Source organism: Arvicola amphibius, chromosome 2 (genome assembly GCF_903992535.2).
Source record: "Arvicola amphibius chromosome 2, mArvAmp1.2, whole genome shotgun sequence".
Taxonomy (NCBI): Eukaryota; Metazoa; Chordata; class Mammalia; order Rodentia; family Cricetidae; genus Arvicola; species Arvicola amphibius.
The window spans coordinates 15,825,696-15,897,784 of NC_052048.2; the positions used below are offsets into that span (position 1 = coordinate 15,825,696).

The window sequence follows — 72,089 nt, forward strand, 5'->3', positions numbered from 1 at the left end:
GGGGATCTGATGTTCTCTTCTGGCCCCCATGGGCACCGGACACAAACATTGTGCACAGCACAGATACACATGCAGGCAAGACACTCATACACACACGCGCAAAAATAACAAAATAAATATTATAAAAAATAATTATAACTGGGTGCTGTAGGAAGTCTTACAGCCTGTGGTTACCTGCCCACTGGGCGTGGCCTCTTATACTATATAAGCTGATGTAGAGAGTGCATCTGCTCTCTTTCTGGCTGCTGGATTTGGTTTCTGTTCTCTGTTCAGAGGATTCTGATTTGTGAGTCTACCCCTAAATAAATAACCATCTATTTCTCAAATCTGGACTAGTGTGGGATTTCTTTTAAGCATCCTTCTTCAACTGGGAGGTTCTTTTGTACAATCAGAGCTAATAGAGAAGAGGCCAGCCAGGGTGAAGATGTAAGGGACCAGCAATCACAGTGTACTGGAATGTTTAATCCTGGACATCTATGTCAAGGTGTCTGGTACCCCAAATATCTAAGGTATCGTCTATTCCTGTTTATGTGTGATCCTTATAGCTGGGATAGTGGTGTACACCTTTAATTCTGGCACTAGGGAGGCAGAGGCAGGTGTATCTCTGTGAGGTCGAGACCAGCCTGGTCTACACAGTGAATTCTAGGACAGCTAGAGCTACATAGTGAAACCCTGTCTCAAAAACAAAACAAAAACAAAAAACCCACCAAAATCAAAATAATAATAGAAAACCATGTGACCCTTGTAAATGTCCCATAGACCAGTTTTTCGTGTTCTAAGAACTTGGTGGTATGGCTAACATTCCTGTGGCATGCATGAACACACATTGTACATGTTACCTGTGGTGACAGTGAGACACATCCTTTCACCCCAAAGAGCTAATTCAACCATATCACACAGACCTAGTCATAGGCATGTCCAAATTATGCTCAGGCACTCTCCATATGGTCAGAGGCAGGTCAGATTTAATAGTTAGCTCTCCATACCCAAGACGAGCACACAGTTATAGCCAGCCCAGCTGATGCAGAACATCAACAGTTTGATTTGATCATTGTTTCGATATACTTCATTCTTTCCTGACAACTCATCAGGCACTATGTTGGATGCTGCAATCACAGACACAAGTAAGCTCCACAGACAAATGAGACTAAGTATCAGTGGGGAAGACTCAGATGCACCATATAAAACCCAGAACAACCCGGCCAGTGAGGCGGCTCAGCTGGCAAAGTCTCCTCCTATCAAGCTTGATGACCTGAGTTCAGTCCCTGGGATTCACATAGTAAAAGGACAGAAACAACTCCTCAGAGTTATCCCTGGACTTCTAATGGTTACAGTGGTTTGACTATAATTTAAAAAAAAAAAAAAAGAAGAAGTACAAAGAAATTACAGAAAATATCGAGTCTCTATTAAACACGGTTCTTGTAACATAAATGGTAGATTCTCTTTGGCATTCGGTTCTTCTGACAGATCTCCTCTACCCTCATACAGTTTATAGATTAGGATGAGGTTTGCATCAGCATACTGTTTAACCAAGCGAAAACACAAGGACGGAATTAAATCACAGCTCCTCCGCGCCTTGATCACTGGTATGTGGAATGGTCAAGATCATAACGACCAAGTTCAATGTAACCATTGTTCAACCCAGCGCACACCTGACAGGATTTTAATGCGATACAATGTTTTAGACTGAAGTTCTAAATCCCTTCATGACTCCTTTTCTTCATTTGTTTTCTTTTGTTTGAGACAGTGTCTCAATACCTAACACAGATTGGCCTGAGGGTCACTACAGATATCCAAAACTGGCCTCAAACTCCAGACCCTTCTGCTTTAGCCTTCCAACTGCTGGGTTTGCAGGTGTGCCTTAAATGATTATCAACAGAAGTAAACAAATGAAAAAAAAAAGTTTAAAAGAAAAGAAGTAAACACACGTTTAAAATAAGAAGAAAGGGAGGAGGCCTCCAGTAAAGAGAAAGGAAGATATAGAAAACAAGTCTTGACTCATCACGGGGCTGAAGGGATGGACAGTTCAGTGGCTTAGAGCACTTGCTGTTCTCCCATAGGACCTGGGTTTATTTCCTAGCACCCGCATGGTAGCTCACAACCGTCTGCAACTTCAATTCTAGAGAATCTCTACTGACCTCCAAGGGTACCAGGCACACATGCATGAATGCATGCAGGCCCAAGCATACATGCAGTGCAAGAAACTCATTCACCTAAAATAAAAAATAAATGTCTTAAAAATATATATGACTCATCAGTGTTTGGGTCCAGATTTATCATAGGTTCGTGTTTACCACAGATGGAGTCATAACTGCTTAAAATAAAATTTGAGCACTCCCATGTGCCTACTCTAATGTTCAGTCTGACGTCCTGACACTACTCATTCTGAGAGCTCTGTTGGGCTCCCTGATAGGGTGGGCAGATGTGAGTCAAATGCCACCAGCTCTTGGGGTGGGAGTTTATCTCAATGGTACAGCGTGTGCACAAAGTCCTCGGTTCAGCTGACGCAGTAACCCCCGTACTGGAGAACCTGGGGCAGGAGGATCACCACAAGTTCTAGGCCAGTCAGGCTACACAGTGTGTTCCAGGACACTCTGGGGTACAGAGTGCAATCCCAACAGAAAAAAAAAAAAAGACAAGACAGCATTGGGTTCCTCAGCACCAAAACAATAAAAAAAAACCTTGACTCATTTCACAGCACTGAGTTATGTGGTAAAGCTGCAAAGCGTAAATGAAGGTGTGAAACCACTTTCTCCTGTGTATGTCAGGGTGCAGACGGATCGAGAAAACAATATGCAGCCAGACATTGTAGCGCACCCGTGTGACTCCAGCTATGGCTCAGGCTGAGGAAGGATTCCAAGTTCAAGGCCTGCCTGGTCAACTTTGGGAGAGCTTGTCTTCAAAAACAGACAAAGCATGGGCATGATTCTCACTTAGGGAATCCTAGCACTAGGACGGCCAACGGGAAGATTGCTGAGCGTTTGGGACCAGCCTGGGCTCCCTAGTGATTCAAGTCTAGCCTGGAATGTATAGTAAGACTTTAAGACAAAATAAGGCCAGGGAGGTACTTGCCAAGCATATGCAAAGCACACACACACACACACACTTTTTTAAAGTAAACTTTTGGATCAGGTTTTAAATTGTGATGAAACTGCATTTGTTTGCTTTAGCGTGAAACCAGTACTAGAGATTGGGTCTAGGACTGTGCACATTCTAGGCAAATACTCTTTGGGCTACGTCCCTAGTCATGGTTTGGCTTTTGATTTTGACTCAGTGTTTCACAAAGTTGCACAGGCTGGGCCTGAACTCCTGTATCTCAGGCAAGCTCTGAACTGCAATCCTCCTGTCTCATGCGCCTGCCTCTTTGGGGCTGTAGGCCTATGACGCTGGGTCTGGGTGAAACTACACGGGTTTTGTTTTCTCGAGAAATAATATCGTTCTGTAGCCCAGGCTGGCTCAGACAGGCATACATCACTATACTTGGCCTAAAACTGCTGTCAGTTGCAACAAATGCCCTTAAGGGCATGTCTGTTCAAGGAAGCAGCACCTGTTCCAGGATTGAAGGCTCTAAGGTGGCACTGTCTAACAGAAACAGGAACACAAGCAATTTGGGTTTCCTAATAGACACAATTTTACAAAGTAAAAAAAAAAAAAGAAACAAATGAAATGTCATTTCAGCATGTAACGAATATAACACTTATATCAAGACTTTGCTATTGTTGAGACAATGTCTCAGGATGTAGCCCCGACTGGTCTCAAGTTTCCAGCCTTTCTTTGCTTCAGCCTCAGGGTCCCACAGCTGCAGATCACTTGTCACACCCAGCTGCTTGACATTTAAAAAAAGAAAAAGATTTATTTATTTTCACTTTCTGTGCATTGGTATTTTGTGAGGGTGTCAGATCCCCTGGAGGTAGAGTTACCGGCAGTTGTAAGCTGCCATGTGGGTGCTAGGAAGTGAACCCAGGTCCTCTGGAAGAACCCACCAGTGCTCTTAACCACTGAGCCATCTCTCCAGCCCCACTTCTTGCCTTTTATTTTTTCTTTATAAATTTCAAGAAAACATTGAAATTTAGTTTATTTTATGCTTACAGTCCATCTTAATTTCGATAACACAGTTCAGTGCTCCAAGCCAGAGTGCTGATCAATAACAGAGCATATTTTTCTATCAGAGTGGGCAGGAAGCCTTAAGAGGCTAGGAGAGTAAGCTTGACGCTGGTGGCACACACCTCCAGCATTCAGGAGGCAGAGGCAGGTGGATCTCTGTGAGTCAAGGCCAGCCTGATCAACAAGAGCTAGTTCCAGGACAGGCTCCAGAGCTACGGAGAAACCCTGTCTTGAAAAACCAACCAACCAACCAACCAACCAACCAACCAACCAACCAAACAAACAAATAAACAAACAAAAAAGAGGCTAGGCTAGTAAGTCCAAATACCAGTTGAGATTTTGAGATCTCATTGTGTGCTTTTCACTAGCACCCTATTTTTAACGTTCCTAGGTAAAGCTTAAACGAACTACTCCTAACTCTAAGCTTGCTATTTTTAAAGGCAGAAGTTATTTGTGACAAGATCTCACTTAGCCCAGCCTGGCCTTGAACTCCTGATCTTCCTGTCTCTGCCTCCAAACTGCTGGAACAATAAGTGTGCGCCACTATGGTCAGCTTTAAATATTACTTTAAAGTATGTTATTTTTCTTTGTACATATGTGTAGCTCAATATATGAGTCCAATAGATGATAGAGCTCTGAATAACACTATTAAGTCATATGGGAACGAAAGTGCCCTTCATGTAAGTTCATGTAAGTTCCAGATGATGGGGGACTTCAGCCAATCGCCTGCTGTATAAGGTGTGTCCTCCCCACCCCCGGCCCCAAATAGCCTATAAAACACCTATAATAGCCTATAAAATATGTGCATTTGTTTCCTCCTCTTTGGCTCCCTGCGCTCCTGGTGTTCACGGGATCTTAGGTTGTGTAAGTTTTCCCTTTTTTCCTCAATTATTAAAAACTAAATCTTTTGTATTGAGCTGGTCTGGTTATTTATCAATCGACCACGCCCCTACACGAAAGTGCCCTTACAGGAGTGAGTTCCAGAGGAACACTGGAAAACTACCGACGCTCCACATTCCTTATGCACTTAGAAAGATGAAGTAGCACAGGCTGGCTCCTGTCTCAGCCTCCTTAGTGCTAGGATTATAGGTATGTCACCATGCCCAGTGGCCTCTTTCCTTCTTTTTGGAGCACTTCCTATTGAGAACATGTTTAGGGGTGCAACAACTACCTTGGGATAATGACAAAAGATTCTTTAATGCAGTGCAGATAAAAGAAGGGCATTTTTCTTATCAGAGATGTAAATTTATGAACCCAACCGTGCAGACTCAGGACAAAGGGAGGCAAGGATAGAGTTCCCTATCAGAAGGAAGAGTACATCAGCAGGTCCTCAAAGGGCTTTGCCTACATAGTAACAACCCCAATTTCTGCCACTGCCAGTTCCCTCTCTTGCTGAAGGCTCTCTCCTCCCTCATATCTTCTCCTTCTCCTCCTCCTCCTCCTCCTCCTCCTCCTCCTCCTCCTCCTCCTCCTCCTCCTCCTCCTCTTCCTCCTCCTCTTCCTCCTCTTCCTTCTCCTTCTTCTCAGGGTCTTTCTGTGAAGTTCTAACTGTCCTGGAACTCGACATGTAGACCAGACTGGCCTCAGATTCACAGAGCTCTTCCTGCCTCTGCCTCTGGGGTGCTGAGATTAAAGGCATGTGGCACCACACCCAGCCCATATCATTTCTTCTTAAGGTATAACAAGAGTGTTGGATTTTCCTGCCCAACCCCCAGGACTTAACATGTAGACTTAAAGTGACAGCAAAGATTTAAAAAATATATTCCCCACCCCACCCCCACCAGAAAAGTCAAAACTATGTATTCACTCAGTATGTAGACACACATGCCAGCAGAGTTTCAGAACTTTACAGCGTCATGGTAATTCTAGCAAACATGCTGTACTGGCTGCTTTTGGGTGTTGACTTGACGCAAGCTAGTGTCAGTTAAGGAAATGCCCCCATGAGATCCAGCTGTAAGGCATTTTTTCAATGAGTGGTCAATGGCGGAGGGCTCAGCCTATGGTGGGAGGTGCCATCTCTGGGCTGGCAGTCCTAGGTTCTATAAGGAAGCAGGCTGAGCAAGCCAGGGGAAGTGAGTAAGTAAACAGCACCCCTCCATGGCCTCTGCATCAGCCCTTGCCTCCAGGTTCCAGCCCTGCTTGAGTTCCTGTTCTGACTTCCTCTAATGATTGAGTATGATCTGGAAGTGTAAGCCAAATAAACCATTTCCTTCTCAACTTGCTTTTTGGTCATGGTGTTTCTTTGAAGCAATAGAAACCCTAACTAAGAAACATACCCAGAAAGTGGGCTGAAGAAATGGCACTGTGAACTTTCTCTGTTACTGATCATGAAAACTTGAAGTACATTTTCTGAGTTAAAATGGGTGACCAGTACTCTGGTTCGCTTCCTTTTCTTTCTTTCTTTTGGTTTTTCGAGACAAGGTTTCTCTTGTAGACTAGGCTGGCCTTGAACTCACAGAGATCTGCTTGCCTCTGCCTCCAGAGTGCTGAGATTAAAGGCGTGCACCACCACCAGCTGACTTTTGCTTCCTTTTCTTTGGCTTTTCCTTTTCTCTTTCTTTTCTTCCTTCCTTCTTTCTTTCTTTCTTTCTTTCTTCCCTTTCTCTCTTTCTAGATTTATTTCTTATGTACACAGTGTTATGCCTTTGTGTATACCTACAGGCCAGAAGAGGGCACAAGATCTCATTACAGATGGTTGTGATCCACTATGTGGTTGCTGGGAATTGAAATCAGAACAATCAGTAAGTGCTCTTAACCACTGAGCCATCTCTCCAACCTATCTTTTTTTTTTTCAAGACAGTTTCTCTGTGTAGTCCTGGCTGTCCTGAAACTCGCTCTGTAAATTAGGCTGGCCTCAAACAGAGATACCCCTGCCTCTGCCTCCTGAGTGCTGGGATTAAAGGCCTGCGCCACCACTCACAAGAAAAACATTTTGTTTCACCTCTTACCAGTCCTACACTAAATTTTACCACACGTAGGTAAGTTAGAAACTCAAAGGACTCATTTCTTTTTAAATTCAAATATCTTACATTTAGTGTACAAATGTGCAGACACTACATGTAGAGGCTAGGACAGTCTTCAGGAGTAGGCTGTCTTCTATTGTGTTCATTCAGGGCACCAACTCAGGCCATCAGAGCTTGGTGAAAAATGCCTTTACTCAAAGAACCATCTTGCCGGTCCAGGACTTATATTTCTAGCCACCTTTTAGTTGTTTTTGTATTTCATGTTGTTGATGGCTTTTATTTTTCCCCCTGGACTGACAAACCTCTCCACTGATTAGACCAAATCAGACAGAATTAGAAGATGCCTAGGTTTAATGGATACCAGCACTCCCAGTGGCCCCCTGGGTCACCCCCTCAAAATGCCCCCCCCCCCGAAAAAAGATGAAGATGGGAAAAGGAGAACAAGAATGATCATGGAAAACCCTGGACCACGTGTTCATTCTCTGGGGGCCTGTGAGAGTGGTCTTGACCCTCCCTGGGGAGGGATCACCATTGGTGAGCTTTCTTGGAGGTGGAGTCTGGACTATGGCCACTCCCAGAGGAGGGGGCTTGGAACTTTCCACCAAACATTTACCATTGTTGGGTTTTTTTGTTTGTTTGTTTGAGATAATGTTTTGTTGTGCTCCTTAGGCTGGTTGAACATCTGAACCTCCTCCTCAGCCTCAGGTACTGGCATTGCAGATGTACTACCATGCCAGGCTTTATCTACTCCTTTCTTTAAAAAAGAAAAAGAAGGAAAGAAAGAGGTGGGAGGGGAGAGAAGGAAGAAAGAGAAAGAAATGATTTTTAGTTTATGTGTTTCCCTGCATGCATTTATATACATCACATGTAGTGCCCACAGAAGCCAGAAAAGGCATTGGATGCCCTGGAGCTGGAATTACAAGAGGTTGAGGGCTGCCATGTGGGCACTAGGGACCTGACTCGAGTCTTTTCAAGAGCAGCAAGTGCTCTTAACCACTGAGCCACCTCTCCCACCCTTAATGTATTAACTCTTCATCTAAGCGAGTTTCCATTAGAGATGTATCATCACGTTTAAAACAGTCTTTCAGGGTGGCTATGGCGGTGCACTTCTGTAGTTCCTGCACTCAGAACAATGAGGCAGGAAGGTTCCCAGTATGAAGCCATCCTGGATTACACAGCAAGACCCTCGTTCAACAAACATAAACAAAAACCCAAAAGACAAAACAAAACCAAACCAAAGATTACTATTACAATCTTTTCTTTTATGATAGCTGTCAGTTTTGACAAAGTAAGCCCTCTTTTTGAGTTAGTCTAATCATAAATGTGAACAAGGAATTTATACATCTTTTCTATATTTTTTTTCCTTTTTGGAGAAATGTCAGTTCAACTTAGGCTTGGAAAACTGCTTATTACCTTACCTCAAGTAAAGCTACTGTTTCTGTCCTGTATCTGTTATTTACTTAGTTAATATAGAAGGCTATAAGCCACCATGTGGTTGCTTGGAATTGAACTCAGGGACCTCTGGAAGAACAGGTAGTGCTCCTAACCTCTGAGCCAGCCCCTGCATCTGTTTTAAGACAGGGTCTTATGTGGCCCAAGCTGGCCTGGAACTCAAGGGGTGTAAGTGGGTATAACCTTGAACTCCTGATCCTGCTTCTACAGCTGGGAATGTGCCACCAGGCCCCATTTCATTCAGTTCTGGATGAATCCTGTGGTTTTTGTGCAAGGAGCCTACTAATTGAGCTACAAACCCACCTATATTACCCTCCCCTTTTTGCCATATACTACCATATCCAGATGGTACAAACTGTTTAAAATACTATTATTAATCTATCATATTGAACATAGAGAAAACCCGAAGGCTACCTTTGAGATGATGGCTTCTCCTGTGACTGAATTTGGGGAGCATGCAAAGCCTTGAAAACCTGGCCCTGTGTGTTCACATGTATACATTTTCCTTTTCTTACCCAAATCACACTTCAGTAGTAGGAAATGTTACAAATCTAAAGTCTTCAAACTCATCAGCCGAAAAATAACTAGGGTTTATTAAAATTGTCAAAAACATCAATTGATTTCAATGCTAGAAAAATATCCACGCGAAGCTGACTTATCACTTATATTTAATATATTTATGGCTTATTGGGCATCCTAGAACGTATCAACAGAATATTCTTTCACAGAACTTTAAAGATTTAGTCACTTTGCCTCTACTTGTAAATGGATAATCATACCTAAAATAATCTAAATCAAGTGTGCTTAACAGATTGTATTTTATAAGCATTGTCTGAATCCACTTGAAGCGAATTTTGAAAGGATATTCAAACTCAAAAACTAGGCTTCTGCTTTATCTGGCTACTGCTTCTAGTGTCAGCTCTTTCTAGTTTCAAAATTTGCATGGCTGCCTTTCTGAGTTTGCTTCAAGAATCAGTCTTAACCCATGCAGGAATTGCTCGAACTCGGCGGTCTCAGGTTCGGACTTAATTTGCATCTTTGCCACTGCAAAGTCCATCCTTTTAACGAGGTGTGAGCGCGGCCGGCCTTCGCGCTCCAGCGCCGCCGCTCACTTTAGTGATGGTGGAGTGCCCAGCATCTGGGTCCTTTGCGCTCGTGCCTCTGACACGACACCGACTTCTGGGCGTTGTTGTTTTCATTTCAGTTCTCCGAGCTTTCAAACGCACACAGAGCCTTCCTCCACCTCTGCTCCTCGCCCCCTCGGCCCGGGACAAGTAGGCGCGGTTTTCCCGTTCAGAGAGAGATCCACGTCATCCGCGCAGGCGCAGGCTCCAGCCGGCGGGAAGGGGCTTGCGCTAGGCCCGCGGTAAACAAGCACTGCGCCTGCGCCCTGGGCCAAGGGTTTTTGTCTTTTGTTTTGCATAGTAAAAAAAAAGAAAAAGAAAAAGGCGGGGGGTGGGGCGGAGGACGCCGAGGGAACCCGCGTCTCCTAAGACGACGAACTAGCTGGCTTTTCCTGCTTTAACTGTTTCTGCGCGACCATGGAAGCCAAAACCCGACACAACTGTCGGCCGTAGCCACCGCACTGAGGCCGAAAGGAAGAAAAGACATTTTTTTTTCCCCTAAGAGGTAGTGGGCGGTCCCCACAACGCCACATTAAAAACCTCCCTAGCTCCGGCCTTTCCCCAGACAACGCGAGATCCTGTGCCAGGACGTGACTTCACACACCCCGCCCCCCTCCCCGAGACTCCGTGCGCATGCGTGCGGCTTTTTGGCGCGCAAACGGGTTTCAAAACTTCCTGCTTGGTCACAGGTGGCCAAATCCGGACCCCTGTGGCGTGTCTGTCAGCGTTCAAGTCTACAGCATCCCGTTCCTAGGGATTTTCGTTCGAAATTCCACTCGACTGTAGCTCGCCCCCTCTTTCCTGTTCGTAGACGGGTCATGAATACTTGAGAGGTTTCAGCGAATCAAATAGCCAGAGCGGGAGTGGGCTAGCCCATCACGGTTTTACAATAAAATGTTAAGTTTTAGTTGTATAGAGTGATAGCTCTGCGAGCACCATAAATAGATAAGTCTGAGGGACGAAAGGTTTTTTTTTTTTCCTTGAAGACCTTGAGAGGCTGTGAATGTGGACCGAGGGAATACAGAGGGATGAAGATGGGAAATTTTAAAGATGGAAGAGGTAAACGAAGACAGGACCACATGCTTGAGAAAGGAGGCTAGAAGGAACCTCTAGAGGAAGCTTAGCCTATAGTGTCTGTGCATACATGCCGTTTGGTCTATGGCAGCTAATAGTGGCATGGGAGTGCATGACCGAGTGGGACAGAAACATTTCTAACAGGATCATGAGCAAGAGCTGTTGGCTCGGGGTCGAACAGAATCTGGAGCACGGCATGTTGGCAGTGTGGGGCGTCTCTGACCTGGCCTTTTTTCTCTCCCAGGGCACGTGGAACAGCTGCGCAAACTGGATTTTTGCCCTACAACGTCTCAAAGGTACCTCCCAAGGCCTGGTGTCCTTTCAGAGAATCCCCTGCCATCTCCCACCAGCCTCACCCTTCAGCCTGAATGAAATTTAGCTTACAAGTTATTCAGATACGACATTGGCTCATCCCCAAATTACATATTACTAGTCTATAGCCTCTCAGTTCTTTAGGTCTTGGAATCCACTTTAATACTGGGAGCGGTGCTATATAACACAGTCAGGATTCAGTCATTCCTTATTACCCCCCAGCGATTGCTTCCAGGTCTTTGCAGGGATCCCATGATGCTCAAGTCCCCTCTGTAATAAGGTGTGCTATTTGCATGGAAGCTGTGTTCACCTTCCTGGAAACAATCTGTAGGTTACTCGTGACATGTTTGTGTAGGGAGGAACGGCAAGAAAAGCATTCAGGACAGCTGCAAATTTTTCTTCTCAGGATGTTTTTGTTTGTTTGTTTTGTCTGCTTTTGTCTGACTCTGGGGATGTGAAACCCGCGGATGTGGGGGGTGGGGTGTCTGACTTTCTCCCTCTGTATGAAAGAGTTATCTCCCTGAATTCATCATGACTGGCCTCATTGGGCTCAAAATCTAGGCCCAGGCAGTCCTCTTGCCTCAGCTTCCCTAGTAACTGACACTGCAGGTGTGTGCTGGGTATGGTTCCGAATGTATTCTAATCCTTTGTGTGCTCTGTAGAGCAAACGTAGGAAGACTGATAGGGCCCCTCGTAAGGCCCAACAAAGGAGTAGCCAGCCGATAGTTGAGCAATATAGCTTCCTTCATTTGTAAGACAGCAGAAATGGAATGCTTTAGGATTAAAACTGGCAATGATGGAGAAAGATCTAGTTAGAGGAAAATGCTTGGAAACCAGATAAAAACTCATACACCTATAGGCTCAGCTACCCAAGGAGTCTGAGAGCGGAGGACTGCTCGAACCTAGTTGTGAAACAGCCTGGTAGGTGGATGCAGAGAGGAAGGGATGAGGAGGGAAGGGCCAGATATGGTAGACCCAGGAAGTTCTCCCAAGGGCACTGTATTATGGCAGACCATATTCTGTCCTGTAGGCTGCATGTGCTGAATTCCCAGGAAAATACAGGAGAAATTTATGGATACAATAGAAGAGGATTTCTGAGTTGGAGCCTAGATACTTGGTTAGTGAGTGGGATCATCCACCATTTTTTGTATTTTGTATAATATACAAACTGTTTAGAGGAACTAGGGAGATGGCTCAGTGGTTAAGAGCACTGACTGCTCTTCCAGAGGACCCGGGTTCAATTCCCAGCCCCCACATGGCAACTCACAATTGTCTGTAACTCCAATTCCAGGGGATCTGATACCTTTACACCAATGCACATAAAATAAAGTTTTGTTTTTTGGTTTTGTTTTGTAAGAATTGCAATAAAAAAGAATAAGATTAAGAATATCTTTTTCAAAAGAATTACTTTATTTCCTGTGTAAGTGTTTTGCCCACATTATATGTTTGTGCGCCATTGTGTTCCCTGTGCCCTCGGAAGAGCAGCAGTGCTCTTTACTGCTGAGACATTTCTCCATCTCTCCAGACTTTTCTTAAAGAATTAGTGTAATGACAAACGCGCTACTATTGGAAAGATTGTGATTTAACAGCATAGAAGTTAGCGTCTCGTATACAGAGTTTCTTTCCTGGACAACATTCATGCTTGCAACCTACCACTGAATTGTGGGTGCTGTGTGGAGCCTAAGTCTGTCTGTACTGGACAGCCTTGAGACAGGCTCTTTATCTTGCTTGCACATTAGAATTATCTGGGGAGCTTTGAAAGATTCTGATGCTTGGCTTTACCCTAAATCACGTAAATCAGAATGTCTGGGAGTGGTGCTCCCAGATAGCAGTATTTTTTCTTTTTCTTTTCTTTTTTTTTTTTTTTTAAAGATTTTTAGATTGATTTAGTGTGCGTGTGCATATGTGTGTATGCACATATGAGAGTATGTGCATGCCACAGCTCGTGTGCAGAGGCCACAGAACAACTTGTAGGAGTTGGCTCTTTCCCAGTATCATATCTGTAGTCACAGGTTTCCAACTCAGGTCATCAGGTTGGCCAGCAAACTTGTACCTGCTGAGCCATTGCAGCGGCTCAGCATCAGTGCCTTTAGTCTGTCTTTATGATTGTTGTGTAAGTGTTTGAATATGATGTATGTGGATACTCTTGCCACAGCGTTCCTCAGAGGACAACTCTATGGAGTCAGTTCTATTCTGTGGGTTCCGGAAATGGAATTCAGCAGGTTAGGTTTGCTGTATGGGGCAGCAAGTGCTTTTACCTGCTGAGCCACCTCCTTAGCCCATCAGTATTTTTTCTTTTTTTGAAAGATTCTTGTGCCAAGTGCTGGGATTAAAGGTGTGCGTGTGCACTACTCTTCTCAGGCTCCATTGGTATTTTTCTTGTATGCACTACCATACCCAGACTCCATTGTTATTTTTTCTTGTGTGCACTAACATACCCATGCTCCATTGTTATTTTTCTTGGGTGCACTACCATGCTCACGCTCCATTAATATTTTTCTTGTGTACACTACCATGCACAGACTCCACTGGTATTTTTCTTTTTTAAAAGCTCCGGTTTTCTGTTTGTTTGCTTGTTTTTAATTAAGGTTGAGAACCACTGCTTAAAGCGTTCCCTCTAGAAAATGAAAAAACTAAGATCCATGGCTTAAGACCTTCTGATCTGCATAGTTATACATTTGAAGATTTTCTGGAGGGATAAAGGCAAGCGCTTGGGTTGGGCACGGTGTGGTAGATTGTGGAGGGAAGGCACTGAAATAAGCATACTAACTGGGGAGCAGTTAGTGTTGTCATTACTATGGATGCCAGGAACATACTGAATTTGCTGTATGGAAGACTTTGAACCTCCGAAGCTGGCCCTTTGATGTAGCACAGGCAACACAAAAGATGTCTTGGTTTCCTTGCCACCTGGAGCTGTTGTGCTCCATTGATTGGGGGAGGCATGATTAAAGTGTGTTTGCGCCCGCCCGGGTGGTCTTCTCTTCTGAGAGGGCAGGTGGGAATGCTTCCTTAACAGGCATCAATAATAAAGCCTTTCCATAAGCCTATCAGAGGGATGAGGTGGATCTGACCACACCAAAGGTTTTGTTGTTACTGACAGATGAGAAAAGAGAGATTTAAGCCTATCTTTGTAGCCTTTCTCAGTGAAAACAAAATTACTTGGGGATGGGAAATGTCTGGGAGGGAGATTTCTCCTCTTTTTGGGCTCCTCTGAGTCATCTCCGCAGCCCTGGACATGATCATTGATTTGGCCCCGTGTTTTAAAGAATCAGGCATACACACTAGGAAAGATAATCCTTGTGCGACAGGCAGGCATATAGGAGAGGTTTGTGCCTGGCTCGGGTAGTTCTTTTTTAAACTTTAATTGATTTATTATTGATGAGTGTGATGTGCCTGTGGGCTTGTGCATGCCAAAGCATGGGTGTTGGGGGACGTGGGGACAGCTTTTCTCTCTCTCCTTTGTGTAGGTTCCAGAGCGCAAACCCAGGTTGTCAGCTCCTACGGCACTTTCCTCACGGAGCCGTCTCACCCCCGCCAGGTGCTTTTTATGAGTTTGAGTGAGCCAAAGACAAGTAATGCGTGAGGTTCATGACTAATTTTTCCATCTGCTAGAGATCACCAGTGCTTTTGCATAAGGGGCAAAATAAGAAAAAAGATAGGCCCAACTGGAAAAAAGCTGCACTTAGGAGGTTTGGGTTTATAGCCTAGGGGTAGAACACATGCTTAGTAGTCATTGAGCCCTTCCTTCGACCATCCTCTTAAAACCTGATGCCTGCTGCGCCTCTCGGTTAGCAAAAGACTGGTAGTTTTGTTTTCTTCCTTTTAGATGTAAAAAAAAAAATCTATTGGCCCTTGTTCAGAGTTTTCATGCTAAACCAATGTGAAGTTTTGGTCCTTCATATAAGGCTGTCCAGTCCATCTTTCTGCTTCTTTAGGGGATGTTAGAAATAGAATTCTAATGAGAGTAGCTTCCATAGGTGCAATAGACTTTTCTTTGTAATGAATTATTTTTTCTCTACAGAAAGTATCTGGGGACTGGTGCTATGAAGATTGAGGTTACGTTGTGACTGTCATTATTGGAGTTGCAGCTTCCTATACCAAATGAAGTGTCTGTCATCTGCAAGTGTGGCAGCTAATGACCAGATCTGAACAAAAGACTTGCTCAAGCCACAGCTGACCCAGCTGAGATTAGAGAACTTTAGTCTGATAATCTAAAAAGCCTAAAAAGCATAGATAGCCTCAGGGACTCTCAGCACTCTGGGGACTAGGGAAGGTTTCAGAGGAAAAGACAAAGGCAAGCTCTAGTGTGCCTCATTCTAGCAAGAACATTGGTAAATGGCTAAGCCCTGTTGGGGTTGGGAGGCCAAGAGTCCAGAGACCGCAGAGGCACAGTCATTAGACGTACAAAGTGGCTATAGAACAGATTCTGCAGGAGGGAGTAGTAGATTGGGATAGAAAGATAGGAGTTGGGTGAAGAGAAGCAGACCGAAGGTTACACAAACCTCAGAAGGGGTTAGGGTGATGTAGCTCAATTGGTAGAGTGTGTAACTAGCACGCGTGAAGCCATGAATTTAGTCCCCAAACTTAGTGATGCATGGTGGCTTTCCAGGATGCACAGTGAGTCCTCAAGGCTAGCCTGGGCTACATGAGACCCTGTCTCAAAAACTAAATCAAAACAGAAAGAATGTTTCAATTAGTAGTGTCTTTTAAGTAAAATGTCCATGAAAAGTAATGGGACTACCCAAGGTTTAATTAGGGATAAAAGGATCAACAGATACAAGATTTATTTGTTTGTTTGTTTGTTTGTTTATTTCGAGATACAGTTTCTCTGTTTCTCTGTAGTTTTGGAAGCTGTCCTGGAACTTACTCTCTAGACCTGGCTGGCCTCGAACTCACAGCGATTCGCTTGCCTCTGCCTCCCTAGTGCTGGGATTAAAGGCGTGCGCCACCACTGCCCAGTTTACTAGATGTTTTTTGTTTGTCTTTTTAGGTGTTGATACTGCAACATGGTTGCTCTTTTTCATTTTTTTAAATTTTATTTTGTTCTTTTATTTATTTTATTATGTATGCAGTGTTCTGCCCGTATGTATCCGTGCAGGCCAAAAGAAGGCACCAGATCTCATTACGGATGGTTGTGAGCCACCATGTGGTTGCTGGGAATTGAACTCAGGATCTCTGGAAGAACAGTCAGTGCTCTTAACCGCTGCGCCATCTCTCCAGCCCCTTACAAGATGTTTTTAAAGGAACAGTGGAAACTAAAAATTAATTTTCTTTAGGATAATACCCACATTCACGTTTGTTTAATATGCCAGAACATAAAACTAGTGAACACCTTGCTGGCTTTTAAATTTTTTTAATTCTGGGAGCGCTGGAGAGATGACTCAGCGGTTAAGAGCTCTGGAGGACCTGGGTTGGATTGCCAGCACCCACACTGTGGTTCACAACTGTCTGTAACTCAAGTTCCAGAGGATCTGACACCTTCTGGCCTCTTTGGGTACTAGGTGTGCATATGGTACACAGACACATGCAGGCATAATACTTATAAAATAAATTTTAAGAAAATTTAATCTCAAACATTGGGATTAAAGGTGTGCGCCAGTATTCCCAGGCCTCTAGTGGCTTAGTTTTGCATTCTGATCATCAGGCAAGCTTTATTTATTAAAATACAAATAAAATAGCACTACAAGAGGTGGTGTTTCTGACTCTTTCCTGCTCCTGGGACTCTTTTCCTTCTACTGGTTGCCTCATCCAGCCTCGGTATGAGGATTTGTGTCTAGTCTTATTGCATCTTGTTATGCCATTCAATTGATACTACTGAGAAGCCTGCTCTTTTCTGAAGGGAAACAGGAGCAGTGGATCTGGGGGAGAAGTGGGGATGGGGGAAATGGGAGGTGTAGAGGGAGGGGAAGCTGTGGTTGCTCAGGATGTATTGTATGAAAGAAGAATTTAAAAAACCCAAAACAATAGTTTGAGAAACTAGTCTGGTTTTGGAATGGACAAGACAGAAAGTGTCAAACCTAAACCATGGAGGCAAAAGACAGAGAACTTAAAACAGACAAATATTTTAATGAATTTCCCAGGGACAGTTGGATAGTGGTTTTCTTTCACTTAATGTTTGAAGCAATTGGGAAGATTCTTTTTATTTTAAAATTGATTGCACTTACTGTGTGTGTATCTTTGTGGGCACATACATACCAGGGTGCGTGTGTGGATGTAGTCATTTCTCTCCTACCACAGGGGTTGTGGGGCTTGAACTCAGGCAGTTGGGCTTGGTGGCAAGGACCTTTACAAACCATCCTGCTTCTGTCTGTTAAAAGGATTAGTTACTCAGTTGTTCAAGCCATTCACTTATTTTGTTTGGTTCTCAATAGGTTTATAAGTTCAAAGAATATAACCCTTGGTTGGAAGTTTGAGGTAACAGTAGGCAAGTATAGTGTTTTGTTTTGTTTTGTTTTTAATGATAAAGCCTTTGTATGTAGCCCAGGCTAACCCTGAACATAAGATCTTTCTGCTTCTCAAGTGCTGATAATAGACCCAGAACATCACTGATGGTGGGTTTTGTTCATTTGTTTTGAGACAGAATCTTGTTATGTTTCCCAGGCAGACCTTGAACTTGTCTCCCTGCTGACCACATGCTGGTATAGGTTGGTACTGCCACTCCCAGTTTGGTTGTTCTTGGTGCTCTTATAAGTACTGACCAGCCGGCCTGCTGACTGGCCAAACACATCTAGAGCCTAGCTCAGTGGCACATGACTGTAATTCCAGCAATTTAGAAGGCTGAGACAGGAGGATGATGAGTTTGAGGACGACCTAACCTAAGCAATATCTAGCTTATGAGGGAATTTCCTAGATGTGGCAAATGTAAAAATTAAGAGCTGATGTTCTAACTCTTATAGTTGAGTATAGGGGCATCTACCTGTAAACCCAGCACTGGGAGACGAGGGCAGAAAGACCATGAGTTGGAGGCTAGCCAGAACTATATAGCAAGAGTATTCTGAGTTTTACATAAAAAAAGAATTAGCATAGCATTTTCTAGAAGAAAAGTAGAAAATACAGGGCTGGGGAGATGACTTGGTCAGTAAAAGAGCTTGAGAACCCAGTGGCTCTCTAGCACCCACGTTAAAACACTGGAGTGGCTGACTGGCCAACCTAACCAAATCGGTGAGTTCCGGGTTTGATGAGAAACAGACCCTGTCTCAGAAAATAATGAGGAGAGATTAAGTGATTGAGAGATTCAATGTCAACTTCTGGTCTCACACAGATGTGTATGTGTGCACTTGTATACACACACACACACACACACACACAAAGAGATCTTTATCTTTAGCTGTGGCTATTGAGCCAGGAAGGAGCGCTCTCTCTCTCTCTCTCTCTCTCTCTCTCTCTCTCTCTCTCTCTATTTTGTTTTTTGAGATAGGGTTTCTCTGTGTAGCACTGACTGTCCTGGACTCACTCTGTAGACCGTACTGGCCTTGAACACTCTGCCCCTGAGTGCTAGGATGAAAGGTGTGCACCACTGCAGGTCTGTCTGTCTCTTTCTTTTAAAATTTGCATTTTCTACATCTTTCAAGTCAGCATTTCTTCTCCAAAACAATATTTGGAGTGCCTTTGTTTGTATTCTTAGTGAAAACTAATAAGTTATATGTCAACCAGTGAAATAAAAATATAGCTACACATTTACATTTATTACTTTTTAAAAAAGACTTTTAAATTTTATGTATACAACTGCTCAAATGTATGTGCACCCATGTCTGTGTCCAGTGCCTGTGGAGGCCAGGAGGGTGTCAGAGCCCTGGAACTGGAGTTACAGGCCACTTTGTAGGTGCTGGGACTGAGCTTGGTCTCCTGGTAAAGCAGCAAAGCCCATTCTCTCTCCAGACACTTATTCTCAGAGAGAGAGGAAGGGAGGGATGGCGGAGAGAGAGAAGAGAGAGGAAGGGCGGGAGGAGTGCTTGTGTGTAGGTGTGTAGGTCACTAGGACAAGTATCTGGCATTTGTTCTGCATGTTGACCCTGGGAATGGATTTGAGTTGTCAGGTCAGAAGGGCCTTTACACCCTGAACTGTCTTGCCAGCCAGGGAATAGCTACTTTAAATTCCCGATTTGGGATAATCCTAATGCCCTTCAATTTTTACCTGAATTGATGTTTAAAAATCAACTTAGCAGTCTCTGTCAAATTGTATTTTTTATTTTACCTGTAAAATGGCAAAGTATTTGCAAACTGGTTCTCACGGTCAACTTCAGATGTATTCATACATATCTCTGCAATAGGCTATTAGGAATTACATGAGTGGAAGTGGCTTCCAAAAGGCCACTTCTATGTAGTCTCAAAGAGAAATGCCTTTTTTGTGTGCTTCCCACCGTGCTGTGGAAGCAGTCCTCAGATACTCTAACACAGCTGACATCTTTAGTAGATTTTTAAGAAAGGAAGCAAGGGAGGAGGGGAGAGAACTTTTTACTGTCTTAGGGTTGGACCATGGGTCCCTTAGAATTCTGCAGTGTGAGTGCTTCAGCAGTCCAGTCAGGAAGAAATCCACAAGGTAGATTTGGTCTTCTGCAGATGCTAGCTGAAGCTCTTCAACAATTAGGTTCTTTTCCCCCTTTCTTTAGACTACAGGGGTCCCTGGCGGACCGGTTTGGAAAGCAATAGTCCCCCTCAGCAGTTACCTAGTACCATGGCAACCAGGACGTCAGCAAAGCTGGATAGACCCACACAGACTAGCTGCAGCCAGGCTCTCGTTCCTGCCTCTTCAGTTAGCTTCTGCCTGAGGCCCACTGACCGAGCCAAAAACATCTAGGCTTATATCACACCCCAGCATTCCTGTTTGTTGATGCAGATTTTCCCACAAGTAGAGATGAGGAAACACATGTATAGTCTACACTATATCTTGAAATCCCCCCCCCCCCGAACAAACAAAACAAAACCCCAAAGAAGAATGTATTTAAGAGGTAGAGGCGGGGGAATGATTGCAGGATGGGGGCTAGAGGGCAGATCTGGATTTAGTGAAATTAAATTATTGTTATCCTAAATAAGAGTAAGTTGACAAGTAAAGGAAGTTAGAGCCCCTAATTACATGGTGTGGGTTATTTATATTTAAATATATAAAAAAAAAGCTTCAGGGGAAAAGCCTTAAAAAATTTTTATTTACCTGAAATAGAGAAATGGCTTTAAGGAGGGGCTGAAGGGAAGGTAATGCTGTCCGTAGGTGCTGGAATACCTTACTCCATTGCGCCCAGCTGTGCTCTTAAGGGTGCCCCCAAGATAGAGTAGGCGCGCATAGTCACGTCCGGATGCTGGTAATATGAAAGGGAATGAGGGATCTGAGAAAAAGTATAATCTTTCTCTGGGAAGCAACTCGGAAAGCTCAGGATGAAATTACCCTGGTGAAAGAAAGGAAAGTGAGGAAGGCTGGAGGTCTGCTGGGCTGATCGTGCCCTTTTCATATGGAGATGTTTCTGATCGGAGCCAATCAGGTCAGAGATCTGCTGCCTGCTCCGGAAAAGGAAGTGGGGGAAGGGAGAGAGCCGATGGCCACATTTCCCCCCAAGCCACATGATCCATTCCCCCATGTGACACATTCCAGAGCCTTGGAAAGGAGAAGGAGGGCCCCGAGAGTGGGGCTGGGGGTGGGAAGATGGTTTTTTAACAGTCAACCCAGCACAGCGTTCATCTTGTCTCCTACCAGGAAGCAGGCTGTGAGCTGAGGGAAGGCAGAGGACATGAATGTGTTCCGAGGGTTTCCTGGTGGTTTATGGCATCTTCCAGAGTCCTGTCTGAGAGCTGCTCCTGACCAAGAAGCACCTCCAGAGACTGTCTCTGAAATCAAGTCCCCATGAAGGTATGTGCTGAGATCGCTTCTAATCACAGCTGGAATGTGGCTCGGAGGACACAATATCTTCTCTTCCTCTTATTATTTCCAGGCAATTTGGAGATTTATGGGCTTAAATACTTCATTAGGGGCATTAGATTTGTTAAAGGTTCAAAAAAGATGCTTAGGTAGTTCTGTAAAATAAATATTCCAGAGTAAGTACCTATTGAGGGGGGAAATTATTTATATAGTAATTGATAATAAAAACTATAAACTCATGATGAAAGGATTTCTCCCTGCTTATCCCGGAAGGGTCTTGGGAATCATCACTCAGAAGAGCTAGGTTTCATTGCCTTGTTAGAAAATCTGATTTCATCCCTGTGAGCTGCTCTTCTATGCCCAGGTTACTGGCGAGTAGCTTAGGGAAACCTGGGTGGATAAGTCCTGCTATTCTTTGTGCTGTTAGCTCATCATCCTGATGTCTCTGATAACCAGAGGCACCAGTGATTGTCCCCGAGCTCTGTTTAGGACCCCTAGACTGCCACAGAATTCCACATCTTACGGGAAGCTCTTACAGGAATCTGCCAGATTTAAAAGCTAGAATCTGCCATGCACTCATCTTGGTTTCTTCCAGTCTTTCACACCTAGCACAAGAGAAGAGCTAGCAAATATACATTTAATTTTATTTAACAGATACTTGAAAAAGTTCTTGTTCTGTGTGAGCCATGATTCCAAGCATAAGTAAATCATTAATCTTTGCAGAATACAATTAGAGATAAACCCAGGGACAGGAGGACTTATTCAGGAGCTATTCTGTGGTCACTTAGGTAGGCACATAATAGAACAAAAACTGAAATCTCAAGACTCTTCATCTTGAAGTCCTCTTTCCTTAACCACTGAGCTATGATGCTTGCCGTCTTGTGTTATCTCAAATGATGTCAACAGGCTATAAGAGCTACAAATTTTTTGTTCAGCTGACGCTACTAGAAGATTGAGTCAGCTTTGCTTGGCTAAAGCAGATCTCCAGTGAAATCTATATTTAATTTTGAATTATCCCGATAGTCATGTTCTGTACCCCAAATAACCCAGTAAGTAATTGCCCGTTCTCTCCATCTTGAGCTGCATAATATACCTAGTAGTAAAAACATGATGTTACTATGGTGATCACTGATGTATAAAGCCACCCCCCCCCCCCCCACACGCTCAATCTGGAAATTATGTTATGGTTTTGACTTTTAATCAACCTTAGAACATATTCTTCTATCCTCAAGAACTCCTAGTAACAAGCCATACAGTCTTCAGCATATTGCTTTCATCTGATCTAATAAAAAACAATGAATATATCCTGTAAGCCTAGCACCAACGAAAGGAAGAAGAGTGCCATAAATCTGAAGGCCTGCCTGGGCTACAGGGTCAGACTCTTCACAAAAAAGAAACCTTCAAAAAATTTATGCCATCATTAAACTATGAAGCCTTGACTGCGTTGTTTGTTGTTTTTAAAATAATATGCTTTTAAAACACGGAGATCTTCTTTTGCAAGTTATTTTAGTTTTTTAAGGGTAAAAAAAAAAATTGCTGGCTGGGTAGGTGGTGACTCGCTGTGGCCTTCACCTTGGGGGGCAGAGGAAGGAAGGTGGATCTCTGTTAGTTCGAGGCCAGCCTTGTCTTCAGAGTAAGTTATAAGTTTTAGGACTTTCCTGGTATGCGGGGAGATGGCTCAATGCATCTAAAATGTTTGGCAGGTGTGAAAGTCTGCGTTCAGATATTAGCACTGCAGCCTTGAAAAATAAAAGCGCCGGGCGGTGGTGGCGGCACGCTTTCTTTAATCCCAGCACTCGGAGGCAGAGGCAGGCGGATCTCTATGAGTTCGAGACCAGACCTGGTCTACAAGAGCTAGTTCAAGGACAGGCTCCTCCAAAGCCACAGAGAAACCCTGTCTCGAAACAACCAAAATCAAAAAAAAAAAAAATTGAGTATGGCTATGGGTCCCTGTAATCTTAGCCATGGACAGGCAGAAGTAGGAGGATCTCTGTGCCTAGTCAGCCTTGACCTCTGTCCTGATGGGTATGAACACACACACACGCACACACGGATTTTCTTACCGTGAGTGGTGGGACGATGCCTTTCATCACAGGTGAGGAGTTAAAGGATAACTAAGTAAAGAACCACCAAGAATTGAAGGTAGACTGAGCTTCAGAGTAAGCCTCTGTCTTATAAAAACAAACATAAAAGTGGGTTTTCCTTCTGCTCTCATTTCTCCATTCTGTGGAAAACTGAAAGAGGTGCTGGTTCTAAAACATAAAGTGGAAAGATAGCAGCAAGCTCAGATTTGCACACTTTTTTTTTTACTCAAACATTGTTATTTCTCCTCTAGTAGTTCATTGCAAAGCACTTCGAAGAGTAGTTGTTTTCTCAGTGACAGACATTCCTCTGTGACAGGTAACTTGAAAAGTGACCTAGTGAATGGTAAACTCTCGGTGCACATATGTGAACCTACAATGAGAAGACTCAAACCTCTCAGCAGCATTCTGCTGGAGAGCTAATTTTGGGGCCTATGTCTATTTTATTTATTTATTTAGTTCTGTTTTCGAGATAGGATTTCATGTTAGCCTAGATTGGCTTCAGACCTTGTCATGTAGATGGCATGAGCCTTGAGGTGATCCTCTTTGCCTTCCCCTTTCCCAATCCTGGGATTATAGGCATGTACCACCATGCACTGCCATGCCCAGCCATGCACCACTATGCCCAGCTCTCTGTTGTAGGAAGGCCGCTTGCTTGTTCCTGCCCTGCTCGCCCCAAAATAATCACACAGAACATATTATTTGCAATACTGTTTGGCCAATAGCTTAAGTGTATTTTTGGGCTAATTCATATCTTTTTTTTCCAAATATTATTTATTAATTATGTATAAAATTTTCTGTTTGTGTGATGCCTGCAGGCCAGAAGAGGGCACCAGACCCATTACAGATGGCTGTGAGCACACCATGTGGTTGCTGGAATTGAACTCAGGACTTTTGGAAGAGCAGGCAATGATCTTAAACCTCTGAGCCATCTCTCCATTCCCGCTAACTCATATCTTAAATTAACCCCAGCTGCATTAATCTGTGTATTACCTTGAGGCTGTGGCTTACCGGGTCAAGTTCCAGCGTCTGTCTCTGTCAGGGCTGTATGGCTTTTCTTGACTCCACTTCTTTCTCCCAGCATTTCAGTTTAGTTTTCCCTGCCTAGCTCTACTTTACCCTGCCAGGCCCAAGACAGATCCTTTATTAACTAATGGTATTCACAGCATACAGAGGGGAATCCCACATCAGCTCTGAGTCTATTTTGTGTGGGATAATGCTCTTGTACACTGTAAAGATTGTCACTCATATGGTTTAATAAAATGCTGACTGGCCAGTAGTCAGCAGAAAGTATAGGTGGGGCAACCATTACTAGGAGAATTCTGGGAAGAGGAAAGGCAAGAGATGCAGTCGTCATCCAGAAGCAGATGAGAATGCCTTATTGAGAAAAGGTTACCAAGCCACATAATCAAACATAAATGAGAATTATGGGTTATTTAGTTATAAGTAGCTAGTTAGTAATAAGCCCTGAGCTAGCTAGGCTGAACAGTTTATAATTAATTAAGCTTCTGTGTGTTATTTGGAACTTAATGCTGTAGAACCAGGGTCTCTGACAAAACTTCCATCTATACTATTTTTGTTTGCATATATTTATAGTAAGCAGCAAATACGCAGTAAGAAGTTGGGAGCGGTCAAACTGTACTTGGCATTTAAGTATGTTAGCTAGGCTCATTGTGAACCAGAGCCTCAGTAGTGTCCTTAATCCTTCCATAGGAGCTGGTGTGGCTTCAGCTTGTTAAGCACGACACTTGCGAATCCTGAAGTCCTGGGTTCGATTCTTGGGACCCATTTCCCGTAACCCACAGAGCGGCGTGGGCCATCTTGTCCCAAGTTGTTCGATTCTGTCACAGAGCGGACGTGTGCCATCTGTTGTCCTGAGTGTGCCTGCCTGCCATTCCAAACCCCTCTTGTGGCATGAGGAAAAAAAAGTAAAAATAAATAAATAAATAAGTAAAAATTCCTTCCCTGGGCATCAACTGGTCCTCCTCGTTCTTCACTGTCTTAAGATGAAATCTTCCTAGTGTATTGTGGGGAATTGGATGGGGACAGCCCCAGCAGTCTCACACTTTGCTCAGATGTTCTGTCTAACACCTGCATTAACCCCTTTCTCATATACTTCATTCTGACAACAAATCAGTAGGTACTGTAATCTATTGATGAGAACAATAAGTCCAAAGATAATTAACTTGTCAGAAGCTATATGGATTGTGAGCTTAAGACCAGACAGACTAACTCTGGAGCATTTTTTTTTCACACTTAGCAATTGGTGGCAGATAATTCTCTTGATGTTCATTGTAGAATGTTTAACAACGTCCCTTGATTCTACCTACCAGATACCAGTAACATACCCCTTTGAACCCAATGTCTCTAGATGCCATATGTCTTTCTGGGAGGAAAAGTTGTTTTCCACCTAAGAACTGCCAGACTGAAGCCCCCAGTGCTCAGCCCATCTTCTACAGTCTCTTCATATCCAAAATGTAGAGTGCTGGCAGGGTGGCTCAGCCAGTAAAAGTGCTTGTTGCCAGGCCTAACAACCAGAATCGGATCGCTGGGGCCCATACAGTGGAAGAAAGAAAACAGTCTCTTGTAAAAAACTGGACTTGGGTGCACACTTGTAATCTCAGGTTTTGGGAGGCAGAGGTAGAAGGATTAGGAATTTAAGGCCACATTTCAATTTGGGGCCAGCTAGGGCTCTGAACCCTTGTCTGAATAAATAAAATACAAGAACCTAAAAAATAATAAGATGGGGCTGGGGAAATGGCTCAGAACAGCCCTGGTAGCTGTTCTTCCAGAGGTCCTGAGTTCAATTCCCCAGCAACCACATGGTGACTCACAACCATCTGTAATGTGGTCTGGTGTCCTCTTTCTGTCATTCATTCATATATGCAGGCAGAACACTGTATACATGATAAATAAACTCTTTTCTTTTAAAAGTAGAAAAAGAATAGATAAAGAAGTTTAGGGTCTCAGTCAAGTAAAGCGCTTGCTTCTCAAGTAGGAAGACCTGAGCTAACTCCCTAGCATCTGTGTAAGAATGCTGGGCATCGTGGATGTAATCCCAGTGCTGGGGAGGCCAGAGACTGGAAGATCTTAGGCTTGCTGGCCAGCTATTTTAGCTTAACTAGTGAGCTTAGGACAATGAATGACACAAAGGGGGTGGCAGCATTCCTGAGAAAGACACCTGAGATTGCCTTGCCTCCACATGCCATGCAAACATGCACACCTACTGTGTCTACGTAAGAAGTAAGACAAAGCAAAAACACTGAAGCTTACAGCAGAAGAGAGAAAACAGGAAACACAAGGGGAAACAAGTTTTGGAGGAGCTTCTTTCTGGGTCTGTCAGGTGGCTGAAGCATGAGGCAGGGACAGTGTTTCCTGTGATATGTACTAGTGTGCCTGTGCTGGACAAGTGTCAGATGTCCTCCAGAGCTGTCTCCACAGTAGTAGTTTCCTTTGGTGCACTCCCAGGGCCTTTGTTGCCTATAGTTTAGCTTTACAGCCTTGTCTAGGCAGGTGCTCCCACCCTCCCCAAGACTCCAGTGTTTAGACCCTTCTAGCGGCTATATTGATGTAGCTAGCAGGTGTAGAGGAGGAAACCCCAGCACTGAGATCTGTCAAGCAGACCTATCTCCATACTCCAGACATACCAAATATTCATCACCCCCCTGGAGAGGTGTGGTTGTGGACATGATATAATCCACTGGAACTGCATAGTTCCCAGATTCCACAGCAGTGATCCTCATGGCAGATAGGTCAGTCCAGAAGTTAACCCACAAATTGACCTTGGACTCAGGGCTATCAAACCTGATTCAAAGTGATTCTCCATTGATGAGGTAGCACCTAACCACTCGGGGCATCTCCCCGCCCCCCTAGGCCCCACTGCGAAGCATATCCTCTGTGCCCCCCAGCTGTCTTGTTCTCCACATTTGCATCCCTTGGATGTCTTTCTGGGGACAGTAGCATGTTAATTCATGCTCCTTACATTGGCTGTCCATCCTCAGGTCCTTGGGGCAGCTCTGGTCTTTTGCTCAGTTTTTTTTTTTTTTCCTGTTTCTCTGAACTGTTTGGCTGTTCCTATCACACCCCCTTTGTGAACTCCCAATGTTTTTTCCTTTTTGGAATCAGTTCTTATCCCTGATTCTTTTGCACTGTCTTACAATGCAGCCTCTAATCCTCTACCTTCCCCAGAAGCCTTTTTAATTTGATGGACTCCCTTCCTTTCCCTTCTCTCCCCTCCCTTCTTCCTTCTTCTGTCTGTATGTGTACGTCTGTGTGTGTATGTACTTGTGCTTGCAGGTGCCCGTCATGGTGTCGGGTCACCTGTAACTAGAGTTCCAGGTAATTGTGAACTGCCAGACATGGGTACTGACAACAGAACTGGTCATCTGTAAGAGCAGCAGGTGTGCATCAAGCTCTCTTTAACTACCGACCGTCTCTCCAGCCCCCATCTATCTGTCTAATTTTGCCTTTGTTTTCTGTGTTGTCAGCATCCTATCTTCCTTGACTTACTTTTCATTGCTGTGAAAAAAAAAAAAAAAAAACTCTGATAAAAGGTAGTTTATAGGAAGAAAGGGTTAAATTCAGTTTACTGGTTACTGTCTGTCAGAGGGAAGTCAGGGTAGGAGCTCAAGCAGGAACTGAATGAGAAAGACTGCTTGTTGGATTACTTGCAGACCTATGCTTATCAGCTAGCTCCCACAGTGGCCTCCCCCCTCCAATTAATAATCAAGAAAATCCCCGCAGGCCAATCCCCTCAAGTGAAAGTCCCTTCTCAGGTGGCACTAGGCTGTGTCACCTTCACAGAGTCAACCAGGATGCCATCCAGGAAGTTCTTGTCATCCCAGAGTCCTTTCCTGTCTCCTTCTAGTAGTTTCAGCTTCAGGCCTGGCATCCACACCTTTCGTCCATTTCAGTTCTCTTTATACGTGGCAGGAAGTGGGAATTTAGTTTCATCCTTTTTCTTGCAGATATCCTGTTTTCCAGCACCATTTATTGACAAGACAATATGTGTTCTGAGCACCTTTATAAAAGTCACTTGGATTTAGTTGTATAGTTCACTTCTAGGAATATGTGTGTTTGATGTTTTATTTAAATTTTTTATCACATTTATTTTGGGGGTTGCTACGCATGTCATCGCAGGGATGTGGAAGCAAGTCAGAGGACAACTTATAGAAATCAGTTTTCTCCTTTTTACTCTGGATTCTAAGGAGGTAGCTCAGGTTATCAGGCTTGGCAGCAAATGCCTTTACCTGTGGGACCATCTAAGTGGGCTCCCGCCAACCCCGATGTGTGTCTGTCTGTGTCAGCGCCAGTACCATGCTGGCATGATTACTACAGCTTGACTTTGACTATTTGGAGCTTTTGTAATTTGATATAAATGATTTTTTTTTCTAATTCTATAACGAATTTTTGGTAGAGGCTGTGTTGGATCTATAGATAGATCACTTTGAGCATTATGAACTTCTAACAATTCTAATTCTTCTATCCCTGAACACAAAATTTTTCTTTTCCTTTTCCCCTTCCCCTTTCTTTTCTTCCATTCTCCCCTCCCTCCTTTTGTCCTTCCTAATCTCTTATTTCTTTTTTTTCAGTGTTTTACAGTTTCCCAGTGTATCTGTCTTTCACATCTGTTGATTACATTTACTTCTAGGTGTTTGCTTACACCCATTACAAATGAGATTGCTTTTGGTGTGTATCGTGTATCAAGTGATTTCACTTTTGTGTGTTTACTTCGTACCTGTTAACTCTGCTGAATTGCGTAACAGTTGTAAATTATCGCTTCAGTGCAACTTGAGGTTTTTCTTCATGTAAGAAGCATATTATCTCCAAAACTGACTCGTCTTGCTCTCTGCAATCTTGATGTCCTTGTTTCTTCTGCTTGTGACTTGAGTGTGACACTAAATAAAAGTGATGGGAATGGCAACCGTAGCTTGTTCTGTCTGAGAGAAAGGTTGTCAGCCTTTCCCTACGCATTGTGCTAGGCTTTTATTGTGTTGAGGTATTTTTCCTATTCCTAATTTGTTCAGAGTTTTTAAGTAATGAAGCAAGAATTGAATTTTGAGCCAGGCGTTGGTGGTACACACTTTAATTCCAGCACTCCTGAGGCCGCCTAGCTTGGTCTGTAATGGCTAGTTCCAGGGCAGCCAGGGGCTACACAGAGAAAACCCTGTCTAGAAAATACAAAGCAAAAAAAAAAAAAAAAAAAGTAAATTTTGAATTTGAATTTTTATTACTATTCTCTTTATTTTTGGAGACAGTGACTTATATTGTAGCCTAGGCTGGCCTTAGCTCAGGCTAGCCTGTAACTCACTGTAGTCTAGGCAGGCCTCTAACTCAGTATGTAGCTCAGGCTGGCCTGTAACTCACGGTAACCTAGGCTTGTTTATAACTCACTGTGTAGCGTAGGTGTGGCTGCAACTCCCTGTGTAGTTGCTGTTGCTCTCAGATCTGCATCCCTCCTGGTTCATTCCTCTAGTGCTAAGAATAGAGGCGCAGCACCTCAAATCCTAGCACTTGGGAGGTGGAAGCAAGAGGATTAGAAGTTCAAGGTCATTTGTGTCTGTGTAACCAAGTTTGAAGCCAGCCTAGGATGTATGAGATCCTGTCTAAAACAAACAAATAACAACAACAACAAAACAGAAAGAAAAGGAAAGAAATTTTAAAAATTCTTCCATGATCCAAGGAAGTTCAAGAATAGGTTACATCCACATACTTGTATAGTTTACATAGTTTGGTTATTGATTTCTAGTTTTATTATAGTATAGTTGGAAATATATTCACAATGATTTTCAGGTTTGTTGTTTTGTCACATGTTGAGACTGCTTTGTGGACTATGAATGTCTGTCCTGGAGTGTGTTCCATGTGCTGGTTGGAAGAAGGCACATGCAGTTGTTGAATGGGATGCTCCCTAGAAGTCTGTGAGGCCCACTGGGCTGTGATGCAGCAAACTCTGTTCTTCCCTTACTGATTCTACATCTGGAGGAGCTCTCCATTCCAGAAAATGGCTACTAAAGTCACCAGTAGTTACTATGTTGGACACATACACACTCTCAGTCCGTGTGTGTGGTGTGTGTGGTGTGTGGTGTGTATAGTAATGAATGACAATGTTTTATATATGTAAGTATATATATTTGTTATATAAAAATATATGTTGTTTTATATATAAAACAATTTTATTTACTCTTTTGGAGGAGGTGTGTATGTATTATGTATGTATGTATGTGTGAATACATGCATGCATGTGTGCCGCATTAATTAACTAATTTTTGAGACAGGGTCTCACTATACAACCTGCCTAGCTGGAACTCACTATGTAGACCAGGCTGGCCTCTGACTTAGAGATCCATCTGCCTCTGCTTCCCAAGTGCTGGGATTAAATGCCTGTACAACTATGTCCTTTTTAAATCTTTAACTTTAAAATTTTTTTTCATAAGGTTCTTAGGTTCAGTCCACAGTTCTATAAAAGGAAAAATAATCGATTGAGTCTCCATGTGAGAGTTCCCACAAGGATTACTCTTTTGTCAGTTCTGTGGCCCTCAATATGACCATGGGTGATCACAATTCCTATTTCCCTCCCCCACCCCAGACTCTTGAGTCTGCTAAGAAAGCACTGTGTAACTGCCGCATCAGCAGCCAAGTACTTTTTGTTGGTTGTTGTTCCCTAAAAGTATCTGATCAACAATGTTTATTATTTATGGGGGGGTGGGGTGTTCATTTGCATGGCCCATGTTGAAGGCCCAAGGACAACTTCTTAAGTTGGTTTCTCTCCTTCCCCTTTTACTTCGTGTTAGAGAATGGACTCAAGTATCCAGGCTTTCAAGGCAAACACCTTTTACCTGCTGAGCCATTTTGCTGCACCCCTTGTCCCCCAACTCTCAAATGTTCTTAATGCTTGTTGGTGCAGGGCTGTGGGCTAGACTTGGAAAGGTTAGCTTTCTAGCCCTGTCTTCATGCTTTGGCCGTGCTTTAGCTTGTCTTTGTCGTTTAAAACAAGCCTGAATATCTGTGGGTGCTCTGCTGTTTACACACTAGATGGCATCCTAAGTCCGGGTTTACTCAAGGTCTATGGTTCTGTGCGCAGCCACTGTTATGACCTAGAGGGCAGTCCAAGACCAGTCTCAAGTACACCAGTTGTTCTTCATGAGACACCTAACAAAGGGTAGTCCTTCTCTTGATGCTGGGGTCAGTCCCTGCCTGTGGTCCCACACTGGAGTTTGGCCGAGCTCTGGACTCCTGTAATCATTGATGCTGCAGCACTGCTTAGCCTGCAAGACCAGTGTGTTACAGGATAGGCCTGCGCTCCATTTCACTAAAACCTTGAATAGGTTCTAGAGATCAGGACACACACACACACACACACACACCACACACATATATATGTATGTATTGTAGTGTTCTTTAAAACGGAGTTACATTTAATAAACTTCTGTGTCTTTAAATTAAAAAATATTATTGTGTGTATGTACATGACATATGTGGGGGGGTATGCATGCCATAGTGTGTATGTGGAAGTCAGGAGAACTTTGGGGAGCTGTTTCTTACTCCATATGGGTTCTAGGATTCTAACTCCACTTCTAAGCCTCGCATGGCATGGCCAATGCCCCACTGAGAATCATGGCCCTTTTTATGTCTTTGAGACAAGAGTCTGAAAGCTGGCTGGCCCCTAAAACTTGCTATGTAGTCCAAGCTGGCCTTCAACTCTCAGGGGCCCCTCCTGTCTCCTCAGTGCTGGGATTACTGTCATGTCTCACCACGCCTGTGGAGACCATGACTTTAAAAATAATGATGCTGTCGTTTATGAGAGAGACGGAAGGATACAAGCTTACCTGGCCACTTAAAATCGGTGTTAAATATGCAGACTTCGTTATTTTAGAATGTATTGGTGGTTTCTTTGATTGTCACAGGTGATTTGGAGAAAAACCACAGCCTTGAGTATGTCAACCATAAGTCTTTAAAACCATATCACACATCATGTACTGTAATGCTCACATTAAGATTAGTCCCATGGCTTGACCTTCTTCAGGACAAATGGCTTTGTGAAGGGGTCTAGGGTACCTAGTTATCCTTTAGAACTTGTGTTACTTCTATTAGTTTCCCCTATTTCCTCCCTGCAGGTGTGTTGGTGGCTAACTCAAGGGATTCTATAAAGCCTTTATCTCAGTGTCTCTATCCCGACAGCAAGTATCTAGAAGCTCTGTAGGTTCAGGGGTATGCTGTGAATTCTGTTTTCCTGGAAGTGTCATGTTGTATGTAGTTCATTAACCAGCTCTGTAGAGAAAAAGGGAAAAATTATTATATTTGTCTATTTCTGTGGTATGAATATGTCTTAGTTTGGGTTTCTATTGCTGTGAAGAGATACCATGGTCACTCTTATAGAGGAAAAACATTTAATTGGGGTGGCTTACATTTTCAGAGGTCCAGTCCATTATCACCATGGTAGGGTGCATGGAGGCATGTAGGCAGACATCTTAATATGAAGGCAATAGGAAGTGGACTCTGACTAATTGGATGTGGCTCAAGCATATAACAAAACCTCAAAACCTGTGTCCACAGTGACATGCTTCTGCCCACAAAACCACACCTGCTCCAACAAGGCCACACCTCTTAAAAGTGCCACTTCCTTTGGAGGCATTATCTTTCCAAATCATAATGCAAAATGCATTTAGTCCAACTTCAAAAGTTCCCATAGTCTATCACAGCCACAACAGTGTTCAAAAGTTCAAAGTCTCTTTTGAAATTCATGCAATCTCTTAACTGTAATTCCTTATGAAATTAAAGTAGAAAAGTAAATCGCATACTTCTAACATTTAATAGCACAGGATATGTGTTACCATTACAAATGTAGGGAAACAGAACATAGTGAGGAAATACTGGACCAAAGCAAGACTGAAAAACCAGCTGGGCAAACTCGAAATTCTGCATTCCCATTTCTGATATACAAAGCACTCTTCAGATCTCTAACTTTTTTCAGTTTTGTTGACTGTAACACACTTCTTCTTGGGCTGGTTTCACTCCCCCAAGCAGCTCTTCTCATCAGGTATCCCATGGCTCTAATGTTTCAGGGTCTCCACGACAATCCAGGTTTTCAACTTCATGGCTTCACGCAATGGCCTCTCTAGGCCTGACACATGCCTGGCACTCAGTGACTTTATTACATAACTTGTTTCCTTCTGTCCTTAGCTCTAAATCCAGAACACAAGCCAAGTTTAGTTGCTTGCTGGTAGTGGAACATGGCCTTCTTTGTTCAATTACATCTTCATCAAACTTTCTGTTTTCATGGTTACTTTCGTTACCTAAGTTTGGGCTATCTGGAACTTGTTTATAAACCAGGATGGCCTCAAACTCAAGATCCGCCAGCTCCTGCCTTCCCAGTGCTGGAATAAAGGGGTGCACCACCACACCAGGTTCTAAGCTGTTCTTTAATTCCCTTTCACAAGTTGGAAACTTAACTGGGTGAGATTGTACCCTGAAGTCACCACTCCCCTTTATTCATTTCTTAATCTGTTTTTCTCCCTCTGAATACAGGACTTAGACCCATTCCACTTTTGGCACTTCCCTTTTCTCCTTAAATTTTACATTTTGTAATTTACTCTGCTCAGCTTGCTTCTTTTCATTATAAATCTTTCTTAGAGTTATCACTAATAACCACATCATAGTTTATACTAGGCTGTTTTGAGATTTCCTCTGCCAACGGAATTAATCCAAAACTCTTCACTTTAGACTCAGAATTTCCTTTTTTTTTTTTTTTTTTTTTTTTTTTTTTTTTTTTTTTTTTTTTTTTTTGGTTTTTCAAGACGGGGTTTCTCTGTGGCTTTGGAGCCTGTCCTGGAACTAGCTCTTGTAGACCAGGCTGGTCTCGAACTCACAGAGATCCGCCTGCCTCTGCCTCCCGAGTGCTGGATTAAAGGCGTGCGCCACACAACGCCCCGGCCAGACTCAGAATTTTCAGACAAGGGCAAAAAACCAATGACATTCTTCACCAAATATCATAAGACAAGTCTCTAGACCACATACTACTATTCTCCTTTGAAAGCTCTTGATCCCCATAGTTCAAATCATTCTCAGCACCCATTGTCTTCTATGCTCCTACTAGTGTGGCCCAATAAGCAGTGCCTAAAGCATTCCATTGCTTTCCTAACCCAAAATACCAAAGTCCAAATTCTCTAACAAAAGCATGGTTGGGTCTATCACAACAATACCCATTCCCTGGTACCCACTTCTGTTTTAGGTACGGTTTCTATTGCTGTGAAGAGACACCATGGCCACAGCAACTCTTTATAAGGAAAACTTTTAATTGAGGTTGGTAGTTTAGAGTTTCAGAGGTTTAGTCCCTTATCATCATGGTGGGACCGTGGTGGTGTGCTGGCAGACGTGGTGCTGAAGAAGGAGCTGCTACATGCTATATTGTGGGCAACAGGAAGGGGACTGTGTAGGACAGTAAGAGAAACTTGAGCAAAAGAAACACAGAGCCTATCCTACAGTGACACACTTCCTCCAACAAGGCCACACCTACTTCATAAGGTCACACTTCCTAGTAGTGCCACTCCCTTTGAAGTCCATTTTCTTTCAAACCACCACAGAGTATTTTTGTATATAGCTGGCTACTTACAATGTCACGTGATGTCCTGAGTCTGGAGTTGGGAAGCCAATGTGTATATTTACCTGAGAGTCCATTCTATTCCGCTTCCAGGCCACCATTGTTTAAGGCATTCTCTTTTTATGCTACAGCCTATACAAGCCACAGTAAAAGGGAAAAAAACTATCAGCATAGTATTTTCTTTAAAAAATACTTAAGTATTTTTATCTTGCATGTGCGGTTTTTGCTTGCTTGATCACGTATGTGTGTGTCTGTGTGTGTCTGTGTGTCTGTGTCTAGCCTTCAGAAAGCAAGTCCAAACAGGCCATACTAGTTTGTAGAATGTGTTGTAGTCCTTTATACTGAAGAGTTACCCATACCAGGCTGTCTGTGCCGTGTTCAAGTTGCACTTGGTGACTGTGATTTTGTGGGGTTTTTTGTTTGTTTGTTTGTTTTGGATAGGGTTTCTCTGTGCTGCCTTGGCTGTCCTGGAGGTCAGAACAGGCCTGACCTTGAACTCACAGATCTATCTTGCCTCTGTCTTCTGAATGCTGGGATTAAGGTGTGTGCCACCACTGTGGCTGTGATTTTAAAAGTGTTGCAGATTTTTAAATATGTAGCATGTCTTTTAAATATCTAACATTTATATATTCTTTGAGAATTTCATACATGCATACAGTATATTTTGATCATATTTGACTCTCAACTTTCCTGTCTCTAACTCCTGTAAATTTCCCCCCTTCACCCCTGCCTTTCAAATTCATGTTTTGGTGTTTTGGTTATGATTGGGTCATTACAATGTATCCCTGGCTAGCCTGGAACTCAATGAATAGACCAGGCTGCCTGCCTTCAGACTTACAGAGTTGAAGTACAGAGTAGAAGCACTCTGCCTCTAGAGTGCTGGGTTTGAAGGGTATACCACCATGCCTGACCTGTCCTTTTTTTTTAACTCACAGAGTCTAATTGTGTTGCCTATATATGCCGTGATTGTGGGACCACCCAGTGGAGCATGGTCAACCAACCAGGGATCATATCATAAAGATATGACTGCCCTCCCCTAGCAGCCATCAGCTGTCCACTAGCTCCTCAGCTTAGGCATGGATATATCACAAATTCCAGCGTTCAGTTGAAAAGGTGTTATCTGTGGGTAGGCGAGAGGCTGTAGGGAATAACTTGATATTTCTAGTTGTGGATGAGGAGTCCAGAAAGGCCTCCAAGCACAACCTGTGTGACCCTCTAGATTCAGGTCTCAGGTCTAGATTCTATGTGCACGAAGCTCACCCAGACGGAGCGAAGCTCCCGAAGTGACCACCGTTTCCAGCTGTGTGGCCTAGGGGAAAAGCTTCAGGCTCCTCTGCCTGGTAAAACCAGCTAGTAATATCATCTGCCTCCGAGGATTACACACAAGTATTAACCCGTGGGTGACACTAATATTGTCACAGCCCCACTGTAATCCAATCAGCATTGCTATCTAAAATGACCTTAGATGCTATAGTCCCATATTACTATTCTGTAGAAGCATTCTAAACTAAGTTATGTAAGAAACTAACATTTTGACAATCCTAAGCCGAGATTGATTTTTTTTAATTTTATTTTAAGTTTTTGGTTTTGAGACAGAATCTCTCATCCAGGTTGAACGCAGCACAGACAGTCTGGTCTGGAGAACTCTTCAGTATAAAGGACTATAACACATTCTACAAACTCAGTGTGGTCTGTTTGACTTGCTGTCTGAAGGCTACACACAGGCTCAAATGAAGACAGGGAAAAGTTGGTCTCTGTTTTAAATTTTTAATTATTTTAGAGAATACTGTGGTGTGGTTAGATAGATGGCTCCGTGGCTAAGAACACTTTCTGTTCTTGCAGAGACTCAGGGTTTAGTTCCCAGCACCCACATGGCGGCTTAACTATTTACCAACATCTCTCTGTAAGTTCCAGGGGCTATGATGCCTTCTTCTGGTCCCTTTGGGGACTGCACACACACACGCGCGCACACACACGATCAAGCAAGCAAAACAACTGCACATGTAAGATAAGAATACTTAAGTAATTTTTAATGTTTGTTTTTTTTATTATGTATACAATATTCTCTCTGTGTGTATACCTGCAGGCCAGAAGATGGCACCAGATCTCATTATAGATGGTTGTGAGCCACCATGTGGTTGCTGGGAATTGAACTCAGGACCTTTGGAAGAGCAGGCAATGCTCTTAACCACTGAGCCATCTCTCCAGCCCTTAAGTAATTTTTAAAGAAAATACTGTGCTGATAGTTTTTTTTTTTTTTTCTTTAACCATCCCTTTTACCGTGGGCTTGTATTGCCTGTACGTAAAAAGAGAAATGCCTTAAATAATGGTGGCCTGGAACGGAATAGAATGGACTCTTGGGTAAATGTCAATTGTTAGTGGTGTTTTTTTGCATGGGTGTGTATATGGTATACATGCATGTGTGTATGCAGGGGCCAGAGGTTGACATTAGGTGTCTTCCTCTGGTCTGCCTTACTTACTGAGACAGGATCTCCCATTGAACCAGAGCTTGCTGATGCTGCTAGTCCAACTGACCAGCTTGTTCTAAAAATTCCATCTCTGTCTCCCAAGGGCTGGGATTATAGCCAGGCCTTCATGCCCACCAGGTTTTATATGGGTCCTGGAGGTCTAAGGTTTTTATATGCATTCTGAAGGTCTAAGACTCCTGTCCGATACCAAGCACTTTATCTACTGCGTGTTTTTCTAGCTCCCTTTACTAGAGTTTTAAAACTCCTTGGAGTGACATTGCATGGTATAGAAACTAACTAGCTATTGATCAGCCCAGCAAAGTTCCCTCTAGTTTTTTGTTTGTTTTTTCTTTTGACAGGGTCTAATATTACAAGCTCTGACTGGCCTTGAACTCACAGAGATCCACTTGTCTCTGCCTCCCTAGTGCTTAGATTAAAAGCATGTGTCACCCACATCCAAGAACCCTCCTCTCTGTGGTCCTTCTCTTCATCTTATTAGCTTCCAGTCTTTCATCTGCTCATCAGTCCATCCATCCATCCATCCATCCATCCATCCATCCATCCGTCCATCCATCCATTCATCTAAGGATGCAGTGTGGCCAGCCTCTAGAGAGACATTCTTCCTCTATTAATGCTCAGGCTGTCCTCAGACTGCATCCTTAGTCTGCACTGAGCTCTTGTCTCCTCCCACCTTATATTCCTCTCTCTGCCCAACCATATCCTGGCACCTATCTCCACCTCCATAGCTCTGGATTAAAGGCGTGGGATCCCAAGTAACTGGAATCACCTTTGTGTTGAGCTTTTTCTCCTTTTAGACAGAGTCAGTCTCTTGTAGGCCAGGGTGGCCTTGAAACTAACAGAGATCCCTCTGCCTCTGTCTCCAGTCCTGGGATTAAAGGTGTGTGCCACCATTCCCTGGCCTCTAGTGGCTTAAACTCTGGCACTCTGATCTTCAGCAGCTTTATTTGTTAAAACACAAAATATCACTACAAGATGTCGAGATAAGGTTGCTTCCAGAGCATTTGAAGCAATGCAGATTTAGAGGCATTTAAAAAATGTCAGCATTAAACAGTGTCAGCTGGTTAGGCACAAAACTGGTTAATGTACTACAAAGCAACAAGAGCCTAACTTTGGGAGTATTTGTTCAGCTAGACAGGAATACATAAGTTAACATAACTTCACAGAGTATCTGTCACTTCTAAATTACCATGTATAGATGACTCTAGACATAGTTACTAATTAAACAGCCCCCCTTTTCCCCTGAAAGGCATTTATTTCTATACTAGCAGAAGCCTTTGAGAACTTTTACTCTGGGACACCAGGATGACAAGGAGCAGGCTTTCCCCCTGCTTTGGGGTAGACCTGTCTGTGGGCCCCTAAGCTGTCGTTCCTCTGCCCTAGTGTGGCAGTGGAACTGGGTGACCGTTTCCCCGCCCTCTCTTCCAGCAGTCATGTTTTCTTCTGTTCCTACAGTTATCGGTGTTCAGCTCCCTGAGGACACAGTGATCTTCTGTCTGCTCCCATTGAATTCTCCTAGTAGTACCATGGGTGGGAGGAGTTTATTAAAGTTCCCTGTGCTTATGGGTCCATTTCAGTTAATATTTTAACAAGCAATTGTAATGCAAAGTCCTTGAGTTAGACTGTAAAGCATAGAGAAAAGAATAATGCCTCCTCCAGAACCCAGAGTTCAGTGGGCAGAGACAGAAACATAGAAAGCCATCTAAAGTTGTGTTGTTTCTTAATCGTCACCTGGGGGTCTCTGGAACATCCTGATGCTTTCTATGTTCCCGACTCATTAAATTAAAATCCCAGGGATGGGGGTTGGGACCAGAAATCAGTATATTTTAGAGGTTTCTGGGAGATTATAGTGAATTGCTAAGCTAGGGAAAAGTTAGTGAAGGATTAAGTACAGAATCAACAGGGCACCACAGCCTTTCTGGACAGGCTAACCTACTATCCAGTCACATTTCAGCCCATGAGTGCAGAAAATACAGCCTTTTCATTGTGAGTGTGGGGAAGTCTTAGGTCAGTTCGGTTGCAAAACACCTGACACTTCTGGGGGCTGGGGAGGTGGCTCAGTCAGTGTCGGACAGCAAGTGCAAGGGCCTGACTTGGTCTCTTGGACCCATTTGAAGGGCTGGGCACTGTCGAATGGTCCTGTTAGCTCTGGTGCAGAGCAGAGGCAGGAGGACCTCAAGATGTGCTAGCTAGCCAGTCTGAGGCCTATGTCAGAAACTACAGTGGAGGGCCTGAAAAGGTGGCTCAGTAGTAAGAGCATTTGTTGCTCATGCAAATACCCCAGCTTTGGTTCCCAGCATACAAATTGTAGTTTATAACTGCCTGTAAGTTCAGTTCCAGGGGATCCAACGCCCTCTTCTGACTGCTGAAGACACCAGGCATGTACACAGTGCACATACATACAAGTAGGAAAAACACTCATACACATAAATCTAAAAAAATTAAATTTAAATTAATGTGTGGATGTTACAGCCTACTCATACCCACATTTATTTTAAAACGTAATACAGAGGACAGTGAGTGAGGAAGACACACTGATGTCCACACACAGACAAATGCATATCACACAGACGTGCACACACACAAAGGATAAAAAATACCTTAGGAGGTATGGTTTGAAGGAGACTGTGTGTCTAAGGACAATGGGGCCTCAAAGACCAGCCCAGAAGGCTACCCTCTGAATTTATCTTTGTGCTGTTTTACTGGGATTTTTTTCTCCCCTGTCTTTTTGAGGATCCTTCCTTCTTCCCCCTTCCCACTCCCCCCCCCCTTTTCTTTTTCTTCTCCCTTTACCCTTTTTTGAGACAGGATCATTATGTTGCCCTGGCTGTCCTGGAACTCAGAGTTCTCCACACCCAGCTTGGTAGTTATGTTTTCTAATCACTGACAACCGACCACCAAGCTCGGTGTCTATACAATGGTGTCTATACAATGGAGTCTATACAATGGTGTCTATACAATGGAGTCTATACAATGGAGTCTATACAATGGAGTCTATACAATGGTGTCTATACAATGGTGTCTATACAATGGAGTCTATACAATGGAGTCTATACAATGGTGTCTATACAATGGTGTCTATACAATGGAGTCTATACAATGGTGTCTATACAATGGAGTCTATACAATGGTGTCTATACAATGGAGTCTATACAATGGTGTCTATACAATGGTGTCTATACAATGGAGTCTATACAATGGTGTCTATACAATGGAGTCTATACAATGGTGTCTATACAATGGAGTCTATACAATGGAGTCTATACAATGGAGTCTATACAATGGAGTCTATACAATGGAGTCTATACAATGGAGTCTATACAATGGAGTCTATACAATGGAGTCTATACAATGGTGTCTATACAATGGAGTCTATACAATGGAGTCTATACAATGGAGTCTATACAATGGAGTCTATACAATGGTGTCTATACAATGGTGTCTATACAATGGAGTCTATACAATGGTGTCTATACAATGGTGTCTATACAATGGAGTCTATACAATGGAGTCTATACAATGGAGTCTATACAATGGAGTCTATACAATGGAGTCTATACAATGGTGTCTATACAATGGTGTCTATACAATGGAGTCTATACAATGGTGTCTATACAATGGTGTCTATACAATGGAGTCTATACAATGGAGTCTATACAATGGTGTCTATACAATGGTGTCTATACAATGGAGTCTATACAATGGTGTCTATACAATGGAGTCTATACAATGGTGTCTATACAATGGTGTCTATACAATGGTGTCTATACAATGGTGTCTATACAATGGAGTCTATACAATGGAGTCTATACAATGGAGTCTATACAATGGTGTCTATACAATGGTGTCTATACAATGGTGTCTATACAATGGAGTCTATACAATGGAGTCTATACAATGGAGTCTATACAATGGTGTCTATACAATGGTGTCTATACAATGGTGTCTATACAATGGAGTCTATACAATGGAGTCTATACAATGGAGTCTATACAATGGTGTCTATACAATGGAGTCTTTTTGCCATTCCTGGGTAATACACACACAGGCCACCACAGAGGTACCTGCACATCTGTGTTCACTGCAACCCAGCTCACCACAGCCAAGATACAGAATCAGCCAGCAGATGAATAAAGAAAATGTGATACATACGGAGCATAGTAGAGTCCATCCGGCCATACACAATAAAGTGAAGTGGATGGAGGTGGAGATCCTAGCAACAAAACAGCTCAGACACAGACAAGTGCCACATGTTTTTCTGTCATCTCTGGATCCTAGATTGTGAATAGATACATGAAATCATTGATGTGTGTGTGTGTGTGTGTGTGTGTGTGTGTGAGAGAGAGACAGACAGACAGACAGACAGACAGACAGACAGACAGACAGGACAGAAGCAAGATTGTCTGGGAGAAGAAAGCCTAGCAAGAGGGGAGAAAAGGATGTTTTGGAGGGTGAATGTGGTCAAGCACGTGACTGGCTTGAATGAAATGTCTATGAAACCCAGTACTGTACAATGAATAGTCTAAAAAGACTAGGCTCATTAGCAGCCAGTTTACGTGACAGTATCTTAACAGGAGGCTTCATTCTTGTCTTACCTAGAACTAAGAGGAAAAGAATGACTACCATGTTTTTTGCTCACAGAATGGAGAATGACCAGCCGCCTGTGCTTACTGCTACCCCGCTGGTGCCCCTTCAGAACCACAGCTGCATGGAAGCAGCTGAGGCCCTGCTGCCCGGTGGCCTGGTGGAATTCCATGAGGAACACAGCTGGGTGAGCAACAGGACAGACCTTCGGTATAGACTGAACCCTGGAGAGGTGGCTACAGCCAGCATTTTCTTTGGCGCTCTGTGGTTGTTCTCTATCTTTGGCAACTCCCTGGTGTGTCTGGTCATCCACAGGAGCCGGAGGACTCAGTCCACCACCAACTACTTTGTAGTGTCCATGGCGTGTGCCGACCTTCTCATCAGCGTGGCCAGCACGCCTTTCGTGGTGCTGCAGTTCACCACGGGACAGTGGACCCTCGGCAGTGCCATGTGCAAGGTTGTGCGCTACTGCCAGTATCTTACTCCGGGCGTCCAGATCTACGTGCTCCTCTCCATCTGCATAGACCGCTTCTACACCATCGTCTACCCACTGAGCTTCAAGGTGTCCAGGGAAAAGGCCAAGAAGATGATCGCAGCCTCCTGGATCTTAGACGCAGCCTTTGTGACCCCCATCTTCTTTTTCTACGGCTCCAGCTGGGACAGCCATTGTAACTACTTCCTCCCTTCCTCCTGGGAGGGAACCGCCTATAGTGTCATCCACTTCTTGGTGGGCTTTGTGATTCCCTCTGTCCTCATAATCATATTCTACCAGAAGGTCATAAAATACATCTGGAGAATAGGCACTGATGGGCGGACCCTGAGGAGGACGATGAACATCGTCCCCAGGACAAAGGTGAGGACCGTTAAGATGTTTCTCCTCTTGAACATAGTGTTTCTGTTCTCCTGGCTGCCTTTCCACGTGGCTCAGCTCTGGCACCCCCACGAGCAAGACTATAAGAAGAGCTCCCTTGTCTTCACAGCGGTCACGTGGGTGTCCTTCAGCTCTTCAGCCTCCAAGCCCACCCTCTACTCGATTTATAATGCCAATTTTCGGAGAGGGTTGAAAGAGACTTTCTGCATGTCCTCGATGAGATGCTACCGCAGCAATGCCTACACCATCACAGCCAGCTCGAGAATGGCCAAAAGAAACTATGTTGGCATTTCAGAAATCCCTCCCGTGAGCAGGACGGTAACCAAAGACTCCGTCTATGACTCATTTGACCGAGAGGCCAGGGAAAAGAAGCTTGCCTGGCCCATCAATTCAAACTCACCAAACACTTTTGTCTAATTTCTAAGAATTCTTCCACTGTTATGTGCCAGAGATTAAAAAGCTTTAAATATATAAAGAGGTAAGTGATTGGCGTAGTTTTCACTCAGCTGTCTGTTTTGTGAAGTGCCTCCACTGTTGTTGGTCAGTAGTGTGCCCACTGATAGATGCCCATGGAAAGTTCTTTCCTGGGCTGGAGAGATGGCTCGGTGGTTCGGTGGTTAAGTAAGAGCAGTGGTTGGTCTTCCAAGGACCCAAGTCCAAACCCCAGAACCCACATGGCAGCTCACAGCCACCTGTAGTTATGGTTTTGGGGACGTCAGTGACCTCTTTTGGCCCCTCGAAACACTACATGCTTGTGCACAGACACTTATGCTGGCAAAGCACCTTTACACACAAAATTTTTAAAAAGCAAAAACCTCTCTGTTCTTTCCTGAATGGGAGCGATGGCTCAGAGGGTGGGGGTGCTCACTACCAAGCCTGACAACTTAAGTTAGATCCCGGTAGCCCCCATGACGGAAGGAGAGAACCAACTCCCACAAGTTGTGGTCTCCACACACGTTTTTGTGGCACGCCTGCACTTGTGTGTGCACACTCACACCAAATAAATGTGAAAGAAAACTTTAAAACACTTTGCTGTTTTTGCCCTACCACCAGGTCGGTATTCACACTCTTCTGTTGTTGGTTCTGTCTTGCTCTGTTTTGTTTTTGTCTTTTCTCTACTGAATTTTGGTAACTATGGCCTCCTGTTTCACTGAAATCTCTTAAGCAGTACATTTCAAGGACTTGTGTTTCTCAGCCAAGCAACCCTGTATGCATTTGCATGTTACCTCCTGAAAGGGGGGCGGGGCCCATCCACCCAGCCTAATGGAACTGGGGAAGCCTCCTGTGATGGGTTTAACCATTCTTTGGGGGAGAGATGCTTGTAGTCATCTACATTCCTTGCCTTCTCTTGGTATCCTTCCTTAGTCCAAGCAGCTGGTGAAGCCTTAAATCCACTGTTTATTTATTGGTGGTGGTGGGGTGCACTTGGAGAGATAGAGGACAGCTTGCAGGAGTACTTACCTTACCTTCCACTCTGTAGGTTCTGGAGCCTGAACTTGGGTCATTGGGCTTAACAACGGGCACCTTTCCCCGAGCCTTCTTATTGGTGTAAGCTTGAAACCAGTGCACCAACATACTGTGATCCATCCACAGAGCTCCTGGGACCCATATCTTCCTTCTCTAAGTCATATACAGGCAAAGGAGCAAGCCTCCTTGCTAGGCTTGCCAAAACCAGGAATGACATTTCTCTGTGCTCTGCACAAGGGCAAGATTTGATTACTTTTTTCCCTATAAAGTCGGACATGAGGCCTTTTATTGTAATTACAAAATAAAAAAATAACCATTCGCTTACTTGTTTGTTGGGGAGGGTACCCACAGAGACCAGAAGATGGCATTGGATCCCTGGGACTGGAATTACAGACTGTTGTCAGCCACCCAACAAAGGTGCTGGGTCAAATTTGGGTCCACTGTAAGAGTGACGTGTGTTCCTAACTGAGGAGTCATCCCTCCAGCCCCATGAAGTCATCTCGTCAGACATCCTTCTCTTCTGTTTCCCTAGCGTGAACCATGATTTGCTTCCAAACGCAGACTCCTGTGTGACTTAGGAGTTGGCTCCTTTATTCCCAGGTGCACATTATTTGTTTGTGGTTTTTTTTTTTTTTTTTTTTTTTTTTTTTTTTTTTTTTTTTTTTTTTTTTTTTTTTTTTGTAGTTTCTGGAGCCTGTCCTGGAACTAGCTCTTGTAGACCAGGCTGGCCTCGAACTCAGAGATCCTCCTGCCTCTGCCTCCCAAGTGCTGGGATTAAAGGCGTGCGCCACCACCGCCCGGCTACATTATTTGAAATCTAGCACTAATACCTTTAGAATATATATACACATATATACATATATATACATACACACACATATATATATATGTATATGTGTGTGTATATATATATGGATATAGCACACACTCATAATTCTAGTCCTCTGGAGATGAAGACAGGAGAAGCAGAAGTTCAAGGTCATCCTTGGCTACACATGTAAGACTATGTCTCAAAGACAATACAACACAAGGAATTTATTTTAATGAAAATACGGGCTTTACAGACAAGCCTGGTTTGCATTTTCATGGGCTAGCTAACAAGCCGTGTGTAATAACTCATTGCTTAGCAATCTATGTATTAGTTCATCCTCTCAGCAGTTCCGTGATCTATTTATGGGTTTTATTTGTGTTTCTTTAGTTTGGGTCCCATTTTATAGCCCAGACTGACGACAAATCCAGGGCACTCTTGCCTCAGCCTCACCTGTGATGAGTTCATAATTGTCTCTATTTACCAGATGAGGAGACTGGAACTTCTCATGTGAGGCAGCTTGTTAGGCTGGAATGTGACAGCTGGCATTCTGACTCAGGCCCTCCTCCTGTGGCTCATTCCTTACCATTTCAGAAGTCTCAGAGAACGTGAGCAGCCCCACCAAGACGTGCCCTGTGGGCCTGATCACGGCCTTGTAAAGGTGATGGAGTTTAATGCTGCCTCACACCTTTCTCTTGGCCATAGATTGGCTCTTCAACCTCTGATACTGAATGTTTTGAGATCCAGAAGTTAGTCTCACAAACACCAGTAAATAAGACAAGACTGTGTTTAGTATTTGTGACAACGGACAGCAATGTAGGCACTCACTTTAAATCACAACACTCAGGAGGCAGAGACAGGCAGAGCCCCAAGTTTAAGCCATCCTGGTCTACATAGCAAGATCCCGGCCAGCCAAGCCTACATAGTGAGAGCCTGTCTCAAAAGCCAAGACAAAACCCAAACAGAACAATAAGATATTTGCTTTAAGATCATCTGCAGAGGTTGGATGTGCTCGCACCCTCGCCAGCACTCCGGAGGCAGGAGGACCTGGAATTTCAAGGTCAGCCTGGTCTACACAGTAGGCTCCAGACCAGCAGGGTCATGTCGTGAGACTGTCCTCAGCAGCGGACGACAACAACAAAATACCTTCAGAAATGCTTTTAGGTCAAGATGCTCCCTTCAAAGGACCAATTCAAAAGGCTAAAAATGTAAAAGAAAACAAGACCTTGTGTTTCCCTCTGTCCCCCTCTTCACACGCTTGGCAGATGTCTCTGGAATGAGTCAGAGGCTTGCCTCACTTGGCCCTTGCATTTCATGGTTCAGACTTTAAAGTAGAAAGCTCTCTTCTAAAGCCGGGCGGCGGTGGCGCACTCCTTTAATCCCAGCACTTGGGAGGCAGAGGCAGGAGGATCTCTGAGTTCGAGGCCAGCCTGGTCTACAAGAGCTAGTTCCAGGACAGGCTCTAGAAACTACAGGGAAACCCTGTCTCGAAAAACCAAAAAAAAAAAAAAAAAAAAAAAAAAAGCTCTCTTCTAGTTCTAGTTATTTATTTTTGTTTGTTTTGGTTTTCGAGACAGGGTTTCTCTGTGTACCCTTGGTTATCCGGGAACTCACTGGAGACCAGGCTGCCTTCAAATCCACAGAGATCCTCCTGCCTCTGCCTCCCGAGTACTGGAATTACAGGCATGTGTGCCACCACCTGGCACTTATTTTAAAGAGTGTAGTGTGTTGCAGAAGTGTACAAGTGCCTGCGGAGAAGAGGAGAGGGCATCAGAACCTCCTGGGACCCTGACGCCAGTCCTCTGCGAGAGCAGCAAGTGCTCTTAATCGCTAAGCCATCTCTCCAGACCCTGTTTATTTAAACTTTACTATTGTTGTTGTGTGTATGTATGATGTGTGTGTGTGCGCACACTCATGCCAGGCTCACGCAGCAAGCCCAGCAGCTTTCCTCCTTTGCTTCTGTGCCTGTGATAAACACCATGACCAAAAGCAGCCTGGGGAGGAAAGGGTTTATTTCATTTTACAAACCTCACAGTCCACCACAGTCAGGGCTGGGGCCTGGAGTCAGAAACCGAAGCACAGCCCAGGGAAGAATTCTGCTTACTGGATTGCTTCCATGGCTTACTCAGCTCAACAGCCAGCCCAGGGTGGCACTGCCCACAGTGGTCTAGGCTTTCCCATGTCAATCATCAATAAAGAAAATAGCCCAGCAGATTTGCTTCCAGGCCAGTCTGATGGAGGCATTTTCTCAATTCAGGGTCTTCTTCCCAGAGGACTCTAGCTTGTGTCAAGTTGACAAAAAACTATAACACCTGCCCCCATTTTATTGATTTATGGATTTGGGGGGTTTTTATTTATTTATTTTCATTGTTGTTGTTTTGGTTTTGATTTTTTGAGACAGGGTTTCTTTGTGTATTGTGGCTGTCCTGGAACTCACTGTAGACCAGGCTGGCCTCAAACTCACAGAGCTCCACCTGCCTCTGCCTCCTGAGTGCTGGGATTAAGGATGTGTGTGGCACCACCACCTGGCCTTGATTTTGTCTCCTGTAGCTCAAGCTGGTCTAGAACTTTCTTAAAGGCATGCTGTCCTTGAACCCCTGACCCTTCTGTCTCTGCCTCCCAAATGCTGGGGTCACACCAGTTTACAGCACCATCCCAGCTTTATCCTATTTTATTGTCTTGTTTTTTAAATTTAATTTTTCGGGGGTAGTGGAATGGAGGTATGTCTCACTGTGTAGCACTGGCTGTCCTGGAACTCACTATGTAGACAGGCTAGACTCAGAGTCATACAGATCTGCTTGCCTCTGCCTCCAGAGTGCTGGGATTAAAATCATGTGCCATTATGCCCGGCCACAGCAGGACTCTCTTAAAATTAAAAAAGAAAGAGAGAGCTGAGGATACGCTCAATGGAAAGTGATAGTCTAACATGTAAGGCATTTGGGCTAGTCCCGTCCTGTTCCCCCACACCCACCCCCCGCCCAACATCGAAAAATAAAAGATTTAGGTTCATGCTTTGGATCGATCCTACAGGCTGAAGACCTGGATTACAAAGTTGAGAGTTCCAGGCCAGCCTACGCTACAAAGTGAGACTATGTCTCCTAAAAAGTAAATACATAAAATAACAATTTAAATTAAATACATATTTTCCAGAGCAGAAGGAACACTAGAAGTCTCTCTCCCTTTAGAAGATTGAAATCAGGCCAATAAGTAAAGTTGGGGGTAATCTACCGTTCTGGACCAACTGGGTGGGTGAGGGGGCTCAGTGTGTGCTTGCCACCAAACCCAAATCTGGGTTCTGTCTCTGGATGGAGGTAGCCAGCTCCTGAAAGTTGACCTCCACACACCTACTGTGGTTCTCCACCCCCTAGGAACTTTATTTATTTTCAAATAAATATGACAATTAGTTCTGTGTCTCTCACCATTCATTTGTTGGAGAATAAACGGCCTCGCGGAGGGCCGATCTTGAAGGATACTCAGTGGGCCTTTGTTTTCTTAATTGGAACATTGGAGAGGGAAGGCCGGAGAGCACGGATGCAGTACTGAGAGACGCCGCTTGGTGGCGCTGTGTCTAACAGGCAAAGCCTCTCTTCGCCGAGCAGATCACAGGAATTCAGAGACATCTTCGTCTCTTAGCAACCACACAGCGGAGCTTGCAGAGCACTCAGAGTCAGCTGTGGGTTAATCAATTAGTGTGCTCTAAACATCGGAGAAAATTTCCTAGCAAATAATACCCGTTACAGGCGCGAAATCGCTACTCAAAATATTGTTTCAAACCCATTTTACAAATGTGACCACGCTGAAAAAGCCCCATAGATCATCAAACCGGCAGTGGTACCACCAGCACTTCCCGCGGCCTCCCCGTTTTCTGTTCCCTTTCTTTTTAAATCAGAGTCTCATATATTCCGAGCTGGCTCCGATCCTCTTGCCCTTACTCCCCACTCTCCCACCCCCACCCCCAGTTCTGGGATTACAGGCATGCGCCATCAACCTGGATTTTTTTATCATTGCTGGGCATCAAACCTGGGACTTTGTGCATCCTGGGTAAGCACTCTGCAAAGCTGAGCAATGTCCCTCTTCTGAGGCATTCATAATTTGGCCTAGAGAACGTGCAGACTCCATAGAAGTGCTCTGAGCTCTAGTTCCTCCCGAGTCTGTGCGCATGTGCAGGGTTAAATAGACAGTTCAACTTAGACTGAATTCACTTTAGAGCCATCTCATCGACCGCAGACCCTCTCTATACTTTTTGATCTGCTACAAACTGGGCAGTTCTGGACTTTTTCCAAATGTGGCCACTTCAAGAGTGTTATATATTCTTTCTCAGAAGCATTTTTTTTTAAACTGTTTTGGGGTCCAGCGAGATGATTTAGAAGTTAAAGGTGCCTGGCATCAAGCCTGGGACCTGAGTTTGATCTCTAAACCTACAAGGTGGAAGGAGAAAACAGATTCCACAGTTTGAACTCAGTCCTGTATGCATACTGTGGCATGTGTATGTACACACACACACACACACACACACACACACACACTTCTAAATAATAAGGCTGAGGAGGCGGGACTAGAGGTCTGAGGACATGATCTGTTTACTCACAGAAGCTACAGACAGAAGACTAATGCCCCTCTAAGGAACTTTTTCTGTGGCCCTGCAATGAAGGTAACTTACTATTCTTTTAGCTTAGCCATTGCAACCTGGCTGTGGTTTCCTGTCTCTAAACCCGGCACTGGGGAGGGCCGCAGGAGGATCCCTGGAACTTGATGGCCAGAAATTAGTGGTCTCCAGATTCAGCGAGAAAAGAAGGTGCAGAGGTATTGGCAAAGACCCTGTGGCAACCTTCCTTGCTCCGTGCTTCGAGTCTACTATAGCTACTATAGCTACCTACCCCCTGTTTAAGTCCGTCTGCTGAGCCCCATTTTGTTGGGTGTGCCCCTCTCCCTCTCACCTCCTCCCTCCTGTTGGGGAGTGTGTAGTCTCCTGACCTCCGCTCTGGTGACTTTGCTGATTCTCCACTTCTATCTCCTGAGAGCTAGGACTGCGGGCATCCACGCTGTCGGAGTGGCGCCAGGGCCCGTCTGAGCTGGTGTCTGCTAGACAAGCACTCTGCCCTCCGTGCCCCGTGCCCTAGCTGTGATGTCTTTCTCGAATTCACCTGTTTCTTATTTGTACTCAAGGCCCTTTCATGATGCTCTACTCCAGGAAGAGGTTTCAAAGTTTTCAAAAACATTTTTTTCCATGCTATGAATTCTTGGTCTTTCTGGTTAAAAAGTTGACGCTCACGTGGGCTTTTTAATATTTTTCTTGTCCTGTATTAGTAAAAAGATGGGAGATACCCTAACAAGGTGAGAGGCATTCCCAGCTTGTGTCTCTTAGCCCTCACAGAACCCAGCCTTCATGGCCTGACAAACTTTTGGCTTTTGGCTTTTTGATGTTAACTTCTCTTCCTGTGTGGTTGCTGGGGCCTGGCTGCTATAGTTTCAAATGCAGTTTTCTGGTAGGGTCTCTCGATACAGATCCCTGACTGGCCCAAAACTCATTTTGCACTTATCTTTTTTGTTTTTTGAGATGGCATTTCATGTATGTAAATGGAGACTGTGCACTGGTTTCCCAGTCACCCAGATCTGAATAATCACATAAAACTACATTAATTACAACAGTGTTTGGCCTACTAGCCCAGAATTATTAACCAACTCTTACATCTTAAATTAATCCATTTCTATTAATCTATGTATCACAAGGCTGTGGCCTACTGGTAAGGTTTCGGTGTCTTTCTCCTTGGGCAGCTATATGGTATCCCTCTGACTCTGCCTTCTTTCTCCCAGCATTCGATTTAGTTTTCCTGCCTAGCTCTATTCTGCCCTGCAGTAGGCCAAAAAGCTTCTTTATTAACCAATGGTAATAAGACATATTCACAGCATACAGAGGGGAATCCCATATCACATGTAGCCCAGGTTGACCCCAAACTTTTTATGTAGGTCAGGATAATCCTTCTACCTTCAGCTGAAAAGGGTCAGACAGGTTTAGTGAGGGCCGTTGCCTGTTTGTTGCCACAGACCTTGTATTTTCTCCCGTGGTCCTGAAAAGTGTGGTTTTGGTGTGGTCTTGGTGTAGTTTTTGCCATATTTGATTCTGAGCTGTCCTGGCCTTTAGACTCCATTCGATGTTCCTGTCATCTGTCTCAGGGTCTTACAAGTGCTTGCCAGGAAATGGGTGCTGAGGGAGGCAGGCCTGGCCTGAGATTTTCCTGTCAGATCTTTGCTGATCAAATTGGTCCATCAGGGGGGGCTGGAGAGATGGCTCAGAGGTTAAGAGCACTGGCTGTTCTTCCGGAGGTCCTGAGTTCAATTCCCAGCAACCACATGGTGGCTCACAACCATCTGTACTGAGATCTGGCGCCCTCCTCTGGCATACATCGAGGCAGAATGTTGTATACATAATAAATAAATCTTAAAAAAAAAAAAAAACCCAAAATGGTCCATCAGACACAGCACTGCCCAATCCAGGCTAGCCCAGGCCAGCCAGGGCTGCAGAGTGAGACCTTATTAAATAAAGAAAAGAAAAAGAAATTCAGCCCAGCTTCTGCCTCAGGGTTCTCGAGTGGGTGAGGCTTCAGCCGCTTCTGAATCTTAACACTATGTGTCCGGCCACGGAATCTGAGCCCACTTCTTCTTTGAACGTACACTTTGGGGTCTTGGATGCTGAGCTGGGCTGTGCTAGGCCCCCATTTGACCATTTTCAGTGGTACACTGGAGACTGACTGTCCAGGGTCTGTAGCATTCTCTGACTCCCTGAGAGGGAGGACACACCCACATCGCTGAGCACCACACGGATGTCCTTAGAGGGAGGACACACCCACCACCGCTGAGCACCACATGGATGTCACTGATGTCCTGAGGAGGACACACCCACATCGCTGAGCACCACACGGATGTCACTGATGTCCTGAGAGGGGGGACACAACCACATCGCTGAGCACCACACGGATGTCACTGATCTCCTGAGAGGGGGGACAACCTACCACCACTGAGCACCACATGATGTCACTGATGTCCTGAGGAGGACACACCCACCATTGCTGAGCACCACATGGATGTCACTAAACATGGAGTTTAAGAGACACATGTAACTGGGCTAAAGTCATCTGTAACATGCCATGATTTTGCACACTTTTCAAAAGGGCACCCCTAGTGAGTTGAGGAATTAAAAAAGGCAGACCCAGGACTCAGTGAGTGGATGGCAGGCGGCTTTCTTCTACAAGGGCTTATTAAAGAGGAATGTGAGCCAGAGTTCAGACCCATCGGCCACCTTCACTGTGCCTCTGTTCCGCTGCACACGTCAGTAAACCTTTATGTGACAGTCCAGACTTGGATTAATGACAACTTGTCATTAAGGAAAATGGTGAAATGGAAAAAAAAAAAACCCAACAAAACCCTGTTATTTAGCAGCCTGAAAATCACTATATGTAGATATGTAGATAATCAGACCAAAATATCACCAGTTGGGACATCAGTGGTTCTTAAAATGAACCTAATTAATTGAAGGCTATTATTGCCACAAAGAGCTTCTAGTTATATCGATTCAAAGGGTAAGCACAGCAATACATAGAAAACAACCCGGGAATAGGCTAACGTTACATTTTGATTTATGCTCATTAGACAATTTTATTTTTGATAACTTAAATATGTACATACTGTGGATATTTTTTCCACATTTGTTTAGTGTGTATATAGGTTGTAATCAAAGGACAGTTTGGTGGGGGAGAAGGTTCTCCCACACTGTGTGTGGGTTCCAGGGATCAACTTGGGCTGTCAAGCATTGTGGCAAGTGCTTTACCTGCTGAGCCTTCCTGCCGGCCTAGTCCTGTGCTATTTGACAAGCAGGTTTTCTTGTCAATTTGATGGACTTAATCACCCAGGAAATACATCTGAGTGTGTCCATGAAGGCATTTCCGGAAGTTAACTGAGGAGGGAGCACTTGCCCTGCATGGGGACAGCACTATCCACTGTCCAGGGACCCAACTCAGGACAAAAGGAAAACAAGCTCATCAACATGTCTGCAGTGACATCATTACCCCTGCTTCCTTACTGCAGGTGCAGTGACGTCATCAACCCCTGCTTCCTTACTGCAGGTGCAGTGACGTCATCAACCCAGCTTCCTTACTGCATGTGCAGTGACTAGCGGCCTCACAATCCTACTGCGATGCCATCCTAGGTTGGACAGAATAAACCCTTCATCAGGCATGTGTCACAGCAACAATAAAATGGTGACAGTGACCGGCTTATCACACCAGCGACCTCTTGAAAGTGACTCTGTGTGGAAGATGAGGAGTCCGGCTGATTAGATAATTCTAAGTTACTCAGAAAGTGGACTGCGGACCTGCCTAGTCCCCTTTAAATAAAGAAGAATTACGTGTATGTGTGCTTGCCTTAGTGTGTGTCTGTGCACCACCTATGTGCAGGAGCCCATCTGAGTCCCTGGAACTGTAATTACAGGCTGTGAGCCACTATGTGGGTGCTGGGAACTGAACCTGGGTCTTCTGCAGGAGCAGTAAGCAGTCTTAACCACACAAGAGTGCAGATGCAGGGTCAGTTCTCCCTTCCACACGTGGGAGCTGCACTCAGACAGTCGGGATTGGCAGCAGGTGCCTTTGCCTGGTGCGCCATCTTGATGACTACAGTCCTCCTTTTCTCTTTTAACTGCTCTGGGTGTATACAGAGGGATTCAGCAGTGTGAAACAGGCAATTTGACATGAGTTTGGTGAATATACTTTATTTATCATAAAAAATATAATTGTACAATGCTCTTCTGAGAAAAACATCCTTCATTGCCCCCAAATACCATGTGGTTTAATTATCTCTCATCTTTAAAAAACAAAATATGTATTTTAATATTTGTAACAACATGCAGCTGATTTATGTGAAATATATTTATTTTTTGTTAATTTTACTTGCCTTTAACTAAAAGTGAAGCCCAGTTTAATCTGTATTTTTTTATATAAGCAGCCAAAGCAAAGCCATCGCAGCTCAAAGATGATAAATTCTAGATGGAGATGCTAAGCACTGTCCACAGCAAATAGTGACGGATGGCTGCTGAAAGGCTCTGCTCTGATTCAGTATCACAAAGTATTTTAGATAAGACAGAAAACAAATTAAGAACTTCAGCTACAGCCTAAAAGTTGACCAGACCAAATCAATTCCATATTGCACCAGTTGCTCCAATCTGTGGGAAGTGGATTCTAAAATGATAGAGTCGGCTTGGTGTGAATTCACAAATATACTTTCTCCTTACTCTCTGAGATAAAAAGAAAAAGGAGATGGGCTCTGCTGACTGAGGCACAAGGCCTCTTCCTGCCCCGGACAATGGCCCAGGGCTCCGTCCCTGCTTGTTGTCCTCTGGGAAGGATGTGCAGCCAGCACATAGCGTCCCTGAATGGCAATGGACATGGAGATGCTCCAGCTGTTGGAATCAGGACCAGTGAGTGGATCTCAGGCTTCTGAGGAAGAAGGGCCGGCACAGGTCCCAGGGCAATCAACAGACACGTCCCCTTCAAACACCAAGGGCCATTCTCTTGGTCTGACCAGTTCACAACACTAGAGCGATACAGGCACACGAATAGACCCAAAGTGCAATCAGCTTTCGCTCCAAGCCCACCTCTTTGGGGTGACCCTGCGGTTGCAGTTAGAACCTGCGGAGTCTTCAAGCATAGCGCAGACATTCATTCTGGAATGTTTGCTTTCAAAATAACATTTCTAGAGAATTCAAAAGTTACTGAACAAAGCAACATAAAGTCATGGGCTGTTCTGCAGTGAAAATATATGACTGAGTGGACCAGCTGGCAGAAACACGCCCAGCACAGTCTGAACACTATATTTAAAACACTTAAATTCTTAAGGGCCCGAATATCAACAATCCTTTGTCTACATTTATGGTCATAAGAAGACATTAAACATCCTTAAATGCCCATTTTTCTTAAACTCAGAGAACCCCAGCAAGCTGGGCTAGTGGTCTGTCAGTGGTCACACACCCCTAACATGCTATCTAAGTCTAAAGCTTGAGATCAAGGGATCTTGAGTTGAGAGGAGGCATCTGTTTAAATGCCTGCCTGCCAAGAGATCCATCTCATGTTCCACCTCACAGAAAACCTGCCAGCCATGTCTGAACCATTGTGTGCAGGCCGCGCAGGCCTCAGAACAGCTAGGAATGTGTCCTGGCACAAAACTGTAAACTCACTTCCAACACTCGGTTCCCAGGCTTCAAGTCACAATGTGGAAAGGTCGGACACGACTGAAGACTGATAACTGCCTCATCAACCGCCAGTCCTTAGCAAACACTTCTTGCTTGGAAGCCAAGTTTCTGCCTCATCAGAGTGAGGAACCATTGTAATTTAGCAGCAACAGAGAACACCACCTGACTGAACTAGAACAAGAGTGAAGCAGAGGTCATCTTGCAGTGCGTCCTCCCATGAGCTCTGCCCCTCAATCACCACTCCATGTCATGTAGATGCAGCTGTGATGGGAACCATACAGAGCCACTGCCATGCCACATGCCTGTCAGGTCCCAAGCTACAGTGCAAGGTACAGCTTAGGATGCCCCACCACATGGGGGCACAGGCTAAAGTGCGTACAAGCACACAGTGGGCTTCCTTCTGGCTCAGAACACATTCATAAGGGCACTCACATCAGGGGAGACACTGAGTGTTCTGCCAACCGCAACAGCCATTAGCATTCCCAGCAGTGTGGCTTGTGCTCTACACGGGAGGGCAGATACTCAGTCTCAGCAGCTAGTTTCATTCTGCGTTCTTCACATAAAAAAACCACGCCTTAGTTGAGTACACAAGCAAACATGTATGAACATTCACTTCTGTCTACCCCATGTACATGTAAGAAACAGAAACACAAGTGCACACGCACACTGTAGGTTACAATAACAAATGCTACTGAAAAGTTACTTTCACCTGCAAAGAAAACATGGCTAGTTCTTCTCCAAGCACGGAGTTGGCCTTAGCAACTTTCATAAACACAGTCTGCGGGAACAGCAGAAAGGGGCTGTCTGCGGGCTTTCTTGGTGGGCTTCTTACGTACATTCTTTAAAACAGGCATATCACTGTGGATTATAAAAATAGAACTGTATATATCTGCTAATAGATACTCACAGCTTATGCTGGAATGGCTCACAGACAATCAAACATTACTCAAGTAAATATAAAGGAGTAACATTGGGTCCGTAAAAGCTGAGACCCACAGGAAACAAACAGCCTATTTGGTTTCATTTCGTAGGGCGATTAAAGACACGAAGAGAAGTGACAAGCACACATACAAACACATGAGTTACATAGGGAAAATACAAATTAACCAAAAGAGCCATACGGCTAAGGTGCAAATATGCGCTTTTCATCCTCTTTCCTCCATTTCTGTGGTTTCAGGCATCATAACTTGTAGACCGACATGAAGAGCAATACAGAGTAGGTCTGAATGTTGGCAAATCTAAGTGTTGAAAGTTAAAGCAAAGGCTTTCGTGATGTATGATCACACATTTTGGATTTACAGAGATGCCTACTAAGCAGTAAGCAGTACATGGAGCCAAGAAGCAAAGTCCTGCCCATTTGTCCTCCATAGACACTAGAGACCATTGGCTTTGATCACTGCATTTTAGATGTTCTTCACCCTGGAGAGAAAACAAATGCACCATCGTAAGAATGTTTCTAGTCAATGAAGTTTGCTAAATCAGCTTTTAAACTCATGCATTTATTTATTCATTTACTGTTGTGTGTGAGTGCCAGGACACACATGTGGAGGTCAGAGGACAACCGCATGTTCAGTCTTCACCTTACACCATGTTTGAGGCAGGGTCTCTTTGTTGTTGTTTACCTGTGTACACAAGAACTGCCACCCAGTGAGCATCCAGAGGTTCTCCCATCCCCACTTCCCATCTGGCTATAGAAGTGCTGGGATCGCAGACCACACTATAGTGCCTGGCTTCATGATGCTGGGACTCACACTCAGGTCTTCATGCTCTCATGGGAAGAACTTTACTCACTGAGCCATCTTCCCAGCCCATCATAAGCAGCTCCTAGTTTTTGAGACAGGATTTTATGGATAGCCCAGGTATGTCTCGAACAATCTATGGAGCAATCTCTTGTCAAGAAATGGGATTACAGGTGTGCACCACTACACCCAGCTAAAATTCTTGACTTTTTCTTCAGGTTAATATATGCAGGAAGGCTTCTGTTGATGATGTTGTTACTGTGTGACTTGTTACGAGACAAGACCTTACTCCATCACAGGATGGCCTGGAACTATGTAGCTATGAAGGTTAGATTGACAGACTCTAGAATCACCTGGGAGAACAGCTTGTGGCGATTACTTTGTTCCACTAATTGATATGTAAAGAGCCATCTTAACTATGTCTGATGAGGGGAACTCTGGACTGCATATGTGGACAAAGAGAACTGAGCAATAACTTCATGCATCCCTCATTCTCTGCTTCTTACTGGAGATGTGATGTGGGCAGCTTCACAAGCTCCTACCTCTGTGACTTCCGCACCATGATGGACTGTACTTTGAAGTGCAAGATAAAATGGACTGCTGTGGAATAATTCTTCTGTACACTGTGAAAATGTGTTACTCTCACTGTTGATAAGAAGCTGAATGGCCAATGGCTAGGCAGGATTCTCAGGGCAGGAGAATGCTGGGAAGAAGGAGGGCAGAGTCAGAGGAGTAGCCAGCCAGACAGAAAGGAAGCAGGACATGCAAACAGGTAAAAGCCACAAGCCTTGGGGCAGCAATAGATGAATAGAAATGGGTTAATTTAAGTTATAAGTGCTAGTTAGTAATGAGCCTGAGCTATTGGCCAAGAATTTGTAATTAATAAGATGTCTCAGAGTGGCCATTGGGACCGGCTGCCAGAACACAGAGAAAGTCCACCTATAATCCTGCTTTCCAGTTGCTCTTGTCAGACTATTTTATCATAGCAACAGGAAAGGAACTCAGACAGTAGCCCCAGGCTGACCTCAAAATTACAGGATTTTTTTTGGTCTCAGTCTCCAGAGGGATCAGATGACAAGTGTGAGTCACATGTTCAGCTAGTGAGACTTTTTAAAGATTGTGAATATATAGAAAATTAGTTAATTTGGTTATTTTAACTAGTTTAATTTAAATTAAGGTCCAATGTTATCTAGTAAAAGTTATCAAAAACCCAATTCCTTTAATTTTATAACTTGTTTTGAGATTGGGTCTCACGTAGCCTAGACTGGCCTCAAATTCAGTGAGCAGCTAAGGATGGTCTTGAACTCCTGACACTCGTGCCAGCGCTCACTTGGCCCCAGTGTGGCAGTGTTTACTTATAACCATTTCAAGTCCTCCCAGACAATAAAGATGAAGAAGTAAGTGCTTGACATGTTCCTCCTCCACCTCCTGGGTACAGATTACACCTGAACCCCTGACATCATCCTGAAATCCTCACTCTCTTCAACCAACGAGCACGTGCAGGCCATAAGCTGCCATGTTGTGTGAGCCTCTCTGTCGTGCTATAGAGGAAACTGGGCTCGTTATGCCCCCCAAAGGCTCTGTAACATTCTTAGATGAAATGGGTAAAATTTCACAGCCTAGCTTTGAGAATGGAATCTTTTGATATAATGCCAAAAACATGAGCAATGGAAGATAAAAGAAGCTAACCAAACTTCATCTGAGCTAAATCTTTGTGTGTCCAAGGATATTATTCAGAAAGTGAAAACACAGCTGATTGAGCAGGAGAGAAGCCTGCAAACCACACACCAACCGCACGCCTAGTGCCAGAGCCAGAGGGAACTCCTAAAACTCACTCCACAGCAGGGCATGGAGACACATCCGCATCCTAGCTCACAGGAAGCTGAGGGAGGAGGATCACTGAGTTCCAGCCACCTTGGGCTGGATAGTGAGACCCTGACTCAAAACAAAACAAAACAAAACAACTCCCCCCCCCAACAAGACAACACAAAAAGCTTCAACAACAAAACAAAATTCTAACGCTGGCAAACTTAAACATGTTTCTAGAAAGCATATACAAGTGGCCAGAAACAAAGAACAAAAGAACACAAGAACAAAACACAGAATCAATATTCATTAAGGAAAAGCACAATGAGGGAACAGTGAGATGACCCAGTGGTTAAAAATGCTTTCTCTACAACCCTGGTGACCCGATTCCCTTCTGACATAAAGGCAGAAGGAGAGAACAGACCACAAAATTGTCCTCCGAGCTCCACGCACGCTCTGTGCACATTCACACCCATCACACACACAGTGATAAACACAATGATACACTACTTCATGCTCACTAGGAGAGCTGCAGTTTAAAAACACTAGGCACTGGGAATGGTGGCACAGACATGTATGTATGTAACCCTGTCACCTGGGAGAGGAGACAGGCAGAAAGACTGCAGGAAGTTTAAGGTAAGCATGGTAAACATGAGTTCTAGTCCATTTTGGGTTACACAGCAAAACTCCTGTTTTTAAAATAAATAAATAAATAAATAAATAAATAAATAAATAAATAATCCTAGCACTCAGGAGGCAGAGGCAGGTGAATTTGACTTTGAGGCCAGTCTGGTCTACAGAGTGAGTTCCAGGACAGCCAGGGCAACAGAGAGAAAGCATGTCTTGAAAAAAATCAATCAACCAATTAATTAATTAAAATTAAAACAAAACCCAAAATAGGGCTGTCACAATGGCACATGCCTGTAAACCTGGCTACCAGAAAGGCTGATTGATTCCTGGGATTCCATCAGCCCCAGGCAACACAATGAGATCTTGTCTCTCACAAAGGAAGATAGCAAGCACTGATGAGATAGAGAAAGCGCTGCTAGTAGAAATTGACACACTTCGGCCATCAGAGAAGAGTCTGGCAGTTCTTAAGAAAGTTAACCAGAAGTCCATATGGCCCAGCAGTCTAACCCCAGGTGCATATTCAAAAGAGCTAAGTGAGCTGCGGTGGTGCACACCTGGAGCCCAGCACACCTGGAGCCCAGCACACCTGGAGCCCAGCACACCTGGAGCCCAGCACACCTGGAGCCCAGCACTGCGGAGGGAGGGGAAGGCAGGAGGACCAGGGCTCAGGTTCTCCTCAGCTACACAGTGAGCGAAGCACCCCGACCCAAAACAAACCAGGTCAAGCCCATACACAAATACTTGTATACACATGCTCACAGGAGCAATGTTGACAGTATCCCAGAAGCCAGCAGGTAGAAACAAAGCCTATCAATGGACAGATGGATGAACAACCGTGGTATGTGCATCTATAAAATGATGGATCATAAAGAATGAAGTTCTGATACATGGAATAACATGAGTCCAGCATGGAAAGATCAGGCTAGGTTAAGAAGTCAGATGCAGATGATACTAAATGATCCCATTAATACAACATATTTATAATGGATTCATCCATTGGGACCTCAGGTCCATGGCTGCAAAGGGCTGTTTAATGGTCCAGGGTTCTCTTTTAGGGTGATCACACATTTGTAGTTAGAGATAACAGTTATGTAACCCTGCAAATACACTAAAGGCCTGCATAGTCAGCTTACTTATTTTTTTAAAAAAAAAGACTTATCCTGCCTGCATGTATCTTTGCATGCCAGAAGAGGGCACTAGATCTCATTACAGATGGTTGTGAGCCCTATGGTTGCTGGGAATAGAACCTGGGTCCTTTGGAAGAACAGCCAGTGTATTTAACCTTGAGCCATCTCTCCAGCCCACACTGTCATTTTAAAATGGTAGATTTTTTTTGAAGTTGTTCATTTCATGTTATATGAATTTTACCTCAACAAAAATAAAACAACCCTGGGCTGAGCATGTAAAGAACTTACCTAGCATTTCTGAAGCCACGGGTTCAATTACCCAGCACTGCAAAAGAAGAGAAACACTCAATGTTACAACTTACGGTAGCCAGAGCCTGGACTTGTGAGAACAGCTTCTAAAATTGCCCTCGAGAGACCCAGGGCCTCACCCAGCCACTCTGCTATTTCTCTCATTTCCCTGTTTTGGTTTTTGCCCTAGGGCTGAAGGAGCCTAGAGCAATGGCTTTCAACATGTGGGTCAAGGCTCCTTTAACAAACCTCTAGTTCCAAATAAATTTACATTATGATTAATATTTTTGTTTTTGTTTTTGAGTTTTTGCTTCTTGTTTTGTTTCAAGACAGAGTTTCTCTGTGTAACCTTGGCTGTCCTGGACTTGCTCTGTGACTAGGTAGGCCTCAAGCTCAGAGATCTGCCTGCCTCTGCCTCCCAAGTGTGAATTAAAGGCGTGCACCACCACTGTCTGGCTTACAACTCATGACAGTAGCAAAATCACAGTTCTGAAGTGGCAATGAAGATAATTTTATGATTAGGGTCATCACAGCATGAGGAACTATATTAGAGTCACGCCATTGGGAAGGCTGAGACCCACTGCCCTAGAGCACGCTAACTCCGACCACAGCAGCTGCTAAACCACAGCCACCTACGACTAGAGTTCTTTAGCGCTCTACTGGAGTAATGTCTAAGTTAAAGCTGTGAGTGACAGCACAACTAAGAGAAAGTGGCATTCCCACCACGCTCAGGGCCACTTTAAATCACGGGCTGTCACCACACAGTCCTCAGCTGGCTGGCAGGTCTGTCTTTTGACATGGGGTCTTCTTAGGAAGCCCACATTGGCCTCCAACTTGAGGTTTCCCTAAGTGATGGCAGAGCAGCTGTGCACACAGCCAGCCTCCAGCTGGCTCTCACTTCAGGGTTAAGAATCCTCCACCACACTGACTAGCATTTAAAGAGGACAGCAGCACTTCCCTTTACTACAAGTGACACACTCTACCTTGGGATGCTTGCTTAACAGGAATGCTTTGGTAGACGGTACTCACACAAATTGGTGTTAGCATCTGTCTTCCCAGCTTTGGGATGCCTGCTTGAGTTCTGCTGAGACTTGTTCTGCTCCTCTCCAGTGAGAAGGGCCCTTATTTCAGACGGGATTTTCCCTTGGTCCATTGCCATGCACCACTGCTTGTACTGAAATATTTAACACAGTTAAGTCAGATGCTAAGTCAGAGTTCAGGCAGCAGATGTGGAAATCCTAGACACAAGAGCTAGCCTGAGGGCTCAGCTGTAGTTCACTGCTAGATCACGTGCTAGCATGCAAGAGGCCTTGGGTCTGATATCCAGTACTGGGTGTGGGGAGTCTTCTCTAATAAATATTCAATAAACAACTACCAGTAGTAGCTGTACGCACTACTATTACATGTATGAGAACACACATACGTTCTACCACAGTGTACACTATGAACTTTTGGGAATATACAAAGTGAAGCAAATCAAGTCAAAATAATAATGACATATAACAGATCAAATTCATCATAAAATCAATAGTGATTTCAATACAATGCCCATCAAAATCCCAGCAAAATTCTTCAAAGACCTCGAAAGAATGGTACTCAACTTCATTTGGAAAAGCAAAAAACCCAGGATAGCCAAAACAATCCTGGGCAATAAAAGAACTTCTGGAGGCATCACAATCCCTGACTTCAAACTCTACTACAGAGCTACAGTACTGAAAACAGCCTGGTATTGGCATGAGAACAGACAGGAGGACCAATGGAACCGAACAGAAGACCTGGATATCAATCCACGTATTTTTGAATACCCGATCTTTGATATAAAAGCAAAAAATGTCAAATGGAAAAAAGAAAGCATATTTAACAAGTGGTGCTGGCATAACTGGATATCAACATGTAGAAAAAGGAAAATAGACCCATATCTATCACCATGCACAAAACTCAAGTCCAAATGGATCAAAGACCTCAGCATAAAGCCAGCCACACTGAACCTTATAGAAGAGAAAGTAGGAAGTACACTTGAACACATTGGCACTGGAGACCACTTCCTAAATATAACCCCAGCAGCACAGACACTGAGAAAAACAATTAATAAATGGGACCTCCTGAAACTGAAAAGCTTCTATAAAGCAGAGGACACAGTCAACAAGACAAAACAACAGCCTCCAGAATGGGAAAAATCTTCACTAACCCCACATCAGACAGAAGTCTGATCTCCAAAATATACAAAGAACTCAAGAAATTGGTCATCAGAAGAACACATAATCCAATTTTAAAAAATGGAGTACAGACCTAAACAGAGAACTCTCAACAGAGGAATCTAAAATGGCTGAAAGACACGTAAGGAAATGTTCAACATCCTTAGTCATCAGAGAAATGCAAATCAAAACAACTCTGAGATTCCATCTCACACCTGTAAGAATGGCCAAGATCAAAAACACTGATGACAACTTATGCTGGAGAGGCTGTGGGGAAAAGGGAACACTTCTGCATTGCTGGTGGGAATGCAAGATGGTATAACCCCTTTGGATGTCAGTGTGGCGATTTCTCAGAAAATTAGGAAACAACCTTCCTGAAGACCCAGTAACACCACTTTTGGGTATATATCCAAAGGATGCTCAATCGTGCCACAAGGACATGTGCTCAACTATGTTATAGAAGCTTTGTTTGTCATAGTCAGAACCTGGAAAGAACCTAAATGCCCCTTGATCGAAGAATGGATAAGGAAAAATGTGGGAGCCGGGCGGTGGTGGCGCACGCCTTTAATCCCAGCACTCGGGAGGCAGAGGCAGGCGGATCTCTGTGAGTTCAAGGCCAGCCTGGTCTACAAGAGCTAGTTCCAGGACAGGCTCTAAAAAAGCTGCAGAGAAACCCTGTCTCGAAAAACCAAAAAAAGAAAAAAAAGAAAAAAAAAGAAAAAATGTGGGTACATTTACACAATGGAGTACTACACAGCAGAAAAAATAACATCTTGAATTTTGCAGGAAAATGGATGGAGCTAGAAAACATTATTTTGAGTGAGGTAACCCAGACACAGAAAGACAATTATTACATGTACTCACTCATAAGTGGTTTTTAAACATAAAGCAAAGAAAACCAGCCTACAAACCACAATCCCAGAGAACTTAGACAACAATGAGGACACTAAGAGAGACTCACATAGATCTAATCTACATGGGAAGTAGAAAGTAGAGAAAGACAAGATCTCCTGAGTAAATTGGGAGCATTGGGACCTTGGGGGAGGATTGAAGGGGAGGGGAGAGGCAGGGAGGGGAGCAGAGAAAAATGTAGAGCTCAATAAATATCAACAAAAATGTATAAAAAAAACGATATATTACAAAAAAACTGATTAGTATCCATCTGGAACGTATTACCTTCCTCTCTCAACGCCCTTATTTCTTTGCTTTTGTGCATAGGTGTGAGTGCATGCATGTGTGCGTGTGTGTGTGTGTGTGTGTGTGCGTGCGTGCGTGCGTGCGTGTGTGTGTGTGTGTGTGTGTGTGTCACTGTTCACAAGTTCAGTTGATGTTGGGTGTCTTTCTGAATCACTGCCCCCTTATTTTTTGAGACAATGTCTCCCTGACCCAGGAGCTCACTAGACTGCTGGCCAGCCCACTCCAGGGATCCTCTGTCTCCCCTGCCCCAGTAGGGAATGACAAGTGTGCGCTACTGTAACTGCTATGTGAATTCTGGGGACTGAACTCAGGTCTTCTTGCTTGCATGGCAAGTGGTTTACCTAGTCATCTCTTTGTTGCCCCCTTTAGAATTTTATTTATTATTATTGTGTATGAGCTCACAGGCCACAGCATTTATGCGGAGGTCAGAGGAAAGTTCTGTGAGTCGGTTCTTGTCTTCCATCCTTTTTTTTTTTTTTTTTTTGGTTTTTCGACAAGGTTTCCCTGTAGTTTCTAGAGCCTGTCCTGGAACTATCTCTTGTAGACTAGGTTGGCCTCAAACTCAGAGATCCGCCTGCCTCTGCCTCCCGAGTGCTGGGATTAAAGGCATGCGCCACCACCGCCCGGCTTCGTCTTCCATCTTTATCTGGGTTTGAGGTTCAGACTAATCAGGCGGACAGGCTTTACTCAATGGGTCATCTTGACCCTTCCCTCTTCTTAAATTCCTGGGTTTCTATCAGTTGCATGTATAGAAGTCACATAAGAACCTTGGATGTCAGTCCTCCTCTTCCACCTCGAGACAGAGGTCATCTGTCATTTGTTGCTGCATTGGCCCTGAGCTTTGGGAGCCTGGTGTTTCTGTCCTCGATCTTGCAAAGGAGCACAGGGATTACAAATGTGCCCTAGCATGCACCCAACTTCAAGAGGTCCTGAGAATCTGCCCTCAGGCACTCTATTCAGTCATCCCCCTCTGCCCTGCAGATTTTATTTTTAGACATAGTCTCATGGAGTCCAGAGGCTGGCCTTGAACTCCTGATCCTCCTGTCTCTAGCCCCCAAGTGCTAGGATTCTAGGCATGTACATGCCCAGCTTCACTGCTTCCTAAGAATCCAGCTTTGGAACAGTTACGGTAGTACCATCTGCTCGTACCTGTTACCTCATCCCTGAGTTCATAGTTAAAGCTCTGAATGTAAAGTGATGGATTCACGGGACCACAAATGGCAGCCTCCCATGAGAATCATGGACTGTTATATGGCTTTTCCCACTTAGCCATACACTGAACTCTGATACTTTGAACTTCTGCTCTTCCTGCCTCCATCTCCCCAGTGCTGGGAATACAGGCTTGTGTCATCACACCCCATCTCCTGCCGTGCTGGCATCAAACCCAGAGCCCCATGCATGCTAGATAAGCACTCTACCAGCTAAGCTGCATGCCCATTCTTTCTAACTTTCGCTACACTCACTACAGTACCTTGAGCATGCGTGTGGAGGTCAGAGGAACCTTGCAGGCACAGTTTGGGGGATTGCGAAGGTCATCAGTCTTGGTGGCAAAGCACCTTTCTCTTGTTTTCTTTTGAAGGTTTATACAATTTATGATATATTATAATATATATATATACATATAATTTATATATAATATACTTTGTCTGCATGTATGCCTACACATGAGGAGAGGGCACTGGATCCCATCATAGAGGGCTGTGAGCCACCATGTGGTTGCTGGGAATTGAATTCAGGACCTCTGGAAGAGCAGCCAGTGCTCTTAATCACTGAGCCATCTCTCCAGTCCCCATTTTTTTTTTTTTACCATAAACAATTTCTTACTGTTCCCACCAGCACTGTATTAAAAAAAATGCCTTCTTCTCTACAATGTGGCAAAAAAGACTAACATTCTCTTCAATTGCCAACTGGACCGGTAGGGACTGGTCTGACTCCTGCCTTTCAGTGACAGTCAAGTCAGGGGGTGTTTGTCCTGCTGCTGACAGACTTTACCATTTCCAGTTCCTCCCGGAGTGCACAGATAGCTCTCTCCCGACTGGACACCAGCTCCTCCAGGTACTGGTATCTCAGCTTCTTCCTGGCCCGGCACTCCCTGGCACTCTGCCGGCTCCGCTCCAGCTTTGCTTTCAGGTCAATTTTGGCCGGCTTCCGTCCTCGTTTCCCAGGCTTCTTCACCTTGCCTCCAACCACCTGCAGCGAGAGAGAGGAGTCATCGTTTTTTCCTTTTAGTTCTCTTAAGAAAAAAGCAACTATGGTTGCCTATGAGCAAAGAGAGTGTGTATAAATAGTAGGAAGTGAACCTACAGAGTCAAGAAAGCATAATCCTGTCTCATAATCTTGCTGGGTCCTCACTTTTTTCATACTTTTGATGTCAGGAATGTGAGATAAGGTGTAATGCAAGCTTTTCCTAGTTCTTCAATAACAATAAAGTTTAAGTAGCTCAACAAGAAGTTCTATAAGCCATATGAAGATGGTTATTTTTAACTTTTTTATTTTTATGTTTTTAAATTGTGTGTGTGTAGGTTTGTGATGTGAGAGCAGTCACCTATGGAGACCGGAAGAGGGCACTGGGTCCCTACAGGAGTTCCGTCAACTGACAGAAATGCTGGGCTCTGGATGCAGTGCCTGCTCTTAGTCAGGGGGCCATCTCAGTCATGTTTATTGCCTTGAGAAAATTACATTAAACTAAGTAAAAACATTCAAAATCTGGGGCTGGAGAGATGGTTTAGAAGTTAAGAACATTTGCTGCTCTTGCGGAGAACTCAGGTTTGATTCCCAATACCCACACGGTGGCTCACAACCATCTGTAACTCCAGTACCAGGGGGTCTGACACCCTCTTCTGGCCTCCTCTGTCACCAAGTATGCAGGTAATACATTTATACACAGAAAATAACAAAATAAAATATTTAATTAAAAAATAAAAATACTAGGTTTATTGTGATGTCTTTTAAAGTTTCCTGTGTATGGGTGTTTGCTTGCACAGTCTGTGTAGTGCATGTGTGTCTGGTGTCTGCTGAGGTCACAAGAGGGCACTGGATCTCTTGGGACTGGAGGTACAAACAGTTGTGCGTGGCCATGTGGGCACTAGAAATCATCTGAAAGAACAAGTGTTTTTAATCATGGAGCAATCTTTCTAGCCCCAGGTTTTCATGACTTCAACATAAGAAAGTTACCTATGAGGACTTCTTTTCTTGTTGTTGTTTTGTTTTGTTTTTGTTTTTGTTTTTGTTTTTTGTTTTTTGTTTTTCGAGACAGAGTTTCTCTGTGGCTTTGGAGCCTGTCCTGGAACTCACAGAGATCCGTCTGCCTCTGCCTCCCGAGTGCTGGGATTAAAGGCGTGCGCCACCACCGCCCGGCTCCTATGAGGACTTCTTTGCTGGGTATGACTATGAACAGGTTTTATCTCATGTATATTTTCAAGATTTTTTTTTTTTTTTAGGATGGCTGCTGGGACTGTATTCTTTGCTTGGTGCAAGGCACAGTTATGGGGTAAGAAAATCTCAGTGCTGTGGTCAGTGCCTTTGCTTGTAGTATCCTGCCTAGTTTTCGGGGGGGGGGGTGTGGATGGGATGGGTGAGTGGGGCTCTGGCCTAGCACCACTGACGCTTTGGCTTGGCTGGTGGTTCTGCCAGGTTCTGCCCCATCCTGATGGGGCCCTGCTGTTGGCCTGGCCAGAGAACAGGCTGCTTCTTCATGGTTTCAGGAGCCAGGCCGCAGGTGATCCCGATTCTGGAGGGGGGGGGGGGGTGGACGCTTCTGTCCAGTGCTCAGGAAATGCTAATACTGTGGCCATGGATGGGAGGATTGGCTTCCCAAAAAGGCTGGTCCACTAGTGGTCAGGGTTGGCTTTGGGGAGACCCTGGTGGAGGGGCAATGTTAGTGTTCAGGCATCTGTACTGGCCTACCCTTGGGGTCCTGACAAGATACATCATCCGTTGCAGCCACTAAGAGCACCCTCTGTGCACATTTGCCACCTTCTCTTTCAAAAGGGCCTTGCCCACCTCCCGTCTCCCCACCCCCCTTCTGCCATTCTTGTCCCCAGGAATTGCTCTCTGCCCCCTTTTCTCTCCTATCAATAAACCTCCCATGTGATCCCTGTTGTATTGCATGACTTCTCTTTGGGCGTTTTTAAATAAATTATAACAGGCACGGTGTCCCCCCAGGCTCACAGATACAGGTCATGGGTAACCAGGAGAGAGCCACCAGAAGGTATGGCTGCCATGCTTTAGAGCCTGCATGCTGCGGATATTGGGGTAGTGGTCATGGTGGCAAGGCCTGGGCCCTAGGCTGCAGGGCCCATTTGCAGGGCTAAGTCACTGGAAGCTGCTACTGGACGACCTGTGATTGTGTACTTGCTCACTTTTTATTTTCAAGATTTTTAAATTTACAATTAGATAAAATATATAATGCCTACATTAAATCATATGTAGATATAAATTAATATGTATCCTAGGCAGCTTAGCTATAAGCTCCTTCTTCAAATGTATTGGGTCCACAGGAAGAAAATCAGGAAGACCCTGAAATTTTCTGGAGTCTCTATGAGTCAATGCCCCAGCCTGTCCCACGGGTGCCACAGACTCACACTCCAGATCCGCACTCACTCACTCTGTGTTGGCACAATTATTAGGAGACTGGCACAGAAATGTAAGCTTCCCCGCTGTTGAGTTCTGGAAGAAAGCCACTAGGCAGCAATGCAGTCTCACGCCTGTCTCGGGGAAGGCCAGCTGGGACAGAGTTCTGCAAGCCTCACTCACTTAGAGCGCTCTCCATTCTCCACCATTGGCCTGTCTGCCTCTTTATCTGACAAGACTGATGCCTGTTTTCCTGAAAGCCATCCTCAGAGAAAGCCTGGATGACAGAGTGGGGCTCAATGGTAGAATCCAACCTTGTGTAAAGCCCTGGGTTCCATCCTCACCTCCACCCACATAGTTCTCTCAAGAATGCACGTTTATGTCCTGAATGCTTTTAAGGCAATTCTAAAGGAGAAGGTGTGAAATGTAACACCAGCAGTTAATCACTGCCATAAATGTAAAACCTGCAAGGCAAGAAAGCTACAGGGCAATACTCGTTTGTTTATCTGAGACTATTAATAGTATCACATACAAACAATGCCAAGCACACTGGAACAATCAGACCACTAAATTTGATGTTTACATTTTTAAAAAACCAAGGCCAGTGTTCCTGCACAAACCTTTAATCCTAGGATACTCTAAGAAGAGGTAGGTGGACTTCTGTGAACTATGTCAAGCTGCATAGTGATCTTGACTCAAAACAAAACAAAAACCAGACAACAAAACAAAACACAGACAAAAACAAACAAACAAACAAACCCTTATTGGCTCTGGAGTTTCAACCCAGAGCCTTAGCCCTAAAAACAAAACAAACACCCTCTATACTTTAAAAACAAATAGGCCATTTTTATAACTTTACCAAATTCCACTTCTATGCCTCTCGTATCTCACAGGATAGCTTTGGAAGGAGACAGGCTACTTCATAGCTGTGGGAAAATAGTGCCATTTCCACTACCATATTAAAGCTACCATGGACTGGAGTAATAGTTCAGCAGTTAAGAGCACTGCTATCCTTCTAGGATCAGGGTTCAATTCCCAGCACACACATGGGGCCTTATAGCCACCTGTAACTCTAGTCCCTGGGGATCCAATGCCCTCTTCTGGCTGATGTGGGCACTGCATGCACTTGATACACATACACACTTGTATGCGAAACACAAATATTAAAAAAAAAACTAAAAGCCAGTTACTTTTCTCTGGCAACTTTCAACTTCTCCAAAATTGGTCTTTTAACGTTTTTCTGGTCTGTACCATGATGTTTATATTCCAGTACAACCAGAATGCTTTCCAGGGCCAAATATTTGTTAGTAATTGCAGAATGGCCTCAGTGACCTAAGCATTATGAAATTTTATATGTTTATATTTCACAATATTTTGAAACCATCCTGCATTAAATTTGTGATTGCTGTAGTTCTTAGAAAGCAATATAAAGGGCCAGGTCTGACGAAGCACAGAGGTACAGACTTGTCCAACATGCACATGCAATACATAATGCATGTCATGCATGGTGGAACATGCTGTATTCAGGAGGCTGAGGCAGGAGGACTGCTTTGAGTTCACAATCAACCTCAGCTACAGAATGTGAGTGACCCTGTCTGAAAAGATAGACACAGACGTAGACACATACACGGAGAGGAGGGACATAGCATGTGTCTATAATCTCAGTACGCAGGTAACTAAGCCAGAAGCTCAGGAATTTGAGGGCAGCTTGGGTTTCCTTCATAGTGAGACCCTATCTCCAAATGAATGAACTAGATGACACAGAGTAAAGGGGCTAGTTGTATAAACTTGACAACCTGAGTTCAATTCCTGGATGCCATGGTGGGATAGAAGGAGAAAATCAACTCCTAAAAAGTTGATTTCTGGCCTCCATATGCATGTCATGTCACATGTGTGCACTCTTGGTCTGTCTTTTCTCATATCCACTACAATAATAATTCTTTTAAAAAAAAGGCAATATAATATGTACCATGCAGGTGAGTCAGCAATCACAGTGATGCTCTAGTTAATTCAGGGAAGGCTGCCTTTGACACCAGCCATCTCTGGCTGAACGAGAACAGAGTGTACAGTAATCCTCTTTGAGTTCTGAATTAAATACAGCAAAGCCATCACACCAATCCTAAGTATCTACTTCACTTTCATAGCAAAGATGCAGCTACTGTATTCCATTTATTTTTGTATGTATGGGGGCATCTTGCTTGCATGTGTATCTGCAGCACTTACGTGCCTGATGCCTGTGAAGACTAGAAGAGGGCATTGGGTCCCTTTGGAATTGGAGTTGGAAGCAGTTGCGAATGCTAAGAATCAAACCTGAGCCCTCTGGAAGAGCAGTCAGTGCTCTTAACTGCTAAGTCATCTTTCCAACCCCAGGTGTTCCTTTCTTAAAGCTGACAGGCATAGTAAATTAACTGGAAGGTTCTGTACTTTATGTTATCAATACAATTAGATTTAAGGGCATATAACCACCACTTCTCCGGCTTAGTTTCTTCTGCAATGGGTCAAACGGTCTGCTTTCTGTAGCAAGCACAGTCTGGTACTGAAGTGCACCAGTAAACTAGTGAGTTGTTAGTATCTGAGGATTGTTGTAAATAATCTCGAGCTTTGTAAAGTACCACATACCACAGCAGTTTGCAAAACCAGAGTAACATATAAATATGTGACACATCAGTTGCTTGACACCTGAACTTTATGTATTTCATAAGCCATTCAGGTGTTGATGGGGGATGGCTCAGCGGTTAGAAGCATGCACTGCTCTAGCACAGAACCTGAGTATGGTTCCTAGCGCCCACTTCAGGCATTGCACAGCTACTGCTACTGCAGCTCCAGGGGGGTATCAAGCCTCGGGCTTCTGTGGGCACCTGCACACACATGGATACACATGCACAAAATCTTAATATTTTTTAAAGAGTATTGACTTGGTTTCTTTCTCTTTTTGGCTAATTAGGACAGCTATACAGCCCAGACTAGCCTTACATCCTAAGTGATCCTCCTGCCTTTGCTTCCTGCGTGCTGGGATTTCCGGACCTGTGTCTGTTAACTACCTGTTTATAACATCTCCTTAGCCAAGTATGGTGGTGCATGCCTTTAATCCCAGAACTTGGGAGACAGAGGCAGGCAGATCTCTGAGTTCAAAGCCAGCCTGGTCTACAGAGTGAGTTTCAGGACAGTTAGGGCTACACAGAGAAATCCTGTCTCAAAAAACAAAACAAAATAATTTTTTCCTCTTTAAAGTTAGGCTAAAATTAAAATGTCATGACTTTTAGAAACTAAATAGTACAATACCATAATTCTGAGTACACAGTAATAAATATTTAATGTGATAAAAATATTTCTTAATAATCAGAGAAGACTGAGAAATTAGAAAACTATTTTGAGAAAACAGACTATAGGATTATAAGGAAATTTAAAAACTTTAAGAGGAACGAAATGAAAAACAGAAACCAAATCTATGTCACGTGACTGATGAGTTGCTCAGAGGACATCCTACACCAACATTAAATCAAGTTTTAAAATCAATAACCCAACTTTC

The 72,089-nt window shown here is 44.1% G+C and overlaps 2 protein-coding genes across 2 annotated transcripts in view; one reads left to right on the forward strand and one right to left on the reverse strand.

Moving 5' to 3' along the window:
- Positions 1 to 10,648: 10,648 nt before the first annotated feature.
- On the forward strand, positions 10,649 to 42,911 carry Gpr19 (G protein-coupled receptor 19). Its single transcript, XM_038320589.1, has 4 exons — positions 10,649 to 10,702; positions 10,962 to 11,013; positions 20,715 to 20,867; positions 41,681 to 42,911. The coding sequence occupies exon 4, from the start codon at positions 41,682 to 41,684 to the stop codon at positions 42,909 to 42,911; it is 1,230 nt and encodes a 409-aa protein (XP_038176517.1). The 5' UTR covers positions 10,649 to 10,702; positions 10,962 to 11,013; positions 20,715 to 20,867; position 41,681.
- Positions 42,912 to 53,510: 10,599 nt separating this feature from the next.
- Crebl2 (cAMP responsive element binding protein like 2) overlaps positions 53,511 to 72,089 on the reverse strand; it is a 31,199-nt gene continuing 12,620 nt past the window's right edge. The window contains exons 2-5 of the mRNA XM_038320203.1: positions 65,981 to 66,178; positions 61,626 to 61,770; positions 60,597 to 60,633; positions 53,511 to 56,425 (exon numbers count right to left, since the gene is read on the reverse strand). Of these exons, the coding sequence (XP_038176131.1) occupies positions 60,620 to 60,633; positions 61,626 to 61,770; positions 65,981 to 66,178 (357 nt within the window). The 3' untranslated portion in view covers positions 53,511 to 56,425; positions 60,597 to 60,619. The remainder of the gene's footprint in view (positions 56,426 to 60,596; positions 60,634 to 61,625; positions 61,771 to 65,980; positions 66,179 to 72,089) is intronic.

Bases quoted from the DNA above. Each gene is read 5' to 3' on its own strand.
- Gpr19 (XM_038320589.1), top strand. From the start codon at position 41,682: ATGGAGAATGACCAGCCGCCTGTGCTTACTGCTACCCCGCTGGTGCCC.